The sequence below is a fragment of the Puma concolor genome, chromosome D1 (assembly GCF_028749965.1).
Source record: "Puma concolor isolate L17-30 chromosome D1, mPumCon1.1.hap2, whole genome shotgun sequence".
In the NCBI taxonomy this organism is placed as follows: Eukaryota; Metazoa; Chordata; class Mammalia; order Carnivora; family Felidae; genus Puma; species Puma concolor.
The window spans coordinates 51,154,359-51,218,129 of record NC_141676.1 but is presented as its reverse complement, the minus strand read 5'-3'; the positions used below and the strand labels follow the sequence as shown (position 1 = coordinate 51,218,129).

Here is a 63,771-nt window from a genome sequence, read left to right as displayed (position 1 = left end):
CGTGTATGTGCATGCACAGGAGGGGTAAAAATGGTGTCATCTACTCTTTAGTCTCTGGTATCAGAACTCTGTGCTCTTGCTGACCCGCAATCAAGTATTCCTCCTTTGTCTCCAGCTTCTGTCCACTCCCTGCTTCTACACTGTCCATGATCAAGTCGTTAGTCTGCCAGGCGGTACCTCCCTCCCAAGTTTTGTCACAGATGGGACTGTGTTTCCAAATGCCTCACTTTTGAGGCTGTTGCAGTTTTGACCTGGGCAGACCCTCTCAGGGAGAGATGCGCCAGGCAGTGGCTGGTGCCAGACCGCCCCCTGGAAAGTCTGTGCGACCGTGCTGCTGCTGATGCCCAGAGACTGTGGCCAGGTGCCAGACCGCCCCAGAAAAAGTTTGTGCAATCATGTAGCAGCAGTGTTTCAGAGATTATGGTAAATCCCGACACACATCTGGTGCCAGGCTTCAGCGAACCCTTAACGTCCTTGTTCCAACGCCACCAAATGTGGCTGTTCTCCAGGGTCCGCTGGGACCTTCACCTGTGGGGACACCACACAGCCTCTACCAAATGTCATCCCAGCAGGGAAACCACCTCTCCCCATGGACCCCTCAGATCTCGCTGTCTGCTCTTGGGGAATTCGCCCTTCCCACCAGAGCTCCACCAGGTATGAGCTGTGGAGTTTCAGACTCTGCACTCCCCTGTTTATAGCATCTTAATGGAATTTAAATCCTCTCCTTTCTCCTTTCTCTGTTCATTCCCTTGCAGTCCCTTTCTCCCTTTTTTTTTCAGTCCACTCTCTTTCTCTCCAGCCGCTTTTGAGGGGGAGTGCTTTTCCTGTACTCTCCCCCCTGTCTCTGTTCTCTCTCCACAAGCAAAAACAGCCCCCTACCCTCTGAGCCTTCTCTCTCCCCCAGCTCACCTCTCTGTACTGTACTTGCCAAGTTTTGTGGTTCAAGTTGTGCAGATTGTTATGTTAATCCTCAAATCAGTTTTCTAGGTGTGCAAGGTGATTTGTGTTGATCTAGCTGCATTCAGGGATGAGAGAGGCAAAAAAAAAAAAAAAATTCCATGCTGCTCTGCCATCTTTCATTCTATTAGTGTGGTGTATTACATTGATTGGTTTGCATATGTTAAAACAGCCTTGGGGCATCTGGGTGACTCAGTCGATTAAGCGTCCAACTCTTGGTTTCTGCTCAGGTCATGATCTCCTAGTTTGTGAGATGAAGCCCTGCATTGAGCTCTGTGCTAACAGCATGGAGCCCGCTTGTGATTCTCTCTCCCTCTCTCTCTGCCCCTCCCCTGCTCATGAGTGCTCTCTCTCTCTCTCTCTCTCTCTCTCTCTCAAAATAAACTTTAGTAATAAGAATAATAATAAAAAACCAACCTTGCATCCCAGGAGTAAATCCCTTTTAGCCAGAATTGAGACTTAATGAGATGAAAAAGGTAAAGATGATCGTATGAGGAAACAGAGACTTTCGTGTGAATTAGGGGACATTTGTGAAAATGCAATGGTGAAATTTGTGAAATGGTTGGTCAGAGAACTTCTAGCCAAATTTTAATTCAGTGCTGAACAAAGACTGAGACCTGGAGACCCAATAGGCTGTGACACCACATATAATCAATGAAGCTGTGATTTGAATCTCAGTTTCAAGCCCTGCGGGAACTCTCCTCACCTGTATTCACTGTAGCACAACCTCATGCTTCCTCTCTTGAGATTCTTCTTTCTTTTCAGGGGTTTCTCCCAAGACGTTTTGCTTCCATTCCGGAATCTTCTCTCCACTCTACCCATCGACTTGACACAGAGCTCATTCTCTATCTCTTCATTTTAACTAAACCTTGTTGTCTGAGAAGGGCACAATTACTTTTCAGCTCTGTTGAAGAGAAGTTGCTCACTTCCTTATTCTATAGGCCAGCCACAATTTGGCATTCTCCTAGCTTCTTACTATATTTCTAAATCGTTTGTTTGCATATTTATGACAAAACATTTCCCTCATTGGCACCAATCTTACCCAGCTAAGAAATAATATATCGTTGACCTTTGAATAATGCAGAGGTTTAGGGCACTGATCCCACACAGTCAAAAACTTTTGACTCCCCCAAAACTTAACTACTCATAGCCCACCGTTGACGGGAAGCCTTGCTGATAACATAAAGAGTTGATTAACACATATCTTGGATGTTATATGTATTATATACTGTATTCTTTTTTTTTTTTTTAATTTTTTTTTCAACGTTTATTTATTTTTGGGACAAGAGAGACAGAGCATGAACGGGGGAGGGGCAGAGAGAGAGGGAGGCACAGAATCGGAAACAGGCTCCAGGCTCTGAGCCATCAGCCCAGAGCCTGACGCGGGGCTCGAACTCCTGGACCGCGAGATCGTGACCTGGCTGAAGTCGGACGCTTAACCGACTGCGCCACCCAGGCGCCCCTATTATATACTGTATTCTTACAACAAGGTAGGGTAGAGAAAAGAAAATGTTAAGAAAATCGTAAGGAAAGAAAAGACATTTACATTACTACATTGAAAAAATCCACATGTGAGTGGATTAAAACCTATGTTTTTCAAGGGTCAACTGCACTGTTGTCCTCAGAGTCTTTTACTGACCACCCCACTTCTTGTTATTTATTAGCAAATTGCCACCAACCTCTTGATCTTTTCCCATCTCAGACCTTCAGCTTTGGCAACTTCATATTATCTGGCTGTGCCATCAGACAATGTGACTTCAAAATGCTTAGACTTCCTGACATCATCTAACATCTTCCACAGTCCACATGAGAACCTCACCACAGTGGCCTCAATTAGATTCTTCAGTTATATATAGCACCTTCCACCTCTCTGATTTTTATAAATTAGAAGCTATTTATCTTTATGCTCTAACTCAAATAGCGTTTGAATTATTTGCTTTTTGAGGGCTCGAGAAAGTTAATTATGAAACCATCCGGCCTACTCCTTTGCTGGGCAATAGGAAGAATAGCTCTTTGACAGACTTTTCTATATTATTCCTGAAATTTGGTATGTTAAAAATGTCTGTTTTGCAGCAATTTTCATCAGTTTATTTTTCCAGAAATTCTTCCATTCCCATCTAGTTTCCTTATTTCTTTGAATAGAATTGAGCAAGGTATTTCTTAAAATTCCTGGAAATTTCTCTATATTTGTAGCCTTTCACTCATTTCAAGTCTAAGTTTGTGTGCTTATAGTTTTTCCTCTTTTGACTAAGTAAATTCGTGTTTTTTCTTTCCTTCTCCATTGCTCTTTGATTTTTTCTCCTTTTCCATTTTAGTATGTTTTTCTTCTTCCAAAGGCAACAAAGGTTATGAAAATAGTTTTCCAAACTGCTTTTTGATATGTTTACTACATGCGTGTGTGCCTGTATGTATATGCATTTATATGTGTATATGTACACATATGTGTAATAACATTTTAAAATATTTTTTCATTTTAAAATATTGTAAAACTACCTCTGGTTTTGTAATAGGAAAGAAGTGAGACCAGGGCATATCAGACAATTAGAATACACTTTAATTGCTTTGCACACAAACTAATGATTTTATTGGAAATACTCTACTTTTTCCACTTTTATTTATCAACAGTCTGTACATTTTTAATGTCCGGCGTTCTTCTACTCCCCATCTGAGGGATGAACCTATTTGTCTTGCCTAATACCTTCCTTAGGGCTGTCTGCATGTCTTTGTTTCTGAGACTGTAAACGATGGGGTTAAGCAGAGGTGTCAGCACTGTGTATGTGACCGCCATCAGCATGTCTTCACGGAATGAGTCCCTGTCCTTGGGCCTCAAATAGACAAAGCCAGCAAATCCATAGTGTATGCACACCACAGTGAGGTGGGAGGAGCAAGTGGAGAAGGCCTTATACTTCCCCTTGGCAGAGGGCATCTTCACAACTCTGGACACAATGAAGACATAGGACATCATAATGAAAACAAAGCTGCCCACCAACACGAAGGCAGAGAGCACAAAAATAGCCATTTCGTGATGGGAGGTGTAATCACAGGCAAGGCAGACCACAGGTGAGATGTCACAGAAGTAGTGCTCGATGATGTTGGAGTCACAGAAAGACAAGTTGAATACAGTGATGACGATGCACAGAGAAACCAGGAACCCAGCCGTCCAAGAGGCCATCATGAACTGAAAGCAGATCTTATGGGTCATCAAGATCTTATAGCGCAGTGGGCTGTGAATGGCAGTGTAACGGTCATAAGACATGGCAGCCATGATGAAGCAGTTATTGGCTCCCAAGCCAAAGAAGAAAAACATCTGTGTGGCACACTCAGGAAGAGAGATGGCCTTGCTATCTGACAGCAAGTCCACTAGCATGCGGGGGATGATTGCCATAGTGGTACAAGTTTCTGAAAAGGACAGGCCACAGAGGAAAAAATACATGGGGGTGTGAAGGTTGTGACTCAGCTTGATGGCCACCATTATGCACACATTTGCAGCTAGGATGGTCACATGGGAGAAGAAAATCATCACAAAGAGGAGACCCTGCAAGTCTGGGAAACTGGAAAACCCCCACAGAAGGAATGTGCTCGCTGTGGTATGATTGTCCATCATTCATTAGGCTCAGTAACTTTCTCCCACAGGTGCAGACATTCTTGAGGTCAATACTCAAGATAATAAAAAGGACTGAGGTCACCTGACCTTTAATCAAGGGCTCCTGGGCAACAGCAAGACATATGTTAATGAGAGAACCTAAGCAATGGGAGCTAAATGCATCTGGCTGAATTCAAGGTCAGAGTGATGAGGAGAAAGATTCTAGTAGAAGAATCTGCCTAAATGCCACAGAGTAGGCTAAAATATATTCTGGGAACGCCATCATATCACCCCTTTCTGTCCTGTACAGTGAGAATCTGCATGAAAGAGGGAAATATGAAGGAAAAAATGTTACTTTCTCACCTACAGGAGTATGAGAAGTAACAGGCGTAAAATGCTTATGTGGTTTAGTCCTAGCTTGGCACACGGAAGTGCCTAACAATGTTGACTGAATCACTACTAGTTTAAGAAGTAAGGAAAAGATTTTGAATGGCTTCCAAACATTCCTGGAATCTCTAGAGTTATTCCCCAGAAGGCAGTGGCTGCTTGACTAACAATTATGCCAATGAATAGATGTAATAAATGAACTTACCATTTTGAAATTTGTGTTGGTTTCCTATTTATGACAGTATGTTGAGGCTGGAGGTGTTCAATCCCTGTCTCCCATTCAGGCATATCTTAGAGACAAAATGGTTATGGAGAGGCTATGCCATCCTGGATGGCTCATTTGTGTCCATGATACCCTGTTGAATTCTTGAACTTTCAGGAAAATTTCCAGGACATTTTCTAACGGGCTCACTGGTGGCAAGAGCTTCTTTGCAGCCCAGCTCTTAGAGGAACTCAAGTTCTTCAGGTCATTTCCATTGCTTCTTAAACTATCCACTCTGTGTGTTAGATGACATGATGAAAGTAACACAGGTACTTCCCACACAATGTGGGTTTTGGTTTCAGGCACTATTGTCTGGAAAGGAAAGGAAAACATTGAGAAGACATTGGTGTGCAGTTGAAGTTTGGGGAAAGAATGGTAGAGACACATGTTTTGTAGAATCCACAAAGCTCGAAGAGAAAAAAAAGAAAATATACCTTTAGCTGTAAAGTTTGTATAATCCTTGTGTACTCAGTTACTGGGACAAAAATATACAAGGAGGCAAGTCAGGTAACCAGTATTTACTCACATCTGAAATATGCTGGTCAATATGCTTTGCATTTGATAGAATTTTCTCACTAAATTTCTTCCTGTGACTCTGTGGTAGGGATGTCGGTCCTAATGTTACAAACATGGACTCTAAGGTATAGGTTTGCTTAACTGGCTATCCAAAGCCAATTCATGAATTCCACAAATATTTATTTGATCAAATAGCAAACAGTTGTCACAGCTTCTCCTATAATAGGGACATATCTAGGTCACCAGGGAAGCATTCTTGAGACTTATATATCCTCACTCACATCCATCCCAGGTTTCTGGCATGTTTTTCAAAGAGGAGAAAAGAAAAACATAAGGAGAAATTGGGATTATTTGAAACTCTATGACTCTGTTACTTTCTTTTTTAAATCCTGCTTTCCTCCTAATACTCAAGGGAGCTAGTGATTGAGAATAGGTCAGTATGACATCATTCTCATTACTTCCAATCACTCTCCAAGGGCAGAGTTCGAAGGAGTTGTTTTGTGATCAACTCACCCTCCTTGGGCTATAACACTTCTGTAGACTGAAAGGGACCTAAGCGATTTATTTTTCTGAAAAACCCATTTCCTGGTTTATCCGTGCTCCCACCCTTGCAGGTGGATTTAGTATGTCTAATTTCTCTGAGCAGTGAGGCCTACATAATTTGAGGCTGCATCTTGATGTAAGCCACCTGGCAGATTCTTTTGTCCCACTACCATTCGAAACCCTGCACAGTGGACACCATAAGCCAATCTACCTCCCAAGAGGTACATCAAAACCTTGGCCAGTCTGGGGAGTGCTGGGATCACTATGTCACTCATCATTCCTCACCAGCCTGAACTAGAGAATTTTCCTGACAGCTACGCTTAATTTGTGATCATAGGGCAACATTCAAAGGTGAATATTTACAACCAAGTGTTTGGAAAAGTGCATTTAAGTTTCTTTCAACCCAATCAGAAGAAAAGTCAGCTTTGAGTTAGGTTTTCAACAATTTTCAGAGAAGATAGGGATATTTTTAGAATTTTAAGTAGGATCCATGCCCAGCGCAGAGCCCAACACAGGGTTTGAACTCACAACCCTGAGATCAAGACCTGAGCTGAGATCAAGAGTAGGATGTTTAACCCACTGAGCCACCCAGGCACCCCTGATATTTTTAATGGGAAAATAAAGGAGTGCTTTATTGATTTATAGGTCTGAATTCTTATAGGAAATTAACAAGATTTACATAGAGTTTCACAAGGCTTATGTTTTCTCTAGTTGTAAATGGCTTTCTGAGTTCATATATATATATATATATATATATATATATATATATGTATATGTGTGTGTGTATACACACACACACACACACACACACACACATATATATGAGAAAACTTATTTCCTTGGCTCTTTTAATGAAGCTATATATTAGATCCACCAAAGAAATACTTGTTTTTAAATATCACAACTGCTAAATATGAAATCAAATGGTCTACCAAGTGGTCAAAGGGAAAAAGGTATGTGGGGTGGGGGAGTCCCACAAAGAATCAAATTGCCAATGGTTCACAGTGAAATTTATGATGAAATAATGGGTAAAATATGGAAAATGCAGGATTTTATAAATGTTTTTCTTTACTCTTTCCTGCCTAATTTTTTTGATACAATGAAAACACCAAATTAGCCTTGAGATTAGACCTGGAATTCTATTGCAGTCTGTTTTGTAAGGTGGCAGTGGGGGCGGGTGGGGTATTGAGCAGAATTAGAGGGACATGTGTTCACATCCAAACCCTGTTCTGTTACATATGTGTAAGTAGCTACTTTTCTCCATGGCCCTAAATATACCTCCTAGCAGGGTTACAATGCTATGCACATATCCTTATCTTATCAGATAATAAGTGACGAGTACCTGCTGGTTCCATTCCCGTTTGCTAAAACATCACATGGTGTAGAGACAACTTTTCCAACAGGGGCTCAGCAACACTTGCCTGCTCACAAGTCCCCTGTGATGCTGTACTTGCCCTTCTGCTTATTGGCTGTGTGGAGTCATTCCCTCTCGGCTGTGCACTTGGCTTTGGGATGGAGTTTGCAGTCCTGATCTCTGCAGCTTTCTAACCTCTCATAGCTTCGTCTGTGTGCTAATTGTGCCAGGAGTAGGAAAACTACAGCATTTCTCTCCATCCAGTTGTACCCTTAGTATATTCATTACTTTTAACTGCTGATTAACCCCCACAGCTACTTCATTATTAGTGGATAGAGCACAATGTTTGTGATAGAAATATAAAATAAAATTCCCACCTTATGTCAAAGAGGAGTCACTTCCAAACTCTTAAAAAGAAGAAAACAGTAAGCTGTATGAGGAACTTGTGCTCATGTACAGTTTTCTATAATTCTCTAATGCCCTTTAAAGATTAGTGTTTAAACCATTTTGCCCTTTGAATGACTGTGATGAGCTCACTCTGTCTGAAATTACAAAGTCTCTTATAACCTTAGGGCAGCATCTTCTCTATTACTTATGGTCAGAGCTGAGTTCCATGCACATTCCAGTGAGAGGTTCGTGGTCACCTGAGACCATTACCCCTTGACACTACTCCGAGTTTCTTCCTTTCCATTAGATACCAGGAGGATTGTTCTCTGTGGACCTAGAACTCATTGTGATGTCCACAAAACCTTGTTTTTATTTTGATATAACTTAGTGATTATTCAGGGAAGTTTGCTCTTATTTATATGAAAAAACAAATCAAGTATTTGAAATTCAACTTGTTCAAATACATTTTGGAATATGAAGGAGTCCCTCAAGTATTTTACTTCATATTCAATACCATTTTTTTTTTTTTTAGTTTTGAAAATGTGCCAAGTCCCGGAAGTCTTTCTGTCCTATGAGCAGGGCAAGGGAGAGGAGCCTGTCATACAGGCTGTTGCCTGGGGAATTGGCCAGAAGAAAGGTGGAGAAAAAATAATGAACACAGAACGTTTGTTGTGACTGCTTCCTTGTGAAATAACTCTTGCTGAAGAGGAAAATCCACTGTAATTGAAACCTCCATTGACTGCAGGGTCACTCAAAAATTTTTCCCAGTATGTAATGAAATTCTTATCTATCTATCTATTCTAAATGATTATTTGCGTGACAGAGAACACAAGGGGGAGGGGCAAAGAGAGAGACAGAGACAGAGAGAGACAGAGAATCCAAAGTGGGCTTCAGGCTCTGAGCTGCCAGCACAAGCCCAGCTTGGGGGCTTGAACTCAGGCGAGATCAATGACCTGAGCTGAAGTCAGACACTTAACTGACTGAGCCACCCAGGATCCCTGAAATTTTTGAAACACAAAGCCATGCTACAATAATTATCTTGTTGGCATCTGTGTATCCAGGACCTAAACTGTTCTTAGTATCCACTATTGTATTAAACAAACCCAAATCTTAGTGGGTCTAACTAAATTCATGCAGAGAGGTTCAATAGGGATTAACAGATATCTCAAATATCTTGCACACTCTAATCAGGTTGTTGATGGTTAGCTGTTGTGTGAGACCTTACATTGGGATTGAACCTTTCTGCATGTGCATGGTGGCTGGATTCAGTGGGTGAGCATTCCATGAGAGCCAAATGGATGCCATATCAACTTTTATATTCCACCTCACTTGTACTGAATTCTTTTCATTCAGACAGCCTGCAAGTAATACCCAGGTTCTAGAAGGTAAAAAGAGATTACGGCCCTTGATGGGACAGTGACAAAGTTCTGGAAGAACATGTGGGACAGGAATTATTGCTGTCACCATTTTTGGAAAATACATTATGGCACACATTAAGATTTTACTATATTGGCTTTATCACATATCTCTTTGTACTTTATCCATGTATTAATCCATCTTACGGTACAAAGGAAATTGCAGACATCAGTACACTTCCTCCTTAATACCTTTGTACACATATCAATAACTAGAGTTCAATACCTCTTACATGTTTTATTCTATGCAACTGTATGGAAATTTACATAAAGTAAAATATGCTAATCTTAAATGTATGATCACTATGAATTGGTAAATGCATCATCTGTGTAACTCAAACACCTCTCATTATATAGAATATTAGTGGGAACCTGGGTGGCTCAGTAGGTTGAGCATCTGACTTTGGCTCAGGTCGTGATCTCACAGTTCATGGGTTTGAGCCCCTCATTGGGCTTGCTGCTATCAGTTCAGATACTGCTTTGGATCCTCTGTCCCCCTCTCTCTCTGCCCCTCCCCCCACTCATGCTTGCTCGTTCTCTCTCAAAAACGAATAAACATTAAAAAAAGAATATTAGTATCAGCCTGGGAACAGTATCCCTTATACCCCTCCCCAGCGAGTCCTAGCTTCCCCCTAAGAGAGGCACCCATTGTTCTGATTATTTTTTTCACCATGGCTTGTCTTGTAGGTTCTGGAATTTCATACAAATGGAATCAAATCATATGCCCTCTACTTTATGAGATTTTAGTTTTCCTTTTTTTGTATACAAATGCAACTGATTTTTGTATGTTGATTTTGTGTCCTGCAACTTTACTGAATTCATTTATTAGTTCTAACAGTTTTCTGTAGAGTCTTTAGGATGTTCTCTATATAAGATCATGTCATCTAAAAACAGACTATTTTATATCTTTCATTTCATGTTCCTTCTATTTTTTTTTTTTACCTCGCCTAATTTCTCTGACTAGGATTTCCAGAATTGTGTTGAATAAAAGTAGCAAGTTTAGGCATCTCCAACTTGTTTCTGATCTTACAGGAAAAGCTTTCAGCTTTTCACTAGTAAGTATGATGTTAGCTGTGGGCTTGTCATACATGGTCTTTCTTATGTTGATTGTTGCTTCTACACATAATTTTTTGGAAGTTTTATATTATGAAAGGATGTTGAGTTTTGTCAAATGCTAGTTCTGCATCCATTGAGATATGATTTTTACCCATTACTTTGGTGTAGTGTATTACATTATCAGACAAAAAGACAGCTTATGGAGTGGGATAAAATATTTGCCAACCATGTATTTGATAAGGGATTAATATCCAAATATATGAGGAACCTCATAAATTAATAGTACAAACTGATTAAAAAGGGGTTAAAGGAACAGAATAGATATTTCTCTAAGAAGATGTACAAATAGCCAACAGGTTTATGAAAAAATGCTCAACATCATTAATCAACAGGGACTTGTGAATCAAAGCCACAATGAGATATCATCTTACTCCTATTAGAATGAAAATTATCAAAAAGACAAGGAATAACAAGTGTTGGTGAGGATGTGGAGAAAACCCTTGTACACAGTTGGTGGGAATATAAATTCATATAGCCATTATTGAAAATAGTATAGAGGTTCCTCAGAAATTTAAAATAGGACTACTATATGAACCAGAAATCTCACTTTTGGGTATATATATGAAGGAAAAGAAATTAATATCTCAGAGAGGTATCTACACCTCCATGTTCATTGCCACATTATTTGCAATAGCTAAACTGTGGAAGAAACACCCTAAGCATCCATTGATAAATGAACGGATAAAGAAACTTACATATATACATAATGGAATATTAGCCTTCAAAAAAGGAAATCCTACCATTTGCAATACTGTGTATGAACTTGGAGGACATATAGTTTAGTGAGATAAGCAAGAGATAGAAAGAAAAATATTGCATGGTATCTATGTGGAATCTAGAAAAATTGAACTGAGGGAAACAAATTGTAGAAGAGTGGTTACCAGAGGTTAAGCGGTATTCGAAATGGGATAATATCAGTCATAGAGTACAAACTATTAGTTCATGTACAACATGGTGACTATCGTTAATGTATTGTGTCCTTGAAATTTGCTTAGAGTAAATCTTAAAAGTTCTCATTACAAGAGAAAAAATTTGTTTATGTGTGGTGCTGGATGTTAACTATGCTTATTGTGATGATATCTCACAATACATGCATATATCTAATCATTATGTTGTATACCTGAAACTAATATAATGTAATATGTCAATTATATCTCCACAAAAAATGATTAAGAAAATAGACAAATCTAACTTTACACTTCAAGGAACTAAAAAAAAGAAGAACAAACTAAGCCCAAAGTTAGCAGAAGGAAGGAAATAACAGTGATAAGAACAGAAATAAATAAGAGACAAAAAAAAAAAAAATAGAAAAGAGCAACAAAACTAAGATCTGCTTCTTTGAAAGTAAAAACAAAATTGGCAAATCTTTGAGTAACTAATAAAAAAAGAGAAAAGACTCAAAATTAGAAATGAAAAAGGACACAGCACAGCTGATACCACAGAAATACAGAGGATCATAAGGGACTACTATGAACAACTAAACACCAACAAATTGGAGGACTTAGAAGAAATGGATGAATTCCTAGAAAGAACATAACAAAACTGGACCTGAAGACATAGAAAATCTGAACACCAATAATGAGTAAAGAGATTGTTGGAAGGTTTTTGATTATCGCTTCAAAGAAAAACTGAGGACCACATGGTTTCATTTATGAATTCTAATTAACACCAATTCTCCTCAAACTCTCCCAAAAGAATGAAGAGAACATTCCCAAACTCATTTTGCAAGGCCCGCATTACTCTGATACCAAAGCCAGATGAGGACACTATAGAAAAGAAAATTAGAAGCCAGTTCCCTAAGGAACACAGAAGCAAAAACTCTCAATAAAATAATATCAAACCTAATTCAACAGCATGTTAAAATGACTAGATACCATAATAAACTGAGATTTATCCCTGGCATATAGGGATGGTTCATCATATGCAGGTCATAAATGTGACACACCACATTAATAAAAAAAATTAAAATCTCATGATCATCTCCACTGATGCAGAAAAAGAATCCACAAAATTCAACATAGGTTCATAATAAAAACTTTCTACAAATTAGGAATTGAAGGAACGGACCCTGACATAATAGAGGCCATAGATGACAAGACCACAGCTAAAATCATACCCGATGGTGAAAGATTGGAAGCTTTCCTCCAGGAATAGGAATAAGAAAAGGATATCTGCTCTTAGTATCCCTCGTTTAACATGGTACTGGAAGTCCTGGCCAGAGCAATTAGGCAACATAAAGAATTAAAAGGCATCCAATCAGAATGGAAGAAGTAAAACTGTCACTGTTTTTAGATAACATGATCTTACATATAGAAAATCCGAGAGACCCACCAAAGAACTGTTGGAACTGATAAACAAATTAAGAAAGTTGCAGAGTATAATATCAACATACAAAAATCAGTTGTGTCTCTGTATACTAACAAGGAACAGTCATGAAAAATTCTGTGTTCTGTCTGTGTATGAAGTAAGAGTTCTGGGTTTTGTGCAGAGAACTTTGAAAGGTGGTACTTATAAAATCACTGTTCATTATTATTAATTTTTCTTTATTTTTTTAAGAACTCTTTTTTTAATGTTTGTGTATCTATTTTTGAGACAGAGAGACACATAGAGTGTGAGGGGGGTGGGGCAGAGAGAGAGGAAGACAGAATCTGAAGCAGGCTCCAGGCTCTGATCTGTCAGTGCAGAGCCGGACATGGGGCTTGAACTCACAAACTGTGAGGTCATGCCCTGAGCCGAAGTCAAATGCTCTGAGTGTTCCAGTTGAAAACATAGGATTTTTACTAGGACCCTCCCTCCTTGCTTGACCTTGAACTATAACTTCTCCAGCCTCTTACAGCTTCAAAAATCTCTGTTTGGTTTATCAGCAAGTAATCTTGGTTGTATGTTTTTTAGCCTCTCAGACACTACTTTACATTTAGCCAATTCCTCAAGGTGAAAAGTGATACAGGATGGTGAGCTCCCAGAATGGGCTTTTTCTGCTTTCCAGGATCATGGGCACTCAAGCCATTTTTGCTTTTGTAGCTCTTGTATGCCTTCAATTTTTTTAATGAGGACATTGTCCGTTTCCCAGCCCTTGTGTACTCTCAACCCAATGTCTCCTAATGGGAACGTCTTGTGAAACTATAGTACAATACTACCTCCAGGATGTTGACATTGCTATCGTTTTCTTTATCTTTTTTTTTTTTTGTAAAGAAAGTATTACAGTCTGTGTCTATTAATTCCCATATCTTAAATCTGAGTGGTTCTGTTTCTGCTGTTTGTTGTTAGCACTGCCTCCCACGTTTGGTACCTTGTTTCCTTTCTTGCTAGTCGTTATCTTTCATTGTGTGCTAGTTATTGTATTTGAATAATCATTGATAGGAATAATTGAGGCTTGAGTTCTTTGCTTATTCAGTTCACCTTGAGGCACTACCTGTCCTTGGCCATCTTCTATCCAAGTCAGGGCTTGAGACTCTACATCTCCAGGGCTGCAGATCTGCACAAGACTTGTTCCCTTCAGTTTTCCCTTTATCCTGAGGATACAGGTGAGGTGTTTCATTCAGAATTGTCACCTAGACGTTGTCCTAGATGTTGACTTATCCTCCTCTCGTCCCAAAAGAACACTAAATCCACAGCCTGGGTTGATAACAACACTTCCTTCTGACTTGTCAAATTCTCTCATGGCAAAAGCATTTTTTTAATAATGATTTTTTAAATGTTTGTTTATTTTTGAGACAGAGAGAGAAAGTGTAAGTGGGGGAGGGGCAGAGAGAGGAAGACACAGAGTCTGAAGCAGGCTCCAGGCTCTGAGCTGTCAGCACAGAGCCAGACATGTGGCTCCAACTCACAAGCTGTGAGATCATGACCTGAGCTGAAGTCAGACACCTAACTGACTGAGCCACCCAGGCACCCTAATAAAGATTTTTTAAGTAATCTCTACACCCAACATGGGGCTCAAACTTATAACCCTGAGATCAAGAGTCAAATGTTCCACTGACTAAGCCAGCCAGGCACCCCCAAAAGTATTTTTGAGTGTTAGGTCTACTTCTCTGGGTTCTCACAGTCGCTGGTGAGGCAATTCCTTGTTGTCCTCTAATGTGGTGTTAAAGATATGTTTAACATTGTATCATTTGTTTTGGTTGTGCTCACCACTGGATTGGTCAAGCTAGCCATTGCCTCAAAGGTAAACTATATGCATGTGAGTGGAAGACTAAACTTGCACATATGCACACAGGTAACCATATGGCCTGACAAGACAAGAAATGCCCTTACCTCCTGCATCTGTGCTTAGATGTTATCTTCCCAGTGAGACCTGCATTGACCCTTCTCATCTCCTAACACATTAGTCTTCCTTACTCTGCTTTATAATAATCTGTATTACCTTCTAGTAATCTGTATCACCAACTTCTTTATGTTATTGCCTTTCCCATGCTAGAAGATATATTCCAGGTAGGCAGGTATCTCTGCATGCTTGCCATATATATTCCCTAGCCTAGGACAATCCCTGAAATATAAGATCATTCAGTATAATTACATTTCTTTCATGCATTCAAAAGGATCATTCAATATAATTTTTGAATGTATGAAAGAATAGATGAATGAATGAAATGATTAGTGCCCTTTGAGTTTGTCAGCAAAAAGAGATTGTGTGTCTGAAATGCTAAAGAGGGGACAGGAAAAGTAAATAAGTGTGGTTGTTTTCAGCCTATGAAAGTGGTTAAGTCTATGCAGGGGGCAGTCAAAATCCAGTTCTCTCCAGTTTCCTGAGCAGGATAGGGTTGCCATGAATGAGTCACTCCAAGAGTTTGTTCACTCCTTGTCCCTAAGGAGGCCAGGAACCCTGCTCATTCCCACAGAGAAGTCACCTGTTTTGGCCTGATATAATTCACAGGTCAGTCAGGGACACCCCTTCCTCTTCTTCTCTTGGTACCACCATATGGTTACGGGGCCAGAGATCAGGTACACAGGCCAGAATGTCATGGGTTCACAAAGCCCATCTTCTGCAGATAACCTTCCTGTAAGAAAACAGTTCCATCAATTTTCTATCTGGTTCCACTTTGTCATTTCCTCTCAGAGGTACTCGGTCATACTTAGAATTATCACACTCATTGCAAGATAAAATGTTATAGAAAATGTCTTAAAGGTTTGGAGGTACAAGAACCCTACCTTATGGCAGAGAACAACTTTTGAAGAAAATATGTGAATTATATTTTAAAAGAATTTCAACTTTGATAAGGTATTTTTCACATGAATCAATGTGTGTTTCTAATTATGAATCTCATTTCATTAAAGTAACTCACCATGGGCCTCTGATTCACAATTTGATATAAAAAAATCCACCCCCTTCATTTACTAGAAAACTCCATACTGGCTTATGACATATGGACCAATGTATTTAGAACATAGGCACTATTTCCTTTTATTATTATTTTTTTACTGTTGGTTTATTTTTGAGAGAGTGAGACAGAGCACAAGTGGGGAGAGGCAGAGAGAGAGAAGAAGACACAGAATCTGAAGCAGGCTCCAGGCTTTGAGCTGTCACCATAGTGCCTGATGCAGGGCTTGAACTCACGAGCCGTGAGATCATGACATGAGCCAAAGTTGGATGCTCAACCAACTGAGCCACCACGCACCCCTCCTTTTATTATTATTATGGTATATGATTATATCAAATACCATAAAATAACAGATTGCATTGAGAAAATATTCTTCTGCCAAGCGCATTCTTCAGAGCCCCTTTCATCTCACTGTTCCTGAGTCTGTGGATGAAGGGGTTCAATATGGGGATCATCACCATGCAGAACACAGACACCACCTTTTCTGGTCCATTGAGTAGCTGGACTTGGGCATCACATAAATGTATGTGATGGTCCCATAGCACAGAGTGACCGCTGTGAGGTAGGACATACAGGTGGAGAAGGCCTTGTGGTGTCCCTTGGTGGAGCACATCTTCAGGATGGTGATGAGGATACAGATGTAGGAGGCGGCTCTGACACACCGTGACCACAATGATGGAGCCAGCTGTCAATGAGGGAGTAACTGCAGAGATACTGATACCAGAACAGGAGAACTAAACTAAAGGAACAAAATCACAGAAAAAATGGTTGACTTGAGTTAGTCCAGACTCTACTAATCAGAGCCAGTTTGCAGCAAATAGAAATCCCAGCACAGCAAAGAGCAAGTGCAAAAAGACTCATAGACAGAAATTCCACCGACATGACTGTCAGTGATGGGTGTTAGAACTAGTCTCTCAGGGAAGAGGAATCTGAGGCAGCAATCAGAACCTGATGTTTATATTTTTTTATTTTATGTGTGCATAGTAAAATATATACAGCCCTAATTCCTGCATATGCATCGAGACTGTCTTATGACAAGTTCTCCAAAAGCAAAGCCTTAGAGACCACTTCTTATGCAAGTGGTTTAGTGAGGAGTGATCTCTAGGGAAAACTATTAAGGATGAGAGAAGCAGGAGAAGCCAGATAAAGCTGTGGGCTCTGCTGAAGTGTAGCTTCATTCTGATCCCACAGGGAGCACTGGAGCAAGGAATGGCACCTCAGAGTTGTCCTACCCTGCAGCAATAGGGTGTGTTTGTCATCATTGTTCCTAAATCACTGTTTCATTCAGTTGTTGGCTATGGGCCACCCTGGGAGTGAGAACATGCACCCCCAGATATTTCCAGTCTCCTTTCAGTGGGGAGCAATTTTCAAAAGAGTGTGGCTGTGAACATTAGCAGCCAGCTCTCAAAGAAGCTGTTCACTGGCTTGGCAAGAGACATATAAGAAAGACACAAAAAATGTCTCTCTGGTTTAAAAGTTCCATCGTACCGTTATCTACAGCTCACTAGACTGTTGCATCACATCTGTTAGGACTGAGGTTCTGGAATGCAGTGGAGGACATCCAAAGTAAGTGCCTCTTAGGGCACCTGCATAGTTCAGTCATTTGAGCATACAACTTCAGCTCAGATCATGATCTCATGGTTCCTGAGTTCCAACCCCGTGTTAGACTCTGTGCTAACAGCTCAGAGCCTGGAGTCTGCTTCAGATTCTGTGTCTCCCTCTCTCTCTCTCTCTGCCCCTCCCCTGCTTGTGCTCTGTCTGTCTCTCTCTCTTTCTCAAAAATAAATAAATATTTAAAAAATTTTAATAAATTTTTTAAAAAGTGCCTCTCAAAGACATGAATAGACACTTCTCCAAAGAAGACATCCAGATGACCAAGAGACACATGAAAAGATGTTCAACATCACTCCTCATCAGGGAAATACAAATCAAAACCATGAGATACTACCTCACACCTGTCAGAATGGCTAAAATTAACAACACAAGATTGAGGATGCAGAGAAAGGGGAACACTCTTTCACTATTAGTGGAAATGCAAACTGGGGCAGCCACTCTGGAGAACAGTATGGAGGTTCCTCAAAAAGTTAAAAACAGAACTACCCTGTGATCCAGCAATTGCACTGCTAGATATATACCCAAAGGGTACAAAAATACAGATTCAAAAGTGTATATGCACCCTGATGCTTATAGCAGCACGATCAATAATAGCCACACTATGGAGAAAGTCCAAATGTCCATCAACTGATGAGTGGATAAAGAATAGGTGGTATGTATGTGTGTACACACACACACACACACACACACACACACACAGGAATATTACTTAGCCATCAAAAAGAATGGAATCTTGCCATCGGCAATGACGTGAATGGAGCTAGAATGTATTATGCTAAGAGAAATAAGTCATTCAGAGAAAGACAAATACCATATGATTTCATCATAAGTGAAATCTAAGAAACAAAACAGATAACGAACATATTGGGAGGGGGAAAAAAGAGAGGAGGAGACAAACTATAAGGGACTCTTAAAGATAGAGAACAAAGTGAGGGTTGATGGAGGGAGGTGGATGGGCTAACTGGGTGATGTGTAATAAGGAGGGCACTTGTTATAATGAGCCCTGGGTGTTGTATGTAATAGATGAATCATTGAATTCTCCTGAAACCAATATTGCACTATATGCTAAGCAACTAGAATTTAAATAAAAATTTGAAAATAAAAATATCTCTCCTAATAGAATTCCTTCTTAATGACCTTAGTTTTTCTCCTGTTTTTTTAACTTTATACAAATAAAGGGCTTCTTGGATAGGTATTTGTTCTGAACCTTTAAGAATGGGCAAGAGTTTGGATAGGTAAACTCAGGAAAAGGAATTTCCAGACAGAATAGACTTCAGAATGAGGAAAGCACAGAATGTAATCAAGAGACAGGGTAGTGACTGGCTTGCCACAATTATTGAGGGTTATGATAGCAGATATTGGAGAAAAGACTTGATTGCACATTAGGTGGACAATGGCACCGATGGTGGAAGAAGACTTGGAAGTCCAAGCTGATGAGAGAGGCAATTAGGAGATGTTGTGAATATCATGAATAGCAGTTAGTGCTTGGGAGTTTCTTTTTTTAGCAAGTTTTTCCCTAGCAGAGTTGCCTCATGAGAGAGAAATCACAGTGCTCCTGCTGTGTGTTCATTTTCTTCCTACTCCCCTTCCTCTGAACATTTCCCCAGGCAATAGCTTCTCCAGACCTGTCCTTCCATTGCCCTGTGTATAGGGCAGAGGAGATCTGAGGGACTTGGCAAATTTTCAGAATTACAAAATAAATGATATTTGACAGGGAGTAAAACATCCCTGAGGGAATATCTATATCCCAAGATATATTTTCAACATGTTGGATTTCCATCATTCTGATTGTTATTCAGAAGAAGTACACATCACTGGAAAGTCTCTATGGTATGTCGAGATTTAAAAATATTTTTGAGGACATCACACTGGGTACTAGATACATAGAGCACGAGACTCCTGGTGTCGAAAACAGTGGTCTCAAGATAATGGTCTCCAGTGGCCCAAGAACTCTCATTAAAATCTTCATGGTACTGAGTTCCATTCTTAAGGAATGGAGAAAACTCAACCTTTTATGTTATAGGAGACTCTAGTGTCAGAGGGGACTCATCACAGGCATTCAAAGGGAAAAATAGCCTTAAAACTTATTCCTGGGCGCCTGGGTGGCGCAGTCGGTTAAGCGTCGGACTTCAGCCAGGTCACGATCTCGCGGTCCGTGGGTTCGAGCCCCGCGTCGGGCTCTGGGCTGATGGCTCAGAGCCTGGAGCCTGTTTCCGATTCTGTGTCTCCCTCTCTCTCTGCCCCTCCCCTGTTCATGCTCTGTCTCTCTCTGTCCCAAAAATAAATAAACATTGAAAAAAAAATTAAAAAAAAAAACAAACAAAAAAAACTTATTCCTGAATTAGGAGACACATGAACTCACAGCAAGAACTGTAGAAAATCACCTGAGTTGCAAGACTGTACGTTCTTGTAGCTTAATACCTTGTGATTTTAAAGGACTGGAGGTGATCTTTCTGTGGAAGGTAGGAATTTTACAGTTGTTTTACTCCCTATAATGCACATTTTTCTATATTCTTTAATAATTAAGTACCCATGGGGTTAATAGCATGTTAGGAGGTATTAAAGAAACTGTGGCCTCAGAGAAGCTAGAAATCAAAAATGTCAACTCCCTACTTCTGGGTAGAGAGAGAATCCAAAAACCCCACAAGGGAAGATTTGGAGAACTGAAAACAGAGAATAGGATAGTAAACTCAAGGCAAAAGCCAGGTTAATAAAGAGGGCAGGGCTTGGGGAAAACAAACAGAAGGGCTGAGAAATTGGATAGGCATCTTGCTTTCCAGCACCTAACAAAGTCATCGGGAAGAATGGAAATAGTGTCATATTGACATAATTTTCTACCACTAATGTACTAGAATAGTATTTTAAAAACAGAATTTACCATCAACATATATGAAAATAATGTATCATGAAAGTCAAAACTTTTCAACCAAAAACCACGAGAAAGATTGTGCGGAGTACATATACCCTCACACCCTGGATGTTTCTCGGAGAAGCTTGCAAAAAACTTGTGGATATGAGTGGAGATATGTTGTTTTCAGAAAGCTCCTCTAGCAATACTGGGATGCCCCTTAGTAGATGATCACTTATGTAGGTCAAATGTGATTCAATACTACAGTAAATAGGGGTTATGTCTAGAGTTCACAAATGGTGGTTTCTCCTGGACTTTCCGCAATCACTGCTAGAATTTTGAGAAATTTTTTGTTCACCTCTTGTAAATTAAAATAAGAATGTATAAAGCATCTAAATATGCACTCACACTACTAGGTAACATTGCTCTTAAAATCTATTTAGAGAGCAACTAATTATCTTCAGTACATGTCCGAATAAAATAAATACTGAGTCGACCAAGTAGTGTATTGATGAGTATATTGAAGTGGTAACCATGGAGGCTTTCTGGAGAATATGCTATCCCATTTGTTCCTTCAGATTGTGAACAAATCTTAGCAAAAACTGTGCATTCATGAAGTTTAGCCTGTAACTTGGGAGAGACAAAATTTTAAAATAAATCTCTGCCCTATCAAATATAGGAGTCAAGCTAAAACTTTTTTTTAATTTAAAATTTTAAAAAGCCTCATCTCATCACAATAAAATGAGATGTGAATCTGAAAGAAGATATGACCAACACAACCAGGGAGGCCTGAAGAGGCTTCAAGAGGGAGGAGACATTGAATCATTTGCTCATGAGAGCTAAGTTTTAGCAGGCAGAGAAGGGAAGGAAGAACATTACAGGTTATAAAAAACATATGCAAAGTAGGAGAGCCTTGAGGGACATACTATTTTTGGAAACAGTGGGATGTTCCCCATATGGAGAAGGTTAGCAGCAGGAAATGAGGCTGGACAGGTAAGACCTTGAATGCCATGCCAGGGCACTTTTCGTGAGGGAGGCTTTATTATCAACTAGCCCTATTATCAAGCAAATAGGTCTCCAGACTCACTGCCTTGCTGTAAACACACTGTACGTGCACACTTACAGCCTTATCACCTTTGGCAAATTAAGTACCTTGCTAAGCCATAGTTTTATTACTGCAAACATGATCATAGTAATAGTACTTATCTCTTAGGATAGCTATGAGGCTGTAGGAGGTTGTGTAACTGACTCGTGCAATAAAGATTAGAAGTTATTAGAATTATCTGGTGTGTAAGCAAAGGAGATCTAAAAGAAGTCTACACTGAAGAGATGTAGCATGATTGTAGGTAGAACATAGAAAAGCTGGCGGTAGACGAAGAATAGAACTGGGAGAGGAAAAGGTGAGGCTGTTATAAAAATCCAAACGAGAGGTAGAGTAGAATGCAGGAGACACTTTTGAGTTAGGATCGTAGAACCTAGAAAATTTGGACAACAAGAGAGAATGAGGAGTCAAATTGATCTAAACTAGGGCCTGGAAAATGAGTAAAAGTCTGATAGGAAATAAAATGGTGCAGGGAAAATGGAGGCAGAGAGAACACCATGTAAACAAGGCAGAGCAGGAGCCCCTGGGTGGCTCAGTGGGTTTGGCGTCTGACTCTTGATTTTGGCTCATAGTTCGTGGGTGGGTTCAACTGGCAGGTGGGACTGTATGCTAACTGTGCGAAGCCTACTTGGGATCCTCTCTCTCTGCCTCTCCCATGCACGTGCACTGTCTTTCTCTCTCTCTCTCTCTCTCAAAAATAAATAAATAAACTTAAAAAGAAAATTTGAAAAAGAGAAAAGGCACGGCAGCATGAGGATCGTGAGGTGCGTGGAAAATGGAGGGTACTTTGCCTGATTGGGTAGATGGAAGGATATGATAGAAACTGAGCCAGGAGCAGTATTTGGGGATCAGTTGTGATGAGGATTGGACATCATGCTGGGGTATATTGATTTCCTCCTATACACAGCTATTCACTATTTTTGATGCTATCAGTGACTTAACATATCCTGTGTTTAGGAATCTAACATCTGGTTACAGGGTGGTGAATGAAATAAAGATGCAACAGATTTACGCCTAATAACAACTATGCAGGCACCATACCCACCCTGTGGGAAAGTTCCAGAACAATAGCAGGGGGAATTAAAAAAAAAGATGAGGGCAATCAGACATCTGGAATTTTGGAAGTGGCTTAATGGTAAATAAAGGTGAAGAAAGAGTCAAAATTGGGTCTGATGGGGGAAATATGAAAATTCTGTGTTCAATACTTAGAGGGCACACTGGCACTGGAAATGTGCCAGAGGACATTGGGGATTCTTTTTTGGTGGGGGCAGAAATTGGAGAATCACACAAGGTAAGTGGTAGCTGAAGCAATGAGAATGGAAAAACATTTCCTTTAGAGGTGAATAGACAGGGAACCTTCCAAGGAAACGAAGCATGGTGTGGTCTCAAAGACAAGCCGTATGGGTCTAGGTTAAAGATCACTTGGGTGGATGAGTTTGCCACATAGGATCTTTGTGTTGGCTCTGAACCGTACCCGTAATATTCTCTCCCCTGATCTTCACCTGTTGGTGGCATATTGCCATTCTAGTTTTCATTTAAGCATGTCACCCTCTCAGAGAGGGAGCTTCCCTGACTCCACAGACAAAAGCAGTCATTTACTCCCACATCACAGAGATCCTAAGGGTCTGGTTCCATGTTGTTTCCCATGTAGAAAAATGCTTGGCACATCATATGCATGTAGTCAATATGTATTGAATGAATTCATGACTTCTATAGTCATTTAACCACTCTGTGCTTTGGTTTCATCTTTTAGAAGTCAGAATGAGAATTCCATATAGACCGGTGAGGATTATGTGAGACAGCTCTATCTAACCCCAGCACATTATAAGTATTAAGCAGGTACTGGTTACCTGGCCTGACTCCTCTTGTATTCTTTGCCTACAAACGACAGTGCAAATAGAAAACAGCAACTCTTCAGCTCACAATATATTTGTTTTCTTCTTGTCTTCTTTTGTTTTTAATCTTTGTGAACCCGATGGAATAATTTCCAGGCAGTGTTTATTTCTTTCTCTTGTACACTCCTTCATTTTCCACTGCTGATACTTTACTATTTTTCTTTCCCTTCACCTTTAACAGTGACTGAAGTTAAAATTAAAATTCTCTTGGAGCATCTGGGTGAAGCGTCTAACTTCCGCTCAGGCCATGATCTCACAGCTTGTGGATCTGAGCCTTGCATCAGGTTCTGCGCTGACACCTCAGAGCCTGGAGCCTGCTTCTAATTCTGTGTCTCCCTCTCTCTCTGCCCCCTCCCTGCTTGTACTCTGTCTGTCTTTCTGTCTGTCTCTCCCCCCACCCCTTTCAAAACAAATAAACATAATAATACAAAATTTTTTAATTAAAATTCTATCAAGTGTCTTCCTATCACTTCTCTGTCCTCACCTGTTATAAGACCAGATGTTTAATGAAAAATCTAAATAGAAATATGATTTCCCAAATTGATCTGAGAAATTTGAGCTGATTCTATTCAGATCTGCAGTTCAGAGCAAACCACATAACAACTATACCTGCTAGAAAATATCCTGGATGTTTTGCTAAAAACTCAAAAGTTGACTAGAATGTTATGACCAGAATATGCCATTCTAGAATGAGACAGTACTTTCAAAATCGCGTTAAGTTCAAACTACTCCATTATATTGTTATATACACAATGGAAAAAAACTTCAATGAGAAGTTTTTAAGAACTTTAAAATTATTGATATGTATTAAAAAGCAAATAATATTGTATATCTCTTTGTTTTTAATCTTTGTGAACTGAATACTGCTATGGATAGAAATCTAGCAGAAGTTATAACATGTTATCTTCATTTCTATGGTCTAGTCATTGCTACAGTTATCACCTTTGGAGCTGGTTCATGGTGATGTACTGATGAAAAAGTATTGCATTAACCTCCTTAAATTTTTTATAAAGTTTTTTTTTTCAACGTTTATTTCTTTTTTGGGGGACAGAGAGAGACAGAGCATGAACGGGGGAGGGGCAGAGAGAGAGGGAGACACAGAATCGGAAACAGGCTCCATGCTCCGAGCCATCAGCCCAGAGCCTGACGCGGGGCTCGAACTCATGGACCGCGAGATCGTGACCTGGCTGAAGTCGGACGCTTAACCGACTGCGCCACCCAGGCGCCCCTTAAATTTTTTAAATGACATATTCATTTTAAACAATTTAAATTTTTGAATTATATTGCTCATTGAATCAATAGTTTACTAAGCACACCAAACTACCAAGTTACCAGTAGATCTCAAAAAGTATTTGAAAATGTGTCATCACAAAATCCAGTCGGTGAGAACAAAGCAATTTTATTCCTATTTTCCTGATTACATTCAGATCCTGATTGGAAAAGAGAGATATAAGAGTGCTTTTGTGAGTAGGATCCAAGAAGATATTTGGGCCCACCCTCAGTTATTCATACAGATTCTCATACTAGAATCATTCTGATCACTCTAACTCCTGAACTTGACATCAATCCAGTGTATTTAGCATCCCTTTCTCAGACTCTCCCCTTAAGAGTTGCCTGAAACTTCCTCCAGTTCCCCTGATTAAAGTCTAGGTGAGATCTGTGCAGTGGCAGGTTTTTATAACCATCTCAGAGTCTTAACCTCAAGAAGCTCTGCATCTTTGGAAGAAAGTTGCTGCCTGCATTAGGATGATGGGCAATCATACCACAGCGAGCACATTCCTTCTGTGGGGGTTTTCCAGTTTCCCAGACTTGCAGGGTCTCCTCTTTGTGATGATTTTCTTCTCCCATGTGACCATCCTAGCTGCAAATGTGTGCATAATGGTGGCCATCAAGCTGAGTCACAACCTTCACACCCCCATGTATTTTTTCCTCTGTGGCCTGTCCTTTTCAGAAACTTGTACCACTATGGCAATCATCCCCCGCATGCTAGTGGACTTGCTGTCAGATAGCAAGGCCATCTCTCTTCCTGAGTGTGCCACACAGATGTTTTTCTTCTTTGGCTTGGGAGCCAATAACTGCTTCATCATGGCTGCCATGTCTTACGACCGTTACACTGCCATTCACAGCCCACTGCGCTATAAGATCTTGATGACCCATAAGATCTGCTTTCAGTTCATGATGGCCTCTTGGACGGCTGGGTTCCTGGTTTCTCTGTGCATCGTCATCACCGTATTCAACTTGTCTTTCTGTGACTCCAACATCATCGAGCACTTCTTCTGTGACATCTCACCTGTGGTCTGCCTTGCCTGTGATTACACCTCCCATCACGAAATGGCTATTTTTGTGCTCTCTGCCTTCGTGTTGGTGGGCAGCTTTGTTTTCATTATGATGTCCTATGTCTTCATTGTGTCCAGAGTTGTGAAGATGCCCTCTGCCAAGGGGAAGTATAAGGCCTTCTCCACTTGCTCCTCCCACCTCACTGTGGTGTGCATACACTATGGATTTGCTGGCTTTGTCTATTTGAGGCCCAAGGACAGGGACTCATTCCGTGAAGACATGCTGATGGCGGTCACATACACAGTGCTGACACCTCTGCTTAACCCCATCGTTTACAGTCTCAGAAACAAAGACATGCAGACAGCCCTAAGGAAGGTATTAGGCAAGACAAATAGGTTCATCCCTCAGATGGGGAGTAGAAGAACGCCGGACATTAAAAATGTACAGACTGTTGATAAATAAAAGTGGAAAAAGTGGAGTATTTCTAATCAAATCAACCCTTTGTGTACAAAACATTTGAAGTATTAACTAATTACCTAATATATCCTGGCACCAGCATTTTTTCTAGTACAAACTATATATAGTTTTAAAATATGTGTAAATATGTGTGTATGCATATATACATATAAGAATGCATCAGTGAATCAAAACATGTTTTGTGACACAGTATTTTCACAGTAGGAGCTGAATGAATCTGTTAATGGATTATTGTTTTGGTGTCATTTCTAAGAACTTTTTGACTAGTTGTACATTTTGAATATGTTCTCCTCTTTTCTCCTCTTCTTAAGGTTTATCGTTATACATTTTACATCTAGGTCCTTATTGTGTTTTGAGTTAATACTTATATAAATTGTGAGGTTTTATGTTGAGGTGCTTCTGCCCTCCATGGATGTCTCATTCCTCCAGAGCCATTTGTTGAAAGCCCTTCCTTTCACTGGATTCCTTTGTACCTTTTAAAAAAATCAGCTGAACACACTTGTATGGGTCTTTCTCTGGATTGTCTTCAGCCTCAGTGGTTTATACATCTATTCTTTCATCAGTACCACACTTCCATCAGTATCCTTCACTTTATTCTTCTCTTTAAAAATTATTTTATATATTCTAGGACCTTTCTTTTTTAGTGCTTAGCATTTAGTGCTGTGAATTTTCCTCTTAGTACTGCTTTAGCTGAGTCTCACCTGTATTGATATTTGCCTTTTTATTTTCATTCTGTTGTATGTTATTTTTTAAATACTGAGGTCCCAGGTCTTTTTTTTTAATCATTTATTTTCTGTTTGGAGAACTTACTTTAGCAATCACTCAAAGGTAGTTTTGTTAAACAGAGCAAATTTTCATAGCTTTCCTTCATCTGAAATGTCTTTATTACTCCTTCGTTTCTGAAGGCTATATCTTGCCAGTTGTAAATACTTTTGCCAATTCTTTGCTTTTAGTACAGATGGTCCCTAACTTACGACAGTTTTGGCTTGTAATTTTTTTTTTAACTTTACATCGGTGTGAAGGCAATTTTCATTCAACAGAACCCATACTTCAGTTTTGAATTTTGACCTTTTCCTGGCACTTGTGATACTGGGTGGCGGCATGGAGTTACAACAGGAGAACACACAACCGATAACACTCAAAACCATTCTGTACTCACACAACCATTCTGTTTTTCACTTTCAGTACAGCATTCAATAAATTACATGAGATACTCACTACTTTATTATAAAATAGGATTGTGTCAAATGGTTTTGCCCAACTATAGGCTAATGCTAGTGTTCTGAGCATGTGTAAGGAAGGCTGGGCTAGGTGTTCTGTAGGTTAGGTGCCAGGGTCCAGCCCTAGCAGGTCCAGGGGTTCCCGAATGATCAACAGCATTGGCGAAAATAAAATAAAATAAATGGATACAGACAACAGCAGTGTGTTAGACTGGCCGCTTTATTGTGGCAAGCGTGGCATTATATTTGTTAGCAAAATCCTTGTAGCGTGTGTTATCTATGTTTCTCGGCATTACCTAATTCTAAAAATGTTCCTTTGTGTAGTCACCCATTAGGGAACAACATAGTTATTTTCTTGTAACATTCCCTCCTGCCCTTTCAAGGTCATCTAGCTCTCAACACCTCAAGTGGAATGTTTTACAAGGACATGACTTCTTAATTGTTCCTTTGTACCATTTGCAGTACAAGGGACAAAAGTATTCACTTTGGGGTGCCGGGAGGGAGCCAGGAGGGCCCTGGGAACCCACACCTTATGCGCTCCCAGAGAGACAATGTATACCTAGGAACTAATGAATCATTCTGTACCTTAGCCCACCAGGTCCAGTTATCATCTGGAATGCCTCCTGGGGGCCAAGTGGGCCTAGGGGTTGGAGTAACTTGTATCCATAGATACATTCCTTTGTTGCCGAGTGGGGATTTTGAACCCATTTGTCCCCCTCCTTGGCTGGGAAATATATGGGGCTATCCTTCCTTTAGGTAGAGGAGTCTTTATAGGGAGTGGCAAGGGCTGGATAATTTCCCTGCGGAATCTTCTTTCTTTCCACAATGGTTCTTTTCCTGGGGGGTCTGTCGTGGGCAATTCCCCAACCGACAAATCCCCAGGTACTTTCATTGGTAGGGGCTGCCCCGACCAACGCTAAGGCCACATTACATAAAAGCAGGAGTACAAGAAGCTTCACTGTCAGCGGGCCACCATGCAGTCCCAATCCGTCCACCGCCCCGGGCTCTGCCATCAGGCTGGTTGGATAGCTCGGCTTCCAGCAGTTAGGCATATGAAACGCCTTTTCAGCCCTGTTGAAGTGTAGCTGCAAGCACCATGTGAGTGTGTGTGTTCAGCTTCCTACTGGGCACTACTGACACAACTCTAGCAAAATGGAGTGCCAACCCACGCTGCCTGCCTACACATGGCTGAGATGCATCTCAGCCCTGATCTTCATCCCTGATGATGAAGCCATCTTCAGCCCTGATGGCTCTTTCTCAGAGAGTATGACACTGGCGCATGCCTCCTTGCCTCCAGGTAAGCTCAGCTCTTTTTTGGGCTCCACTGCTACTAAGCAGGGGAGCAGAGAGCTGGTTCACTCTGCCTTATTGTTGCAGGGTATGGGGGAAAGTTCAGCTCCCCACTGGTGCACTCCCGAGTAGGGCTGGAGGCACGAGGAGCAGATACCATTACCAGTCACCTCACACTCCCTCATTAAGTCTCATGCTGCCAGGTGACAGTGGAGGCTCATTTTGCCCCTGGACTCCGCTGACATTACCCTGGCCGGGGATTCAGAGGGTGGGTGGGGTGAACATCAGCAACCTGCTTGGCCCCACCAAAACCTGGAGGTGGGTAGCAGGTATGATTTTCCACAGGTATTTGTCTGGAGTAGGGCAGGTATTGCCAAAAGGTTTTCTGTTCTGTTAAGGCCATTCTTTTCCACTTTGGCTAGGAGAACCTGGGTTTTCATAGCATCCTTTTTGTCTGAGTCTCTTGGTGGTTCTGGACTGGAGGCTTCTGTAGCATCCTGTCCAGGATAGAAGGAAACCCAGGGACTCACTGCTGTTTGTTACTCAGTTCCTTTGCTTATTTGTTTTTTTAAAATTTTTTTTTTCAACGTTTATTTATTTTTGGGACAGAGAGAGACAGAGCATGAACGGGGGAGGGGCAGAGAGAGAGGGAGACACAGAATCGGAAACAGGCTCCAGGCTCTGAGCCATCAGCCCAGAGCCCAACGCGGGGCTCGAACTCACGGGCCGCGAGATCGTGACCTGGCTGAAGTCGGACGCTTAACCGACTGCGCCACCCAGGCGCCCCTTTTGCTTATTTGTTTTATCTGTAAGTGTTTAGGGGGATTTTTCTGTTTTTATTTTTGTTTTGGGGGGGGGGGGTTTGTTTGTTTTTGTTTTTGTTTTTGCCAACAAGAGGGAGGCCCTGAGAGGAATGGAGCTACTTCATCTTTAATAGAACCAGAAGTCTATGCTTTCAAACATTTAAAGATATTTATCCACCTTCTTATTTATGTTGTGATGACAAGCTGGTCTAATACAAGCTAGCCTGACATATCTAACACAGAAATGTCTACCCTGAACTCTGAACGGAAAGAGTTGGCTGGAAAGGAATGTACCTGGGACAGATGAAAAAGTCCTCTAGCGGTGAAGATGTTTCAAGGAGCCCCTCACTCCAGCCCTCCAGAGAGTATATGCCTTAAAAGAAGGCAAAATATTTAGAGGATATTTGTGACCTTGCGCTTTTACTTAATCTTTATGCACCTCAGTTACAGCCTCTGTAAAAAAACAAAAACAAAAACAGATTAGAAAAAAGACTTCATAAGGTTATTCTGAGGATTAATTGGGTGAATACGTGTAAATCACGAACAGTACCTGGAGTGTAGTAAACAATCCCATCGTGTTAGCTCCTGTTGCAAATACCGCTGTAGCTGGTATTACTTCTTTCGCTAACATTTGATTTCTAGATCTTCTAACTCTGCAGCCATGCACATACATGAGGGAGACATCATTTGACTGAGGAGAGCGATTACAAAACTTTTACTAAACTAGGATGAGATTCTAGTTGCCAGTCTGTGAAACAATGCGGAGGCAGTGGCATAATTGTGGTGAGCATGAGTTTGTGTAAAAGCCTCTCATAACCGTAGCAGGATCTGACCCAGACGTTCACTTACTTGAGCCGGTGTGACGCATTCAGCAGCTCAGTGGCCAAGACTGTAAGGCAGTGGAGTCAGCGGTTCATGCCAGAGAAAAAGCTCATTCAGTCATCCATTCACTTATTAATTTTTCATTCACTCATTTCAAATACGCATTTAGGCTGGCTGTGTATAAACTAGATGCATGGAGGAAGAGCAAAGACACTGTAGTATCTGTGGAAAGCTTCCAGCATTGTGGAGGAAGCAAATATTAAATCTGTAACTGTAAGTGCACTGAGTATTCTGAAGAAAATATACAGAGTTCTGCAGGTATAGTTAATTTGTTCTGGAGCCTCAACGAGGCTTCTCAGAGGATAAGAAACAACATTCAAGTTGGTATCTATAGCATAAGTAGGTATTACCAAGGTGAGGGGAAAAATGAATTCAGGTAGAGGCGCTGCATGTAAGAGGGTCCTGCGGCAGTAAAGAATATAGACATATTTGAGGCACCTAGATGGCTCAGACAGTTAAGCGTCCAACTTCGGCTCAGGTCATGATCTCATGGTTTCAAGCCCCATGTCAGGCTCTGTGCTGACAGTTCAGAGCCTGCTTCAAATTCTGTGTCTCCTTCTCTCTCTGCTCCTCTCTCACTCATGCTCTGTCTCTTTCTTTCTCTCAAAAATAAACATTAAAAGGAAAAAAGAATATGCACATGTTTAAGGATTTAAAAGAAGACCGAGGGGTCAAGTAGGATTCATTCCCGGGATGCAAGGGTGGTTCAGTATTTGCAAATAAATCAATGTGATCACATCAATAAGAGAAAGGATAAAAACCATATGATCATCTCAATAGATGAAGAAAAAGCATTTGATGAAGTACAGCCTTCATTTAGAATAATAGCCCTCAACAAAGTAGGTGTAGAGGAAACATATCTCAACAAAATAAGGGTCATATATGAAAAACCCATAGAGAACATCATACTCAGTGGGGGGGGGGGGGGGGGAGGAGAATGAGAGCTTTTTCCTTAAGGTCAGAAACAAGACAAAGATGTCCACTCTCACCACTTTCATTCAACATAGTACTGGAAGTCCTAGCCGCAGCAATCAGAAAACAAAAGGAAATAAAAGGCATCCAAATTGGTAAGGAAGAAATACAACTTTCACTATCTGCAGATGACATGATGCTTTATATGAAAAACCCTAAAGATTCCACCAAAAAACCATTAGAACTGATAAATTAATTCAGTAAAGTCACAGGATACAAAATCAATATGCAGAAATCTGTTGCATTTCTATACACTAATAATGAAGCAGCAGAAAGAAATTAAGAAAACAGTATTATTTACGATTGCACCCAAAATAATAAGATACCTTAAGAATAAACCTAACCAAAGAGGTGAAAGACCTGTACCCTGAAAACTATAAAACACTGATGAAAGAAACTGAAGACAACACAAATAGACATTCCATGCTCATGGGTTGGAAGAACAAATACTGTTAAAATGTCTACACTACCCAAAGCAATCTACACATTTAATGCAATCCCTATCAAAATACCAGCAGCATTTTTCACAGAACTGGAACAAAAAAAAATCCTAAAATTTATATGGAACCACAAAAATTTGGCTACCCCAAATATCCAAAGCAATCTTGAAAAAGCAAAGCAAGGCCAGAGGCATCACAATTCCAGGCTTTGGGTTATAGTACAAAGCTGCAGTAATCAAAACAGTATGGTACTGGCACATAAATAGACACATAGATCAATAGAACAGAATAGAAAACCCAGAAATAAACCCACACATATATGGTCAATTAATCTTTTGATAAAGCAGGAAAGAATATGCAATGGAAAAAAGATAGTCTCTTTAACAAATGGTGTTGAGAAAACTGATCAGCTGCATGCAAAAGAATGAAACCAGACCACTTACACCATACACAAAAATAAATTCAAAATGGATTAAAGACCGAAATGCAAGACAGGAAACCATCAAAATCCTAGAAGAGAGCACAGGCAGAAATGTCTCTAACATTAGCCGTAGCAGCATTTTTCTAGATATGTCTCCTAAGGCAAGAGAAACAAAAGCAAAAATAAATTATTGGGACTTTATCAAAATAAAAAGCTTCTGCACAATGAAGGAAACAATCAATAAAACTTAAAGGCAACCTACTGAATGTGAGAATATATTTGCAAATAACATATCTGGTAAAGGGTTAGTATCCAAAATATATAAAGAATTTATAACACTCAACACCCAAAGAACAAATAATCCAATTTAAAAATGGGAAGAAGACATGAACAGATATTTCTCCAAAGAAGACATCCAGATGACCAATAGATACATGCAAAGATGCTCAACATCACTCATCATCAGGTAAATGCAAATGAAAACCACAGTGAGATATCACCTCATACCTGTCAGGATGGCTAAAATCAAAACCACAAAGAAACAACAGGTAGTAGTGAGGATGTGGAGAAAGGACAACCCTCTTGCACTGTTGGTGGGAATGCAAACTGGTGCAGCCACTCTGGAGAACAGTATGGAGGTTCCTCAAAACGTTAAAAATAGAACTACCCTATGATCCAGTAATTGCACTACTGAATATTTACCCAAAAGATATACACTAATTCAAAGGGATACATGCAACCCTATGTTTACAGTAGTATTATTTACAGTAGCCAGATTATGGAAGCAGCCCAAGTGTCCATGGATAGATGAATGGACAAAGATGAGGTGGTATATATATACAGTGGAATATTTTTCAGCCATAAAGAAGAATGAAATCTTGCCATTTGCAAAATGTATAGAGCTAGAGAGTATAATGCTAAGTGAAATAAGTCAATCAGAGAAAGACAACTACCATATGATTTCATTCATATGTGGAATTTAAGAAACAAAACAAAGGAGCAAAGGAAAAAATAGAGACAAAGCAAGAAACAGCCTCAGTTATAGAGAACAATCTAATGGTTACAAGAAGGAAGATGGGTGGGGGATGGGTGAAATAGGTGAGGGGGATTAAGGAGTGTATTTGTCATGATGAGCACTGGGTGATGGATGGAAGTATTGAATCACCATATTGAACACCTGAAACTAATATAACACTGTATGTTAACCAAACTGGAATTAAAATTAAACGGATAAATTTTGCCTCTTTTCTAAGCTCTCTGGGGGATATTAATTAAAGAAGTAATCTGTTTAGGTTTATGGTCATGGTTGGTGTATGGAGAATGAATTGGAAGAGAGTAAAAGATGGTAGAGGAAAACTAGTTAGGGTTGTATTAGTCAGGATTCACCAAAGATACAGAACCAGTAAAAAATATATATATGAGTATGTAAGTACATATACAGAGAGAGAGAAAGATTTTAAGGAAGTGGTTCACACAGTTGTTACAATCAGCAGTTTCAAAATCCACAGGGCAGTCCAGCAGACTGGAAATTCCATAAGAGTTGATGTTGCAGTCTTGAGTCCAAAGGTATTATCCTTCTTTTTCAGACGACCTCAGTTTTTTTCTCTTCAGGCTTTCAACTAATTGAACAACCCTAATTGGACAACTAATTGAATTACCCTTGGAGGGTAATGTACTTTACTCAAATTCTACTGATTAAATATTACTAACATCTAAAAATGCCTTCACAGCCACACATAGACTGGCGTTTGACCAAACAACTGATCGCCATAGCCGAGTAAAAGTAAGCTATCACGGTAGTTCTACTGTACAATAAATGTATGAGGTAGTAGTTTGAAATAGAATTGCTGACAACAGAAATGAAAAGACATAGGAAGTAAATATTGGACTCTGAATGTATCACACTTTGTGATCGGATGTAGGAATGTGAAGGCGGGGAAAGAATTCAATTTCTTTTTGGGGTTTGGAATCCATAAGCTGATTGAATGAGGTACCTCTTACTGGGTTACAGAATATCGGAGGGAGCAATTTGGGGTGGGAAATAATACTTTAGTTTGAGATAAGCTGTGCTCGGCTTTTATTAGACAAAAATATTTTTGTCTAAAACATTAAAGAGAGGACTAGGAAAGAGAAATAAGCATGATAGTGGTCAGCACATAAAGGAAAGTTAAGCTTTATGGGGAGGAAACACAACCCAGTCCCCTCCAGCTTCCTTCACAGGATGTGAGTCTCTCCATGAACAAGTCACTCTAAGAGTTGTTTGTTTACTCAGTCTCTGAGGAGTTCAGGAGTCACACTCACTCCCACAGAGAAGTCACCTGTTTGACCTGACAGAGGCATTCACAGGTTAGGCCGGGGCATCTCGTCTTGTTCTTTTATGAGGCTCTCTGCAGCTAGGCTGGAGCCAGGGTCCACAAACAGGCCAGCATTTATGGGTCCACAGAGCCCGTCCCCAGCAGATAACCTTACTACAAAAATGTTTCCAGTTGTTTTACTGTCTGGTTCCCCTTAGTCATTTCCCCTCAGAATATACTCAGTCCTAGTAATCATCACGCTCATTTCAAGATAAGCTGTGATTGAAATGGACATAGTCTTAAAGGTTCAGAGGTACAATAACCTTAACTAATGCAGAGAACAACTTTTGAAGAAATATGAATACAAGTTATGAAGGATTTTCAGTTGATTATGTTTTCATGTGAACCAATTTGTGTTTATAACTTAGATTTAAATTAATTTTGTTAAAGGTAACTCACTATAAGCCTCTGATTTACAAATTTTACTTGACTAAAAAGCTCCATGCTGGCTGACATACGGACTGATATATTTAGACCACAAACACTCTCTATCCTTTTTATTATTATATTTACAGCATATTATTATATCAAGTATCATAAAATAAGCTTTGCCAAGCTCTCTCTTCAGAGCCACCTTCATCTCACTCTTCCTGAGGCTGTAGATGAGGGGGTTCAATATGGGGATCACCACCATGTAGAACAGACACCACCTTGTTCTGGTCCATTGAGTAGCTGGACTTGGGCATCACATAAATGAGCGTATTCATCCTATAGCACAGAGTGACCGCTGTGAGGTGGGATGCACAAGTGGAAAAGGCCTTGTGGCATCCCTTGGTGGAGCACATCTTCAGGATGGTGATGAGGATACGGATGTGGGAGGCAGCTCTGACACACCGTGACCACAACAATGGAGCCAGCCGTCTACGAGGGGACACTTGCAGAGGTGCTGATACCAGAGTGGGAGAGTTTAACTAAAGGAGCAAAATCACAGAGAAAGTGATGGACTTGATTTGTTCCGCAGAAGAGTAAAAAAAGAGAAGGAAATAGTAGAAGAGAAGCATTGAGAAAACTACCTACACAAGCCACCGTGAGTAAGCGAACACACACCTGTGTGGACATTTTGGTTGAATAAAGCAGCGGGTCACAGATGGCCATGAAGCGATCATACGTCATGGCAGCCAGAAGGAGGCACTCACTTGACCCAAAGAAAACAGCTGAACTCACCTGGACAGCACGTCCAAGACAGGAGATTGTATGTCTCTCCATCAGGAAGTTTACAAGCATATGAGGTGTGACAGAAGATGAAGAGCCTATATCAGCCAAGGGCAGGCAGCTCAGAAAAAACTACTTAAGGTGGTGGAGCTGAGAGGCGAGTCTGATAAGAATGATTGTACTGAGGTTGCCAGATATGGTCGCCAGGTAGATGCAAAGGATGGTTATGAAGAGGATGGCTCAGAAGACAGGTTATCAGTTAGGCCCGATAAAATGAACCCTGTCGTTGCAGTGTGGTTCCCATCCCCCAGGGAATCCACGAGGCCACAGAGCTGCTACCAAACTGAAGCTCTGATGAAAACATTACAGAAGTTACAAATTTGATGGTTTCATTTTTGTTAAGACACCAAGAGGTTATTATAAACAGGTAAATATTCAGGGCGCCTGGGTGGCTCAGTTGGTTAAGCGTCCAACTTTTTTTTTTTTTTTTTTTTTAATGTTTTTATTTATATTTGAGACAGCATGAGCAGGGAAGAGGCAGAAAAGGAGAGAGACACAAAATCCGAAGGAGGCTCCAGGCTCTGAGCTGTCAGCACAGAGCCCCACGCGGGGCTCGAACTCACGAACTGTGAGATCATGACCTGAGCCGAAGTCAATCGTTTAACCGACTGAGCCACCCAGGCGTCCCAAGCGTCCAACTTTTGATTTCCACTCAGGTTATGTTTTCACAGTTCATGGGTTTGAGCCCAGCACCAGGCTCTGTGCTGACATCTCAGAGACTGCTTGGGATTCTCTCTCTCTTTCTCACTGCCTCCACTCATGCTTACATTCTCTCATGCCTCTTTATCTCAAATACATAAATAAACATTTAAAAAATTCAATAACAAAGTTAATATTGAAGCTAAGTTTGGACTTTTTTTTATTTTATAGTACAAAACGTATACACTTTATATATGACTTTAGAGTCAAAAGTTTATATATTTATATGAGTATTCTATATCTTAAGAATAGTTTTCAGCAGAAATACTAGGGAAACTTCAAACAGGGTACACTCTTTTGTCTTTATATTATATATTTATAAAATGTATTTAAAGTAGCTTTAAAGCTAAAGATTAAAAAAATGTAAGATTTATGAAAAGAACAAAAGGAATGGTAAGCATAACAGAAACGATAATAATATGCAGATATAGGCCTATTTATTTATCGTATAAAAAAGGTACTAGTAAATCAGAAAGTTTACAGTGCCAGTAAAACAAGACCATTTTTTTAAACATTTATTTATTTTGAGAGGGCGAGAATGCGCGCACGCGTGCAAGTAAGCAGAGGAGGGGCAGAGAGAGAGAGGGAGAGAGAATCCAAGCACTGTCAGCACAGAGCCCAATAAGGGCTTGAACTCATGAACCGAACTGTGAAATCATGACCTGAGCTGAAATCAAGAGTCAGACACTTAACCGACTGAGCTCCTTAGGCACCCCCAAACAAGACCATTTTTTAAAAGGAGAAATACAATTTTCTTGATAGGACAAATAAGAAATAGAAGGGAATTTCAAGTTAAGGTTATAAATGAAGTCATCTATTGTAAATTTGTTATGTACATGTAATATTCACCATTAAAATATTGTTTTACCAAGTAGATTGATATATCAACCTAATTACTATGCAATATAGATGATTAATATCTAGGACATAATTAAACTACATTTATTCAAACAAATCAAATCGTTTCCTGATGTAGCAATGTTTTCTCACTGGAGAATTATAGAATGAAATAATTTTATTTTTGACATAGTAAACACCTGAATAAAGTTCCAGCCTGAAAAGTTAAGAAGTTTACCCAGGTCTGCCCAGCCGGTGGTCAGGTTGAACCTCATCTCCGTTGCTTTCTGGTTTTATATTCTAGACTTTGTCCAAAGTATCTGTTTTCTGTAAGCTAAAGCATTCAGAACAATAAACAAAGGAAATCTTTCCAGGAGATATTTACAAACAGTAAGCCCACAAAGCATCACAAAGCTAGTGAATTTATTAGCATTATGGCTGAGTTCCAAGTTTGGATAGCGTAAAAAGACCTTGTGAGTTTCTGATCTTATGAGTGGATAAATGACGAATCCCGGTACCTTGAAGTATGCCTGTTTATATGAACTAAATAGACCACAGAAATTTAGGTTAATTCAGCTCAGGTCACTTGTTAGCTGACTGCTGGGTTACATCTGCCCTGTTTCTCCACAATGATACAATTTTAGAGAATAGTATTAAGCTGTAAAAGCCAAAACCTCACCTCTTGAAATAAGAATTCATTCATCCTAGAGCAATAAATTCAAAGTCATTGTTATTTAGCAGCCATGCTATCTTATATTGTTGTTTGTCTTTGGGGATAAATCTCTCAGAAGATTCTGAAGTTTCAAATGTGAATTCACAAGCACCAGGGTCATTATCACATTCTCCAGTGAATATTGAGCAGTTCCCTTCACACAGACACAGCTAATCTTTAAAGGTTCTGTCAGTTCTCAAATGATCTCTTTATTTTTTTTCTTTTTATCTAGGTATTGGTGCACTTTTATTTGATAATTGCTGGGAGTGTAATATAATAAATAATCTCCTGGCTAAATATTGGCTCTAAGTTTACTTTGATATTTCAGGTTAAGGAATACTAAAAAATATAAAATATAACTTTAGCTCCATTCATTCAACATGTGTTCATTTTGTAAGCATTTTATAGTGATGTAGGTAAGGCACTCCATTAGCTACCCAGGGTAATTTGGGATGGAATGCCATATAAAGTTGAATTTTAAATAACACAATTTTAAAGACATGTATACATTTTTTTCTAGCAAAAAGTATGAAATGAGTATCTTTTAAAATTGTATACACAGGGAGCTGTGAAGTAAGATGATGTTTGGGATGACTTCCAGATTGGATTTAGCCTGCATGCCTCAAAGAGCTGGCTAGTGGCTTATCTGACTAGAAGAATAATGGTAGAAACAGCTGTCTTCAACCTGAGATTCATTCTAATTCTCTTGCTAATCCTAACTGGAGAAAGTCCTATCTCGCTCTCCTGATGCACCTTGATGGGTTTCCAGTGATAATACTAACCAACTTTCATCCAGACTTAACTCCTTGCCAAGCGCTGTGCTTGACTTTTTACTTACCTCTTCTCATTTAATCCTCATGATAATTTAGTAAACCAAGTATTTGCATTATTTCAACTTCACCAAGAGAGAACTGAGGTTTAAATTAAGCCACTTGTCCAAATGTGCTCAAATGGTAAAACTAAACCCAGGTTCAAAATCCAGGTCAGACTAAATGCTAAAATGTGCACTCTTAATAGGACTGTCATCTAGTGAACTTCAAGACTTGAGTGGCTCAATGATGACGACTGGTTCCCAGCTAGTCCTCGATTTATATTTTTCTCTCTACCCTTGACACTCTGTCCAATTCCCTAAAACTGGCGGGACCTACAGGCCAGAACTCAGGACCCTCATTTCCTGTCCTGTGTTCATTAGTGGGCACCTCCTGTTGATTTTACCTCCTAAATTCCTATCGAATGTGTCCACTCCCTTTGGATCTCAACACTACACTAGCTGTCCTTATTGATTTTCCTACATGCACATCTGGCCTTCCACACAGCAGCCAGAGGGAGTTATTTATTAAAAGAATTTAATAGTCATTTTTTGTACTTTCACATAATTACATGCGCTTAGTTAAAATGGCTCATAAAGAAAACAATGGCCCACTGACCAGTTCTTTACAAATCCAAATTCCCACTCCCAGTAGGAAACCACTTTGGACTCTTTAAACTACTTCATGGTTGAGATTCGTCAGTGTCTGTAAATCAGAGTTTTCCTAAAGAATAATTAGGATTTCTGTGTTTTGTTTGTGATATTGTGATGAATAATAAGAAATATATATATTTCTTAGTTTTGGTTTCTAGCACAGAGCTCCTAAAACCTTCAGAATTTCCTAAATGGTGAGAGCAACCAAGTGCCTTTTTTTATGTTAATGAGGCGACTTTTGGATTGAGTGGGGATTAGCGCTCATTGCCCTCAGAATGAACCCTGTGATTAGACGGAGGAATGGAACTGAAACTTTCAGTTCTACCCCCTGACTTCTGGGGAGGAGAGAGGGCGAGATATTGAATCAGCCACCATAAACAATTATGCCTATGAAATGAAGCTTCCATAAAACCCCAAAGGGAGGGGGTTGGGAGAGCTTCCAGGTTGGTGAACTCATGGAGATTTGGGGAGAATGGCCTGCTCAGAGAGCGTGGAAGGTCCGCACCCTTTCCCCATCCCTTGCCCTATGCATCTCTTTCATCTGGCTGTTCCTGAGTTGTATCCTTATATAATACATCAGTAATCTCATAAGTAAAATGTTCCTCTGAGTTCTGTGATGTGCTATAGCAAAGTGATCAAACCCAAGATGGGGGTGTGGGAACCTCTAATTTAGAGCCAGTCAGACAGAAGTACAGGTAATAACCTGAACTTGTGACTGGTGTCTGAAGTCCAAGCAGGGGTTGTAGGAACCTCTGATCTATAGCGGGTGGGTCAGAAGCACAGATGATAACCTGCGCTTGGTATTGGCAGCTGAAGTTGGATAATAGGGCAGTAGTTTTGTGGGACTGAGCCCTTAAACTGTATAGGATCTGATGTTACCTCCAGGTAGATAGTGTCAGAATTGAGTTGAATTGTATGACACTCAGTCAACGTCCAGAGAATTACTTGGTGGTTATGGGGGCTCCCCCACCTACTACATTGGAATTCATGACCAGAACCTTTACTGCTATTTTCCCTACTTATTTAATTTGAACATAATTGTTACAAGAAGAAAAACAGTGGTTTTTCCAAGTCTAAGAATTATTACAGATATTATTAACATTAAGTTTATTAAAACTAGGTCAGACAAGAGTAATCAAGGATTGGATATCAAGAAAGAATACATTTAGTTCAATATTTTTCAAAGATAAAGCACAAAAATAATTTCTCACAGCTGACAAGCATTAGAATGGGGTGGTGTCAAGTTTGAAAGATACATAGCAATCAATAAGTAGAGGTAAAATGAATCTCACAGGCAAGTTTATTAAAAGCAAGTGTTGCAGGATCCTTTACCTCAATACCCGGGTTTCGTTGTCTCACCACTTCAAAGAATGAAGAGTGTAATGTCCCCGATTTCGAATCCGAGAGACCACCAAGGAGCCAATACCGATGCAAACGCAGGAGGGTTTATTTGCAAGCTCAAGCTTGGGCCCAAGTATACCCGACACAGCGGAGCAGGGACTTGGACCCCTAGGTTGAGAGGCATAGCAGTTTCATAGGGGCCAGTGGCCAATGAGATTGTAACACACACAGAAAGTTGCATAGTCATGTCAGTCCACACGCAGGTGGCCAATTGAATTACAATTTACCCTATAGTAACTGTTTGAACTAGCCTATCACTCTGGTCAGAATTGGCGCGAAAAAGTCCGTGCTTCCGATTCTGTGTCTCCCTCTCTCTCTGCCCCTCCCCCGTTCATGCTCTGTCTCTCTCTGTCTCAAAAATAAATAAACGTTAAAAAAAAAAAAAAAAAGAATTGGCCTGAAAGTTTGGCGGACAAAAGGCGGGGTTTACATTCTTTGGTGGTTAGGGGTTCCGCATTCCTATATGAGCCGGTTTCCAGTAAGGGTGTGCTCAGCGGCTTGACTAGGGTGGGGGAGTGTCTTAAGCAATAAGCAGGAAATGTGGGGGTTATACATGAGATGGTGGGTGTAACATAAAATGGAGTTAGTCTTGCTCTGTTTGTCCAGGGGTAGGGGATTTTTGTTAAATTCCTTGGGTCCCACAAAGAGGTGGACACAGAACAAAATGGCAGCAGGCAAAAGTTTATTAGAGTATAAAATTAGAAAGTAAGAATAGTATGAAAGCTCTCTTTGCAGAGAGGGGGGCTTTTGAAGCTGAATACCCCCAACTATAGGCAAGGGTCTTTGCTTTATAAGGTTCTGGGCTACCCCCTGCCCCCCACTTCCCTTCCCCCTTGTTCCTTCTCAGGTTCTACCCTTATTGGCTTGATAACTCTAGGTGCTGGGTTGTCCATTCTTGATTGGCCTGACTCCGCTGTGTGAAGAGTCAGACTGTGGTCATACTGTCCCTTGTATAACATGAGTTTCATGGTTTAGTTATTTTGGTTAGATATTTTGATTGTCAAACTCCTGAGGGGAACCTGAGGGGGGGAGGGAGAGTAGGTGCTCTCTGTACATTCTTTTTTTTTTTTCTTTTTTAGTATTTTTTTATTTGAATTTAAGTTAGTTAATATACAGTGTAGTCTTGGCTTCAGGAGTAGAACCCAGTGATTCATCTCTTACATGTAATACCCAGTTCTCATCCCAACAAGTGCCCTCCTTATTGCCCATCACCCATTTAGCCCATCCCCCCATCCATCTCCCCTCCAGCAACCCTCAGTTCTCTGTATTTAAGAGTCTCTCATGAGTTGCCTCCCTCTCTCTTTTTATCTTATTTTTCTTTCCCTTCCACTATGTTATCTGTGTGTTTCTCAAATTCTATCTGAGTGAAGTCATATGATATCTATATTTCTCTGACTTATTTTGCTTAGCATAATACCCTCCAGTTCCATCCACATTGTTGCAAATGGCAAGATTTCATTCTTTTCCATCCTCCAAGGAGTGACTGTTACATTCTAAAGAGGAACCTTAAGCTTACTGTGGTCAGATGCTCCCAGCATTGTTTCAAAATATGTGTTTTTGCCCACCCAGAGACCTCAACTTCTAACCTTTCCTTCTCTGCCTATTTTTTTAAATTTTTTGTGAGAAAGAGTGAGTGGGGGAGGGGCGGGCACAGAAGATCCGAAGTGGGCTCTGTGCTGACAGGGCGACAGCAGCAAGCCCGATGCAGGCTCAAACACGAACCCTGAGATCATGACCTGAGCCAAAGTCAGACACTCAACACCCAGGCAGCCTCCCTCCTTGGCTATTATATCCTATCTTTCCCTTTCCTATAAGCATCTCAACTTTATTCTAGCTAAGAAATACAAATCTTACTCCCTCAAAATGGGTCTTTAGTTTCTTTAATTACGTATATGTAAAAAGTATTTTTCCAACATTTTACTCCTATCTATACAGCAAGATGTAATGGCTAGTTCAGTTCATTTTCATCTCAAAGTCTGTGTTACTTAAAACTTCAGTTTCTTAATCTTTCAAGTTTGCAGCTAGTGATATGAGCCCTCTGACTGTAACTCTAACTTTAGTCGAGGCTGAATTAAATAGCTTGGAGGTTAAAATTTGTATTTCTATAGCTTGTGCCATTTTTTTAATTGGGCCAAAGTTTTTATATAGTCATCAACTGACATTCTGAACACCTCTGCCATTCACGTCAATACACATACACGCTCCTATATCGTCCACTCCTTCCATCTTTCATGATCTTGGATTTAGCAATGGACACGTAGGGATGATATCAAAAACATGAGCAACAAAAGAAAAAATAGGTAAATTTGCTTCGTTGAAGTTAAAACTTTTGTGCTTAAAAGGAGTCTATCAATCAGTGAAGAAACAACACACAGAAGAGGAGAAAATATTCGCATGTCATACATCTGATTAGGGCCTTGTATCAAATTATAAAGAACACTTACAATTTAATACAAATAGCTCAATTTCTTCAAGATTTTATTTTTTTAATGTTTATTTTTGAGAGAGAGAGAAGAGAGCGCGTGCTTGAGCAAGTTGGGGAGGGGCAGAGAGAGAGGGAGACAGAATCCAAAGCAGGCTCCAGGCTCTGAGTCGTCAGCACAGAGCCCGACGCGGGGCTCGAACTCACTAGATGCGAGATCATGACCTGAGCCAAAGTCGGACACTTAACCGACTGAGCCACCCAAGCACCCCTTAAGATTTTATTTTATTTTTTTTTCAACGTTTATTTCTTTTTGGGACAGAGAGAGACAGAGCATGAACGGGGGAGGGGCAGAGAGAGAGGGAGACACAGAATCGGAAACAGGCTCCAGGCTCTGAGCCATCAGCCCAGAGCCGGACGCGGGGCTCGAACTCATGGACCGCGAGATCGTGACCTGGCTGAAGTCGGACGCTTAACCGACTGTGCCACCCAGGCACCCCAAGATTTTATTTCTAAGTAATATCTACACCCCGTGTGAAGCTCAGACTTACAACCCTGAGATCAAGAGTTGCATGCTCTACCTACTGAGCCAGCCAGGCGTGCCAGAAGTAACCCAGTTTATAATGGGCATTATTCTGCTTCTAGGACCCTGGCCCCCTCACTGCTCCAGCTGTAACAGATGCCTGTCACTCACTGGTTTCCACTCTCAAAGGAAGAAAGAATGTTTGCACTAGAATTAATTTATTGCTACTACTGCTACCTATGATGCTACTCGTATTTTTTATTAGCATTATTATTCAGTCCTACAAGGATGCTGGCTCTGATCTGAAACCAAGGCCTACTTATTGCAATTACAAGCAAATAAGTTTTCAAGCTCATTGGAACAACAACTTGCCTTTGATGAGGAAGTTGTTTTCCTGAAGCTAGACTTTGGGTTTGGATTAGATGGCTCAGAGTAGATGGCTTTAATGACTCCTCAGGGAGCAGGGCAGCCTTTGCTCATAGTCAATTTTAGAAAACACGCTGTGTCTGAGGATTAGTTCAGGGATTCACATCTCCTATATTCGGAACTGAAGTTGAGGTACAGAACTGAAGACTGGTCCCAGAGGCCTCATAGGTGAGACACAGTCTCTGCCTGTCTCTGTCTCCCCAGCAGTTCAAGGTAACACATCTGCAAATCATAGCACTTACCCAGATAACAGGGGCATTAGACCAACAGGGGATGTCATTAATTCTTAACTCTCTCTCTCTCTCTCCATATATATATATATATATATATATATATATATATATATACACACACACACACACACACACACACACATAGAAAGAGACATATATGTGTATGTATTCAAACAGAAATTACAAATACTAGAGAAATTCATCTTCTCTTGAGGCCTGAAAGTACCTGGCTCTTTGGAATTAAACAAAACTGGCCTTTTTTTTCAGATAGAGCTAGAGAGAGCAAGTGGGGCAGGGGTAGAGAGAGGGAGACAGAATACCAGAACGAGATATGGGGCTCGAACTCACAAACCGTAATCATGACCTGAGCCGAAATCCAGAGTTGGATACTTCAACAACTGAGTCACCCAGGTGCCCCCAAAACTAGCATTTCTAGTAAAATCTCTAAAATCTCTGGGGCGCCTGGGTGGCTCAGTCGGTTAAGCTTCCGACTTCGGCTCAGGTCATGATCTCACGGTCTGTGAGTTCGAGCCCCGCGTTGGGCTCTGTGCTGACAGCTGAGCCTGGAGCCCATTTCGGATTCTGTGTCTCCCTCTCTCTCTGCCCCTCCCCTGTTCATGCTCTGTCTCTCTCTGTCTCAAAAACAAATAAACATTAAAAAAAATTTTTTTAAATCTCTGTTAACGACTTTATGGATGACTGGTAAGTACCATCTGAATCTGAAGCTTGCCCCACCACTGAGAGGGGACACCCGGTTGGGTTTCATTCAGGAATCAACACAGGCTTGAAAATCCTCTCCTACATCAGCCACGTTCTGGGCAAATGTGTGCATGCTGACTAAACAAGAGATGAGAAAGATTCTAGGTATGGTAGGATCTAGGTTTCGAGCAAATACAATCTGACTTACAGTGAAGCTAGAAGAGCATAAATGAGGCTAACGAAGGCATTTGAAAACTCACATAAAAATATTACCTTTGGGGGCCCCTGAATGGCTCAGTCAGTTGAGTGTCCAACTCTTGATGTCGTCTCAGGTCATGATCCCAGGGTGTGGAATGAAGCCCTGCATTGGGCTCTGCGCTGAGCATGGAGCCTGCTTAAGATTCTCTCTCTCCCTCTCTCTCTTTCCTCCCTCCCTTCCTCTGCCCCTCTTTCCCACTAGCATGCTCTCATTCTCTCTCTCTCTCTCAAAAAAAAAAAAAAGCCTTTGTAGAAATAACCCATGGCCAAAAAGATACTGAATCTTTCACCATTTTGTTGCACCATAAAAAGCTTAAAAGAATTACTGACATCTTCATATTCTGTCATCACAGATGTCATATTCTTCCCTGTTTTATCAAATTGCCTTTCTCAGCTGGGTTCTCTCACAATTAAGGAGATGAATATTTCAATTTTTGTTTTTCTTTTCAAATTACATGCAAAGTGTATTTTTAAGCTTGTCCATTTACTTAACTTTAAGTACTTGGGGGAAGAATATCCAAACATATAGTAATAGTACAATAACAAAGGCAAAAGCAATATGAGGCGCACAAAAAAGGAATTTGAAATTTCATATTGGGCACAAGTAAGTATGTGGACTGAAGCAAAACATTCCTCTTATTTAACTCCATGTGCTTGTGAATAAGCTAGAATAATTCTGAAAAAAAGAATGGCTGGAGACAATAGAGCTGAGTATGCAACAATAGCTTTGAAACATGAATTCGCTATTTAATGTTATAGTTCTAGGAATTCAATTGGTCAATATGGGGCATTTTTCACACAAATTGGTATTGCAAATAGCAGAAAGAAACGGATGTGATGGTTTAGTCTAGCAATGAACTCTACTGTGAGCTCTTTGAGTATCTATCCGTAGGGGAGGAGGACACAAATGGAGTACCAAATACCAACATTTTATTATCTGATTCATTCAATCTTTACTTATCTTACCATCACTCTTTAAACCATATGAAGATGTCAACAGTGCCCATGCCAGTTATATCTTAATATCCTCTTTTTTTCGAGGTTGAAAATACATTCTATCTTTCACAACTGAGCAACAATTTGGCTACTTACTGAATTCTTGGCTGGAAAGAAATACTTTTACATTAGCATTTTGAACCAATGTATTGTCTTCCAGTTTTCAGCATAGCTGTTGTGAGGTGTGTTGATGCTTTTCTAACACCTTTTTAAAAATCTCTCTCTCTGAAAAGTTTTTAGGATTTGAAATTTTATGGTGGTATAACTTGGTGTGTGACTTTTTTGCACTTACTATGCTGGGTAGCTGTTATTTTAATATCTTCTTGGGTAAAGATCAAACCATGATCTATCATCAGAATTCCTTCCATTGAAGATTTTTAGATCATCTCTTTACCCGAACATTTTTATTCTTCAGAAATCAATTGCTGCAATTGGTCTGTAATGTAAGTGGGGTGTTATCTGAATGCAAGCCTGTAGTGCTTAATTCAAGGAAGGAGTGAAGAAAATATGACTGAGAAGATCCATAGAAGCAAATGTCATTTTTTAAAAGTTTATGTTCAATGTTCTTTATCCACACTAACGATACGGGAGGGGTGGTGAGGGATCGCTGTTGACATCTAATCTCAATTCTTCTAATCACTCATTGTTTCCCTTAATGTCTGTTATTTTCTCATTCTCCCCTCCAGAAGAAAAAAAATTCAAGAACAAACAAAATGACTGAAGAAATTCAGTGTACCAGACCCAAACACTTCCCCCATTAGTTCCCAGAAAAATCAAGAACATCGAAGGTCCCTCTTTGTGTTTTTCTTAGCATTGAATGTCATCATCCTTGCAAGGAAACAGGAGACAATCCTGATAAACCCCTTTGGTTGGAATTTCTCTTGTCTTATGCACATTTTAGTCTGCAGGGGGCGCTGCCTTTCCCTCAGGTTACTGCACAGTCTCCTGTTACAGAGAACAACCATTGTTATTATGGGCACCTTCACACAGATGTCATTTCTTACGTGCTCCCCTCACCAGGGATGATTGTCTCCTGGCCAGAGTATCCTATGGGAAATGTATGTCCATCGGTCACCTTATGAACTATGCAATCATGGTGTCTAAAGAAATCCAAAACAACTTGCTGGCCAGGGCTCACTTGAGTTCAAGGGCACATGCAATCATAGCCTTTTTACTGCTGCTTGCTGACTGGACCATCATCCACCTCTTGTCTTATATAGTCCCACAGACTCTAGCTCTTGGATGTTGGGAATTTTACTCAACAGAAAACCTACTTTTTTATTATGTCTCTGTAAAGATCCCTAGTGCTATTAGGACTGTCTTCATCTCTCAGGTATCCATCCTGGCTTTAGTCCCAACAATTCTCCCATCTGAAACTTTTTTTTAGCTACATCTTCCACTTCTCATTCCTGGGTCTATCCAACTTTCTTCTTTGAGATTCTAAAACAAACTGGCTCAAATCTTGTCCTGACTTGGACCAGGTAACTCTGGCCCTAAGTATTCTGGCTCCCCTGTCACACACCTCAAGGCTTTCTTAGGGAAGGAATTTCTCAGGGACAGCACCAAAGAGAAAGATTGTTGAGTGTACTTCAAAGGAAAGCAGTTCTTGCTGCTAATAATTAAGCTGAACTGGTGTCACGTGGCCTTGGAAACTGGGATACAACGTTTGAATTACAAAATGTATCAAATGCAGAAAACCAAAATGTTGCAAAATGTATCAAATGCAGAAAACCAAAATGTTGCGCATAAAACAAGAGTAACAGTCCATATTAGAAATTTTGGTTAGCGGTTGTTTATTATTTTCTCAAATAAAAATTTTCTTTATACCACTCCTTTTTTCTCTGTTGCACACTGTGGGGTCTGTGGGTAGTAAATACAGAGAGGGTTCATTTCTCATATTGTGGAAGATACCTTGTTTATTTTGAGCTTACAAAGTAAACAGCGAAAATCCTGAGTTGCTCTCATCTGCAGGCTTTTCTATCTGAAGGAAAATACATATCAAATTAATTGTCATTTCCAAGGGTTCTCATTTTATTGCAAAATTATTTGATAGCACATTATTGAACAAATCCTATAGGTCAATATGTTGATATCACTCAAATTGGCCACAGGTGGATGTAATCAGTCAGGCACCTGAATTGCAATACCCCCAGTAGAATCACTGGCCACCGTGTCTCTTTCCTCAGATCGTAAAAAGGCCAAACAAGCCAAACTGATGGGAAGTCGCAGCACGAGCATGACTCACAAAGATAGTAAATATACGAGTGAAGAAGCCTTTCTTTACTCTGAAAGCTGAGCTTTTTCCACTCAGATGATAACACCCACATTTCTTCCAGGCCTATTTAAATTTTTGGTAACAGTAGGACAGAATTATAAGTGAACACTCCCAGTTGCTTAACTTACTCCACCCTATTAACATGGGGACTTTCCACCAAGGAAAATCTAAATGTATACTTAAGCCTCAAACCAAGTGCAACGGCTACTCCGAGGCAAACATGGTAAGTCAGAGCACCCACTGACTCACAGTTCAGTGAAAGAATCGACAAACCTGTATGATTCCTGGTTGTGGTAGAACAAAAAATATGAACGGTTTTGAGTTATGCCTCTGATGCCCTTACTAGTCACCACCCTTAGATCCAAATGTTACCAAGATTCTTGCCCACCCAGACAATGCTCTTTCTTAAAGTTTGTCCCCAGCTGAATGCATGAATCATATGTGCACCTTCCCTTAATACGAGTCCTTCCTAAAAACTGCAATGAAATCTCATGACTCAGATTCTTCAAGATGCCTTCCCCTTCAGAATCTCACTGGAGACTATCCGCTAGTTTTAGATCTAGAACTTCTTTTCCAGTTGGGCTGAGGAATGGGGCACAGTGTAAGTTCTGGCTCAAAAGTGCCATGGCCCACTTTTCCTCAGCTCTGTCAGTGTTGGCTTCTCTCCTCACCTTCCCCCTGCTAGGCATTTGCTCTGACAAGATGTACAATGTCACCTGCATTTCTGCAAGAACAGCCTTTAGGAGGCCTAGCTTTTCCCACATCCAGATATTTAATTCCTGTAATTGGCCTATTTGGGAATGAGAAATCCTTAGAAAAAAACAATTCTTGATAAAAAGGACACTGATTATCATTTGAACTGGAACCAAACATGAGATGTGACGGAACAGGAAGTAGTTCAGTTGACTCTTGCTTTGTTCCTTTCTCCAGCCCTCTTGGTCACTACATAGGGGAGCAGTCCTAGGGAATCTCAAAATAGAAGTCCGGTTTCTTAGTGTCAGGGTAACCTGCTTGTGATCAGATATGGCATTTGCAAAATCATGGACTACTTCAATTACCAAATCAAACTTCTGTTTCAGTCTATGCCCTCTATAGCCTGGAAATTTTCTCCTCTAACCAGAATGAAAAGCCATATATTTACCTGCTGTAAGTTACTTAAAATGGCAAAATTTGACTAGGAATGGCCACTAGAACCATGTCTCTAGGTCTGACACAAACACATTTCTCTTCCAGCCTCCTCCTCTTGTGTGGTGAGTTAATAAACTTGGGAAATGCCCGGAGACAGCAAATGCACTTTCCAGTCGGAGAACACTCTCACATTAGCTCTGCCTTGCTTTGAGTGCCAACATTGAGGGCAATGTTCTTTGCAGCAATAGTTTACAGAATGTACCAAATCACTACAATTAATGACCTAGAGGGCCAGGATCCAAAAACCGGAAAACTGCCTCTGGCCATATCAGGTGTGCTGATTGCCCCAATTTCAATCCAGAGGGGAATGGGGAAGGGAGAGAGAAAGGGAGGGAGGTCTATGGAGCCATTAGAACATTTAGTTGCTGACCTGGCTTTGCATATGATTTTATTCCTTAATTTGGTTCAACAGGAAGTATATAGCCATAGGGAAAATGAAGACTGCTTTTTTCTTCCATTGTCTGTTGTGATAAATATGCTAGCCAAGGCCACCTTTTCTTTGCAAGCAAAAAATGTCTCATATGTGCAACCTGGTCCTACAATCTGCATAATCTTACCTTGTCCCCTAAAACACATTCCCTGGGCACCCACCCCAGCCACAATTTCAAGGCCACCCCACTGCATATGCCCTGCCAAGGGCAGAAAGGCTGTCTCCAAGTATCACACCGAAGGTTCTGGACTTGAGAGTCATCCTGAGTACATGCACCAAAGCATCATAACCCAGGCCATCATTATATTACCAGGATGATTCAGGGATTTAATTCCCAAGGGTGGTTTCAATCAAATGTAAAATATCTCATAGAAACTCTGTATATACCGTTCCCTTGGTACCCAGGAAGCTCTGGAATAACAAGACATAACAGACTCATTACATTTTATAAATACTCATAGGTTTGCCGGTGCGGAACATAGAAACCAAGTCTTCCAGTCAGACATGAAGAAGTCTGTTTGTCTCACTGGAAATACTCGAGGTGGATGCTTCCAGAAGGTTGGAAACCCTGACTGACTGCCCGATAGGTGCTCGGTACGTTGTATTCATTTCCAAGGCTGCTATAGTAAAAGCAAGGCAGTGAAGAGAAGGGTTTTAGTTCTGGGATTGTGAAGAGTACAGGGCTTTAGGACAGGTATGCTTTCCTTCTGTCGGAGAAGCCAATGGGAGAGGATTGGTTGACTCTTAGGAAAGCTGGGATTTTTTGTCAGTGTATCATTCTATGAGGAAACCATAGGATAGACCTGATAAACTCATGAAACCTCTGAAATTGCATGGAGGATGTTGTCTGAGTGAAACTTTCCTAGGATCAGATACTTAGTTTTTACCAGATTCTCAAAGTAGTTCATGTGCCCCTCCCTTCCCAGGGGCTAAGAAGATTTCTTAGGTCATTCAACAAAGTTACTTGAATTACTCAAATAATGAGTGGTAAAACACAAACCAATACTTTGAATCATCAGACATTGAATATATTAAACACAATAAATGTTATATATACATATATCCTAAGGGAATCATAAATGGGGACGCAGTATAGTTTAGGCTGAGGGCTCTAGAATCAGCCTACCTGGTTTCAAATCCTGGCTCATCTACTTTCTCTACTTTGTGAATTTGGAAAAAACTAATGAATATTTCTGTGTCTCAGTTTCCTCATTAGGAAAATGGGGAAATGATAATGACATATTTAATAAAATAATGTGTAAAATTGAATGATTCTTGGCACATGAAAAAGTATTTAATCACTGGTTATTTTCACCAAATTTGAGAGTAGTTAAATCAGAATCCTCAGTATTTTATTATATTTATTTTTTGATTTGGATGTTTTATTTTTGAGAGAGACAGAGTATGAGTGGGGGAGGGGTAGAGAGAGAGGGAGACATAGAATCCGAAGCAGGCTACAGGTGCTGAGCCATCAGCACAGAGCCCAACACAGAGCTTGAACTCATGAACCATGAGATTATGACCTGAGCCCGTGTCAGACGCTTAGCGGACTGAGCCACCCAGGTGCTCCATTAGTGTTTTATTTCTTAAAGGGACCATACGTTTTCTCTTAGGTAGAAAATTACAGGTCAAATATTTTTTATGAGAAATTTATTATTTTGTTTTTCCCTGAATTTATCATAAGGTCTAGTTATATTCTGAGAACTAATAGGCTAAACAATGATGTTATCAGTAAGCCTCAAACTTAATTGTCCAGGAAGAAAGTCAGAGTATGTACTGGGTTGAAAACTGTTAAAAAAAAGCATTCAATTAGAGGTCTTTTGGATGCAAAAAAAAAAAATTCCATAGGATAAATGATGAATAAATATATGGCTATTCAAAAAGAAAAATTTTTAAATCTAGAAATTAGAATGCATGAACCACGTTTTAGAAACTTCATAGGCAAATGTGCAATTATATCAATGATAGCTAACATAGGAAAAATATTCTATCACACAAGAGCTGTTGAAAAAAGCCAGAGTCCATCTACTGGCTCTTTGGGTTCTTCCAGACTTACTAAACTGCTTTGCGTCACAGCTGAAGTGAGAACGGTCACACTTTAAATGGAGGCGGAAAGTCTTGACTGATTCTAGAAATCTGCAAGAATGTCTTCCTGCCTTTAGATGGCACGGAATCCAGAAGAACAAACATTTTACTGAGCAAGATTGCTTATGGGCAACAACGTGGATGGAGCTGGAGGGTATTATGCTAAGTGAAATAAGTCTGTCAGAGAAAGACAGATATCATGTTTTCACTCATATGTGGAACTTGAGAAACTTGACAGAAGACTACAAGGGAAGGGAAGGGGAAAAAACAGTTTGAAACAGAGAGGGAGGCAAACCCATAAGAAGCTCTTAAATACAGAGAACAAACTGAGGGTTGATGGGGGCGGGGGGGAGAAAGGGTAATGGGCATTGAGGAGGGCACTTGTTGGGATGAGTGCTGGGTATTGTATGTAAGCAATGAATCACAGGAATCTACCCCTGAAACCAAGGACACACTGTATACACTGTATTTTAGCTAACTTGACAATAAATCATATTTTTAAAAAATTGCTTATGTGTAACTCCAGAAGATCTCCATGTCTGGTTTTGCTTTAAGCTCTTAATGAGAGAAGCAAAACCACAACCAAACAGGCCCTGTCTACCATAAATACACCAGGAGTGCTAGAAAGGCCATATTAAAAGACCCCTTACTATTTCCTGATATGAGCTGACCTGAACATCTTCAGGCATCTAAGACTGCTGCTCCTTTCCCCAAACCTTAAAGATACAATTTTCCCAAAGGTCTGTCTTTGAACCTTCTGTTACCTTTTTCCTTATCCCTGAACCATCTCACTGATTCCCTAGCTTTTACCATCCTCTGTCCATTGATGACTCCCAAATCAATGTCACCAGCTGTGTCTGTGAGATAGCCATCCACAATCCTCTCAGTTTGAATTCAACCTCCTTCCCTCCTACTCCACTCCTAGCCCAGACTTTCTGTTCCTACTAAAAGCACCACCTCACAGTGACTTGTTATAAATACAGTGGGAAATCTTTTTATCTTCCCCTTAATATGTTCTCAATATTATTGGTGCATGTGTGTGTGTGTGTATTTAAATTGTGTCAGATCACCTTAGATAAAAGATAAAATTTAATTAAACTACCAATTATCAGGTTACCAATATCCTGGTCTTTCAGACTTAAAACTTGAATCCCAGTTAATTGCCAAGTGACACAGACTCTGCCTTTGGGCTATCTCTCCTTCCTAACATCCTAGCTGGTATCCCTCTGACTATTCTCTCCCTTCAACCCATCCTGCACATGCTCCCACAGTAACTCCCTAAAAGTTGAACACTGGCCAAGTCATTCTACTGCTCAGATGTTCACTGTGTCCACATTCACTACAGATCTAGTCATTAAAATCTCCCTGACATGGGAAGCTCTGAACAATATGGCACCCCCTACCCCCCTCCAGTTTGTTTCTCACTACTCTCTTTCAGATGTACTTTTCTTAACAGAAGGGATGCGCAGTCTCCCAAACATGCTCTGAGCTGCTCTGACTCAACCCCCCTCCTAAAATGCTCTCCTTGAATCTATCTTTCACCTTTTGAGGTTCTTTCCATTTTCCAGTCACCACCTCAGTTCATTTCAAGGCTTCCCACTCCCTATAGGATACAGACCAAACTCCTTAAAATGAGTGAGACCGTCAATTATCTAGCCCACACATGCGTTTACTTATAGGCAAACCTATAAGTTTGGTTACCCTTAGAGCCAAAGAAAAGAGACACTGCCTTGATCACATTCTTTAGGGAAATTCTGGGCCTCTTCCTACTGTACCACACTCCAGTGGACAAGGCCAAAGGGATGTGCCCACACAGCATTCATCCTATCCACCCCTTCTAGACCATCTTCCAGGTAACAGGACCCTAAAATTCCTTGCCCAGATGGCCTTCAACTTATTTCCAGAGTCTACAAGAGTCACTTTCCAAGATCACCCTTGTAAGGGTAAACCACAGTGCTGATATTCACATGCTTAGGCCTTAGGGGTAACCAAGGGATGGCTATTTGCAGGGGTGTGAACAGATGCACACACGTGTGACTGTGCACATGTGAGCTGGAGACAAGTTCTCCCACCACCTCATTCCAGCATGGAATTCTGAGGATTCCATCATCCAGGTTATTATGAGGGTATATTTGTTGAGGAGGAAATCTAGAACATATCTTATTAATTTGCTATTTTCATTTTTAACTTTTTCTTATTAAGGCATAGATATGTGAGCCCCCATTTGTTATTCTTGCCCTGGGCTCTTCCAGTGTCAAAGGTGGGCTTGCTCCTGGGGAGTCAGTTTTTTAACCACACCAAATATGTGCAGTTCTTTAAAGCCTTGTCTTTCTCAAACATCAGTTATATTACATAGGCTATGCTGTATGTCTATATACCTGGGGGTCTCCTTGCACTTTTAGAGCATGCTTTAAAAGGTTGAAAGGTAATACTCTGGAAGTACTAGCCAATACAAGTTGAAAAGTGAAAAAAATGAGAGATGCTCTACAGAAATGAGGGAAGAAGTTCATATCCTTTTCATATTATATGAATCTATATTTGAAAACCCAAAAGAATCAACTAAGAACTATTTTTAAATGATAGGAAACTATGGTAAAGAAGATAGTTATAAAATCAATTTTTCAAAAATTGGTAGTTTTTCCATATGTAAACAGTACTTAAATAAACCGCAAAGTGAAAAAAAAGCTTCATTTACAATAGTTAATAAAATAAAACATTCATGAATAGACTTTAAAGAACAATATAAGATATTTATCTGGAAAGTTTAAAGAAAACTCTAAGGAAAGACTATTTAGGGACGTCATTAATAAATACATACATTCCTTAGTTATAGAAGTTTTGATTGTAAAGCTGTCAATTCTCAGCAAATTAACATATCGATTCAATGCAATAGCACTCTAAGTGAAAACAGGATTTTTTTTTTTTTTTGGAACTTGATAAAATAATGCCAAAGTTCATCTTGAAAATATACGTGTGAAATAGCCAGAAATTGTATTACCAGATATTAAAATTAAATTTATAGCTTCGGATTTAAATGTTTGGTCCTTGTTCTAGAAGAGAGGACAAAGAAAAAGAATCAGAAATTGACCCAAGTACTTATGAATGGTTTACTGTACATTAAGGCTGGAGTTTTAAATCAGCAGAATCAACCAGAAAATTGTTTCACTAACCAACGGCCTTAGGACAGACACCCAGCTAGCTATTTGGGGAAATAGGTAAAATGAGTTGACTAGCTCATTCTTTATATCAAACTTAAACTCTGGATAAAGCAAAGATAATGATGTAAAAATGAAATCCGTAAAGCCCTAGAATAGAGCAAGAGATCATTTTTTAAAATAAGTTTAAATAGAGAAAAATGTATCTAACTATGTCACAAAGATCAGAATTCAAAAAGCAGATCGATAAAGTTGACAAAAACCCTTTAAAATTTACTGCGTAGCGGAAAGAAAAAAAAATACCATACCAATGTTAAGTGACAAACTAAGAATTAATTTGCAATACATGTAGCAAACAAATGGCTAATCTCCTTAATAAACAAAGAGGCCCTGTAAATAAAATGCTTAGAAGATCAAGAACCTAATAGTAAAATTAGCAAAGGAACTGAACTGACCGGTCATGAAAAAGAAATACGCATGCAAATAATTGTTTGAGAAAATGCTAATCCCTACTCATCATTTTTAAAAATCAAGAGGACCTGAGTTGCCCAGTATTCACCATCATGGGGGCAAAGGTTTAAAATTTGATAAGATTTTGGGTTGGTGGGAAAATCGGCATTCTTGTACAACATTTTTGGGAGTGTAACTTGGTGCAACTTACGGAGGTCAATTGGTCAATTTCCATCAAAAAAGAAAGTGAATGAATTCTGACCCTCTGAGTGAGCAGAGTAAAGCCCCATGACTAATGACAGCCTTTAGCCACTGGAATTGTGAAGCCAAATTTTTGTCATCTGGTACTGGAACAAAGAGGTAAGAACCTTTTTGTTTAGTCTAATCATTTTCAAGCCATGTTTCTTTTTTTTTTTTTTTCCAACAAGAGAGAGAACAAAATGGCAAGAGGCAACCGTACCACAGTGACAGAATTTGTCCTTATGGGATTCACAGAGTGTCCTGAGCTGCAGCTTCCCCTTTTTGTGGTATTCCTGGTAATTTATCTCATCACCCTAGTAGGAAACTTTGGCATGATCCTACTCATCAAGGTGGATCCAAGGCTCCACACCCCCATGTACTATTTCCTCAGCCACCTGGCTTTCATCGATGTTTGCTACTCATCTTCCATTGGGCCCAAGATGCTACAAAATTTATTGGCAAAGAAAAAAACCATCTCCTTTTCAGGCTGTTTTGCCCAGCTGTACTTCTCCAGTGCTTTTGCCACTACTGAATGCTTCCTCTTGGCCACAATGGCCTATGACCGCTACGTGGCTATCTGCAACCCCCTGATTTACCCAGCCGTTATGACTCAGCGGATCTGCAAGGAGTTGGTGATAGGCGTCTATACCTACGGCTTCCTGAACTCCGTAATACAAACAGTTCTGACTTTTCAGTTGTCTTTCTGCGACTCCAATATCATCCACCATTTCTACTGCGCTGACCCTCCTCTCCTTGCCCTCTCCTGCTCTGACACCCGCACCAAAGAGAAGCTGCTCTTGATCTTCTCTGCAGTGAATCTCAGTGGATCCTTCCTGACGGTCCTCATCTCCTACATTTGCATCCTCCTTTCCATTATAAAAATTCAGTCTTCTGCAGGCAAGTGCAAAGCCTTTTCCACCTGTGCCTCCCACCTCACTGTGGTCATTGTCTTCTATGGAACGCTGTTTTTCATGTACATGCAGCAACCCAAAGCAGGGAATTCATGGAAGTACAACAAAGTGGTCTCTGTGTTTTATAGTCTTGTCATTCCCCTGCTCAACCCCCTGATCTATACCCTGAGGAACACAGAAGTAAAGGACACCCTGCAAAAGATGCTAGAAGGCAAAGAGCCATAGTGAGTGAGTTGTCATAAGGTAGCATTGGGGAAGTGTGATACTCTGACATAGTATAACCAACATGATGGAAATTTAGCAGCCCATTCCCATTCACATCAATCCAATTTGCATGTTTTTAAGAGCAAATGTACTGGGCCACTTGCTTGATGTAGTAATATTGAATCCAACCAATTATCGTGGACTAATCAGAATTGATTTACAAGCTATACTGTTAACAGCTACTTCTTTTGTATGTTGAATGTGAAGTGACTTATTACCAATTACATAATAATATGAGTTCTAAAATTTAAAGGATCCTAAGAAGCAATATTCTGGGTAAAACTATAAATTAATGAACCTAAGTACAAAATCCATACATGAATATCTATAGTGTTAGAAATATTTTCCAGCTTAACACACTGTTTTGTAGCAAATCACTTGTTAGTCTTAAATATATTTCTTCATAATGTATTACTATAGATCATGGTTAAGTTTCAAGACCAGGTTGCAAGAAGCTTATTTATTCTAAATGTAGTTGAAATACTACATGCTTACAATGAACAATAGAAATAATAGTATTATAGTAAGAATAAGTGGAGAGGAGAACAGAAAAACCATGAATCAGTGAAATATGGGGAAACTGGGGGAATATGGGGAAATCAGTGAAATTGTTTGTTTAATTAGAAGAGATAAGGTTTGGGGCATCTGGGTGGCTCAGTCATTAAGCGTCAGGCTTCAGCTCAGGTCATGATCTCATGGTGTGTGAATTAGAGCCCTGCATCAGGCTCTGTGCTGACTTCCCAGAGCCTACTTTAGATTCTCTGTCTCCTTCTCTGTCTGCCCACCCCCCACCCGACCCCCTGCCGCTTATGCTAGAATATGTGCACTTATACACTCTCTCTCTCTCAAAGATAGATAAACTTGGAAAAAAAAGAGATAATGTTTAGGCTACTTTCAGAGATGCTATAAGTGGTCATTTATTCAATATCTAGGGCTTAATTTTTCTAGTCTCTGGAAACCACAGCTACAGTGATTTTACAGGGCAGAGGAGGGAGTCCTACCTGAGTTCAAGAAAGGGAAAGAGAGAGAGTCTCCTAAGGTACCAGGCCAGAGTATGCATGTTTCTGAGAAATAAAATTATTGTCTTAAATAATTTGAATAATCTAGAGAAATACTTTAGTTTTGCAACATTTTCCATGTTCTTTATTTCTGTTTTTGCAGATCTGACAGTCCAATTTCCTTAGAGTTGAAACTATAAATCTACAGGTTCTTGCTGTTGTTGGGGATAGGCACAAGAAAAATCTCTTTTAATTTTTTTTTATTTAAGCAAGGATATGAGCATTCTCTGGTTTTTCCAAGTCTCAGTTTTAATATTTCATTCAAAATAATTCTTAAGATGTACAAATCTTCCATAAAGCATTAGATTTTCTCCCTAAATTGTTTTCAAATGTGATTATTGTTTTGATTTTTTAAAAAGTGGCTAAGACCAGGGGCGCCTGGGTGGCTCAGTTGGTTAAGCGTTCGACTTTGGCTCAGGTCATGATCTGAGTTTGTGGGTTTGAACCCTGTGTCGAGCCCTGCATCCAGCCCCACATCTAGCCCCACGTTGGACTCTGTGCTGTCAGCTCAGAATCTGGAGCCTGTTTCAGATTCAGCTTCTGTGTCTCCCTCTCTTTCTGCCCCTCCCCTGCTCGTGCTCTGTCTCTATATCAAAAATAAAAATAAACATTAAAAAAAATTTTTTAAGTAGCTAAGATCATATATTGTCAATCAATTACATAGAAATTTTAAATTAATCAAGAAACTAAGAGGTTCCTATTGTCCCCAGATTAACACTTCAGATAATGTGATGTGATCTTTTGCTTTATTGCTGCTTTTGATCTGGTAATTTAGAGAAAAAAAAACCAGTTAAATGTTTATAGCTTCTTTTATTTAGCTCAGAAAGCCTTTCTGAGACCTCCTTTGCAAGCTGTATTCCTGAACACTTGGGAATGGGGTTAAAAAGAAAGATATTACAGGATTAAAGAACAAAGGGAGGAAAGATATGAAACAAGCCCAGGAGAGCTTGCACAGGTAATGAACAAGAAAGGAGCAAGCAAAGTGGATAGGATCACACTGAAGGATAATTTGAGACAGATTATTGAACCATAAGCTCCTTGAGACTAAACATTATTTCTTCACTTTGCACCCCAACACCTACCACAGTTCCTGGCGCAGAACAGAAACACCATATCTGTTTGCTCTACCGAAAGGAACTCTTCCATACTTATTCCTGATTCTGGTGGATGGGAGGACATGGTGCCCAGTAATGGCCCTGTGGTTGGGAAGCAACAGAGAAAAGGAAGTTACAGCAGTCATGACAGGAACACCGTTTTTTAATGTCTTCCCAAGGAGGCTACATCTTTAAGGCAGAAAGATGTGTGAATGCAACACATCCTGGCCAGTGAAAAAGATGCATCCAGGAAGTTGGTCTGTTGGGAAGATGGCAATAGCTAGAGCTGACAATGGACAGTGGCAGACAAGGGACCGTTACAATAGGAAGAGGTTGCTTTTAGGTGAAGAAAATGAGCAGGTACCAACACTCAAATGAGAAAATTATGTTTCCTATAAAAAATCATACCCATTTCTTAAATATTTTTAGAACTAGTTTCATGTCAGTTTAGTTTAGAAACCAAAAAATTAGTAAGTAGATATCATGTTTTAACACGTGTCTCTTGGAGAATGTATTGTACTCATGTTTTTAAAGGAATGTTTGGTCTAAGAGTAAATTTCATCAGCTCTTTGGCTCTTTTTAGAGAAAATTGAAGAAAACCCATCATAATTGCTTTCTCCATAAGGCCTTCCCAGCTGTTAAATTTCTGGACTTTGTTCAAAGTACTTCCTTGATTTTCTGTAAAACAAAGTAGAAAATTAATAATAATATATTCATAGTGGGGCACCTAGGTGGCTCATTCGGTTAAGCATCCAACTTGGCTCAAGTCGTGATCTTGCAGTTTGTGAGTTTGAGCCCTGCATCAGGCTCTGTGCTGACAGCTTAGACCCTGGAGCCTGCTTTGGATCCTGTGTCTCCCTCTCTTTCTGCCCCTCCCCTGCTCACAGTCTGTCTGTCTGTCTCTCAAAAGTAAACATTAAAAAAATTTTAATAATAATATATTCATAGGTTATGAAGGATATGAATCTATGTTTTCACAAATTTCCTGAAGACCTATAAAACAAAGAGTTGATTATGAAGAAGAGTTGATTATTAGCTGAATTTGAGATACTATTTTCTATTTCCTTTCTCATTGGGGCTCCTTACTCTTATAAGTTTATCTCCCTGATTTGGGCCTTATGGTAAGAAAAGTCTCAGATGCAGAATTCTCTAATCAATTAGTGACATTAAAAAATATATATAGCACATTATACACATGTGTAGTATTAACATGACAATATTTAAGCCATATAAGAAACCAATACGATCTTTGTTCACTTATAAAGTGAACCTATTTCAATCAATACTCATAATAATTATACTAATTTTTCAGCCCAAAATAAATAACTCAATATGTAATGTTGCCAAAATAAAAATGTTTTATCTTCATTGGATTTTCAGAGTCCAACATTTCATTAAAAGTGAAAATAAAACTTCTCTCACACATAAATAAAATGGAAATCTGTTTTCCTCATGGTAATCCTAAAAACGTATTAGTTGCCAACGTTTACCATATAGACAACTTCCATTAATAATTGTAGTATGTTACTGAAACATTGGACACCTGCATATGTGTCTATAAATTTATACTGATTCGCATATAAAATGCTGAATTTTTAATCAGCTTAATTTTAGATGTCTTATTTATCCTCATTTACTACGCTAGTAATTTGTCACACTTAGAAACATACCAAGAGGATTTTTTTATGATGTTGATCATGAAAAAGGAAATATGAGAAGGCAAATACTATTCATTTTCTTTTGTATTATTTGATGTATAGTAAGTATTTCAAAAACTTAGAATTTTAAAATCTCAAATGTGTGCCCCCAAATCTTCAACTCTGCCCTGGATGTGCAATTCCAGCATTCTTTGGAGAGCAAGGTGAGACAGGAAAATGTTAATTCAGTGCTTCAGAGTGGCTTCTGCCTACAATTAAGTGGCACATCCACCAGAGAGATAGGGAACCACTAATGTCAGAAGTTGGGGACTTTAGGCTCCTGGGAAGGTGACAGATTTAGCCTATTCCTCCAAGCTCTTTTCTTGCTGTAAAAATACAAATGTTCTAAAAAATAACTAGAACTTCCATCTCTGGTGATATAATGCAAATTGCAGTGAGGAAATGATAATCTTTTGTTTTGAAAATTGAATAATTATCTCAGGGCACCTGGGTGGCTCAACCAGTTAAGCCTCTGACTCTTGGTTTCCGCTCAGGTCATGATCTCACAGTTAGTGAGTTCCAGCCCCGCGTTGGGCTCTGCACTGATAGCACAGAGTCTGCTTGGGAGTCTCTCTCTCTGTCTGTCTGTCTCTCTCTCTCTGCTCCTCCCCTGCTCATTCTCATGTTCTCTCTCTCATAAATAAATAAGTAAACTTTTAAAAATTAAATAAAAGTCAAATAATTATCTCTTTCACCATTGCAACAGCTTACCTGTCCTAACAGACACTTCCCAGATGGTTTTATTCTGTGTCCTGAAAGAGAATGTTTTATGCTTACAAGATCACTTTCTTTGCTTGGGTGTGTTGACCACTCTGGCACCTGGACACCTAACAACTTGTGGCATCTTCCCCTCTTTACAGGAAGTCCTGTTTCTGACCACATGGGACATGGTATGAGGAGAAGGGATAGGGCAAGGGGCCAGCCAGGCTTGCACTCTCAAGCCCATGTCTGACTCATCTCTGCATGAACACAGGCTTCTCATACTTGGGCAAGACTAGGGAGGACTCCTAGGTTAATCTCTGGATTTTCCACAGGTTTTTATTCCATTCTTAGTGTCTTTCCTAGTAGACTCATTTTTAACTCTCCTTATCATATCATTTCCTATTTCATCTGAAGGCTGTTATCATAAATAGTATGTTTTCCTTATCATCTGCTCACCAAAACTAGGGAGAAGCCTGCCTAAAAAATCTTTCGTAAGTGGAGTTTAAATTAATGGTAAAATTAATATAGCCATAGAGGAGCAACTTGAAAAGAAATTCTGATTAATGCTATTTATATTGAGAGGAGTGATTTTTACAAAAAATGTTAAAGTATCTTTCACAAACGTTGGGCTATCTTTCGTTCTTATATTTACCACAAATCACAAGTATGTCCTAAAGTGTCCATAGGCACAGAAGAACATTATACGCATTTATCTAAGAGTACAACGTTCTCTGTTCTCATTGATTAGGTAGTAAAACATGATCTGCTAAGCTTTTATATCCAGGCCTATTCATGTTCCCAGGACATTAAATTGTTACATTTATCAAAAGGAGGCTCTGTCTGTGTGACCACTTCGCTAAATTTATAACAGACTTCGGATCATATCTGTAAATTCACATTTGGGATATGTAACGGATGCCTGCATGCCAAACGAGCAAAATAAACCATGCTGAGGCCTGAAAAAAATGTATGGTCTGGGAGGTGAAGATTTGCTATTGAAAAAAAAAGTGGCCTCAAAAGGCAGAGTTTCAAGGATGGCAGCATGTTGGTGGGGTAATAGAGAGTGGAGATAGAATACAAGGTCCTCATGAGTCCTAGTTCTGCTCTGAACCATGGTATCAGTCAAGTGCGTTGGTCCATCCTAGTCTCAGCTTTCATCTAGAAAATGGGGAAATCATCTCTTGCAGGGTCATCATGGGTTAAAATAGTAGAGGTATGCTAAAGTATATTTGAAACATTTAAAAGTATAAAGCATTTAGGGGTGCCTGGGTATAAAGCATTTAGGGGCTCAGACGGTTAAGCGTCCGACTTCAGCTCAGGTCATGATCTCACAGTCTGTGAATTCGAGCCCCACGTTGGCAGCACAGAGCCTGGAGCCTGCTTCGGATGCTGTGTCTCCCTCTCTCTCTGCCCCTCTGCTGCTCATGCTCTGTCTCTCTGTGTCTCAAAAATAAAAATAAAAACATTTTAAAAGTATAAAGCATTTATTTTTAATAACCGGATTCTACTACTTCTGACTAGTGTTCAACTTCAAGGATATCTGATTTGAAGAAAGAATTTAGAAAATCCTTGCCTGTAATGTTTCTATGAAATATGGAAGTTTGCGTATGTCTCCAATGATTGATTTTCTATATTTCATCTGCTTGTTTGGGAAACTGAGTACAGCCCATTTCCAACTTCCAGGAGCCTCAGTCCTAATGTCTGTTCACAAGTCAGTGACTTGGAACATGGACACACTGTCCATGGAAACACAGTTGCATGTGGGAGCAGACCATGAAAGTCTTCTTCATTCATATAAATCTCCACAGACATTTCTTTGACCCTGAACGACTCAGCTCACATGTTCCCATAGAACAAAGGTCTGACGTTCCAAATCAGGCCACTGGGAACTCCACTTCTACTTGTTACACCT

General features: G+C 39.9%; 3 protein-coding genes and 1 pseudogene across 3 annotated transcripts; 2 read left to right on the top strand and 2 right to left on the bottom strand.

The window, feature by feature from the left end:
- Positions 1-3,568: 3,568 nt before the first annotated feature.
- On the bottom strand, positions 3,569-4,578 carry LOC147576676 (olfactory receptor 10T2-like). Its single transcript, XM_086676406.1, has one exon. The coding sequence runs from the start codon at positions 4,559-4,561 to the stop codon at positions 3,569-3,571; it is 993 nt and encodes a 330-aa protein (XP_086532532.1). The 5' UTR covers positions 4,562-4,578.
- Positions 4,579-25,040: 20,462 nt separating this feature from the next.
- LOC147576675 (olfactory receptor 10T2-like) lies at positions 25,041-26,033 on the top strand. The gene has a single exon (XM_086676405.1). The coding sequence runs from the start codon at positions 25,041-25,043 to the stop codon at positions 26,031-26,033; it is 993 nt and encodes a 330-aa protein (XP_086532531.1).
- A 4,173-nt stretch (positions 26,034-30,206) lies between these two features.
- On the bottom strand, positions 30,207-35,636 carry LOC112865657 (olfactory receptor 5P6-like; annotated as a pseudogene).
- A 20,691-nt stretch (positions 35,637-56,327) lies between these two features.
- LOC112865656 (olfactory receptor 5M5-like) lies at positions 56,328-57,340 on the top strand. The gene has a single exon (XM_025928744.2). The coding sequence runs from the start codon at positions 56,334-56,336 to the stop codon at positions 57,267-57,269; it is 936 nt and encodes a 311-aa protein (XP_025784529.2). The 5' UTR covers positions 56,328-56,333; the 3' UTR covers positions 57,270-57,340.
- The last annotated feature ends 6,431 nt before the right edge of the window (positions 57,341-63,771 follow it).

Bases quoted from the DNA above. Each gene is read 5' to 3' on its own strand.
- LOC147576676 (XM_086676406.1), bottom strand. From the start codon at position 4,561: ATGATGGACAATCATACCACAGCGAGCACATTCCTTCTGTGGGGGTTT.
- LOC147576675 (XM_086676405.1), top strand. From the start codon at position 25,041: ATGATGGGCAATCATACCACAGCGAGCACATTCCTTCTGTGGGGGTTT.
- LOC112865656 (XM_025928744.2), top strand. From the start codon at position 56,334: ATGGCAAGAGGCAACCGTACCACAGTGACAGAATTTGTCCTTATGGGA.